Source organism: Grampus griseus (assembly GCF_964374135.1).
Source record: "Grampus griseus genome assembly, chromosome: X".
In the NCBI taxonomy this organism is placed as follows: Eukaryota; Metazoa; Chordata; class Mammalia; order Artiodactyla; family Delphinidae; genus Grampus; species Grampus griseus.
This window is the reverse complement of record NC_138999.1, coordinates 51,611,755-51,683,843: the sequence shown is the minus strand read 5'-3', so window position 1 is coordinate 51,683,843 and position 72,089 is coordinate 51,611,755.

Genomic DNA, 72,089 nt, shown 5'->3' with positions numbered 1-72,089 from the left:
CTTGGGAACGTAAACCTGTTCCTGTTATGCATTCACTTTCATCTAAACTCGTTTTTACTCCCTCAGAGTGCTGGAATTTCTCCTCTGGAAAACTGGACTTCCACAATGGCTTTCTTGTCTATGAACGTCTGCCCAATTCAGATGTTCCCAGACCACAGCCATGAGGTTATAGGGCTGAATCACAGCTCCTGCCATTTCCACAGTCTGTACTGAAGTCCATCTGCCAGTTGTCAGATCCACAGGTGAGCAAGACTCCTCCCAGTTCCCTTGGTGTATGGTGCTATATCTTACTACTCCCACAGCAGCACTGTTGTTCATGAGTGAATGTGAGATGTTATAGAATGGAGGTACAAAAACAAGGAAGATCTTATTCCATTATGATACTGATATCTTGAAAAGACAGTTCCCTCAAAATATAGGGCCAGGAAAAATGGTTGTCTACATGTGAAAAAATGAAGTTGGAGCCTTATCTAGCAAGATGTTAAAAAATTAACTCTAAATGGATCAAAGGCCTAAAATCATAAAATTCCTAGGTGAAAACATAGGGCAAATGCTTCATGACATAGAATTTGGTAAAGGTTTCTTGGATATGAAAAGAAAAACACAGGCAACAAAGAAAAAAATAGACAAATTGACTTCACAAAAATTTTAGAAATGTGTGCATTAAAATAATAACAGAGTAAAAAGGCAACTCACAGAATGGGAGGAAACACTTGAAATCATATATAACAGATTAATATCCAGAATGTATAGAAAACTAAAACTCAACAACAAAACAATGAACCTGATTCAAAACTGGAGAAAAACTTGAATAGACATTTCTCCAAAGAAGATATACAAATTGCAAAAAGCACATAAGAGATGTTCAACATCAGTAATAATTAGGCAAGTGCAAATCAAAACTACAGTGAGATACCCCCTCACACCCTTTAGGATGGCTACTATCTTAAAAACAGAAAATGACAAGTGTTGGCAATGAAGTGGAGAATTTGGAACTCTTGTACACCTTCATAAAAAAGAGTATAACCATTCCTCAAAAATTAGAAATAGAATTACACTCAACAGAATTGATAGCATTGTCTCAACGAGATATTGTACACCCATGTTCATAGCAGCATTATTCATAATAATGAAAACAGATAAGTTTTCTAAGTGTCCACTGATGGATAAACAAAATATATGTACATACAATAGAATATTTTTAGACTTATAAAAGAAGGACATTCTGACATATGGTAAAAGTATAATTCTTGAAGACAATATGCTAAGTGAAATAAGCCTGTCATATAAGACAAATATTACACAATTCCAAGTATATGAGATACTTAATCAAAATCATAAAGACAGAAAGTAAAATTGTGGTCATCAGGGGATGGGGGTAGGGATGCATGGGAAATTATTATTATTATTTTAACATCATTACTGGAGTATAATTGCTTTACAATGGTGTGTTAGTCTCTGCTTTATACCAAAGTGAATCATTTATACATATACTTATGTTTCCATATCTCTTCCCTCTTGCACCTCACTCCCTTCCACCCTACTTTTCCTACCCCTCTAGGTGGTTACAAAACACTGAGCTGATCTCCCTGTGCTATGAGGCTGTTTCCCACTATCTATCTCTTTAACGTTTGGTAGTGTATATATGTCCATGCCACTCTCTCACCTTGTCAGAGCTGACCCTTTACCTCCCAATATCCTCAACCCCATTCTCTAGTATGTCTGTATCTTTATTCTGGTCTTCCCCTAGGTTCTTCATGACCGTTTTTTTCCCCTTTTTCCTTAGATTCCATAAATATGTGTTAGCATGTAGTATTTGTTTTTCTCTTTCTGACTTACTTCACTCTGTTTGACACACTCTAGGTCCATCCACCTTACTACAAATAACTCAATTTCATTTCTTTTTATGGCTGAGTAATATTCCATTGTGTATATGGGTCACATCTTCTATATCCATTCATCCTTTGATGGACACTTAGGTTGGTTCCATGTCCTGGTTATTGTAAATAGAGCTGCACTGAACATTTTGGTACATGACTCTTTTTGAATTATGGTTTTCTCAGGGTATATGCCCAGTAGTGGGGTTGCTGAGTCATATGGTAGTCCTCTTTTAGTTTATTAAGGAACCTACATACTGTTCTCCATAGCCGCTGTATCAACTTACATTCCCACCAACAGTGCAAGAGTGTTCACTTTTCTCCACACCCTCTCCAGCATTTATTGTTTCCAGATTTTTGATGATGGCCATTCTGACTGGTGTGAGATGATATCTCATTGTAATTTTGAATTGCATTTCTCTAATGATCAATGATGTTGAGCATTCTTTCATGTGTTTATTGGCAATCTGTATCTCTACTTTGGAGAAATGTCTATTTAAGTGTTCTGCTCATTTTTTCATTGGTTTGTTTGTTTTTTGGATATGAAGCTGCATGAGCTGCTTGTAAATTTTGTAGATTAATCCTTTGTCACATGCTTCATTTGCAAATATTTTCTCCCATTCTGAGGGTTGTCTTTTGGTCTTCTTTATGGTTTCCTTTGCTGTGCAAAAGCTTTGAAGTTTCATTAGGTCCCATTTGTTTATTTTTGTTTTTATTTCCATTTCTCTAAAACGTTGGTCAAAAAGTATCTTGCCGTGATTTATGTCATAGAGTGTTCTGTCTATGTTTTCCTCTAAGAGTTTGATAGTGTCTGGCATTACATTTAGGTCTTTAATCCATTTTGAATTTATTTTTGTGTATGGTGTTAGGGAGTGTTCTGATTTCATACTTTTACACGCACCTGTCCAGGTTTCCCAGCACCACTTATTGAAGAGGTTTTCTTTTCTCCACTGTATATTCTTGCCTCCTTTATCGAAGATATGGTGACCATATGTGCAAGACTTTATCTCTGGGCTTTCTCTACTGTTCCATTGATCTATATCTCTGTTTTTGTGACAGTACCATACTGTCTTCATTACTGTAGCTTTATAGTTTAGTCTGAAGTCAGGGAGCCTGGTTCCTCCATCTCCATTTTTCATACTCAAGATTGCTTTGGCTATTCGGGGTCTTTTTTGTTTCCATACAAATTGTGAAAAGTTTGGTTCTACTTTTGTGAAAAATGCCAGTGCTAGTTTGATAGGGATTGCATTGAATTTGTAGATTGCTTTGGGTCATAGAGTGCTTTTCACAATGTTGATTCTTCCAATCCAAGAACATGGTATGTCTCTCCATCTACTTCTTTCATCTTTAACTCCTTTCATCAGTGTCTTATAATTTTTCTGCATACACGTCTTTTGTCTCCTTAGGTAAGTTTATTCCTGGATATTTTATTCTTTTGGTTGCAATGGTAAATGGCAGTGTTTTCTTCATTTCACTTTCATATTTTTCATCCTTAGTGTATAGGAATGCCAGAGATTTCTGTGCATTAATTTTGTAACCTGCTACTTTACCAAATTCATTGATTTTCTCTCGTCATTTTCTGGTAGCATCCTTAGGATTCTCTATGTATAGTATCAGGTCATCTCCCAACAGTGACAGATTTACTTCTTATTTTCTGATTTGGACTCCTTTTATTTCTTTTTATTCTCTGATTTCTGTGGCTAAGACTTCCAAACCTATGTTGAATAATAGTGGTAAGAGTAGACAACCTTGTCTTTTTCCTGATCTTAGTGGAAATGCTTTTAGTTTTTCACCACTGAGGACGATGTTGGCTGTGAGTTTGTCATATATGGCCTTTATTATGTTGAGGAAAGTTCCCTCTATGCCTACTTTCTGCAGGGTTTTTATCTAAATGAGTGTTGAATTTTGCCGAAAGCTTTCTCTGCATCTATTGAGATGATCATATTTTTTTTTCTCCTTCAATTTCTTAATATGGTGTGTCACATGGATTTATTTGCATATATTGAAGAATCCTTGCATACTGGAATAAACCCCACTTGATCATGGTGTATGATCCTTTTAATGTGCTGTTGGATTCTGTTTGCTAGCATTTTGTTGAAGAGTTTTGCATCTAGGTTCATCAGTGATATTGGCCTATAGTTTTATTTCTTTGTGACATCTTTTTCTGGTTTTGGTATCAGGGTGATTGTGGCCTCGTGGAATGAGTTTGGGAGTGTTCCTCCCTCTGCTATATTTTGGAAGAGTTTGAGAATGATAGGTGTTAGCTCTTCTCTAAATGTTTGACAGAATTAGCCTGTGATGCCATCTGGTCCTGAGCTTTTGTTTGTTGGAAGATTTTTAATCACACTTTCAATTTCAGTACTTGAGATTGGTCTGTACATATTTTCTATTTCTTCCTGATTCAGTCTTGGCAGGTTGTGCATTTCTAAGAATTTGTCCATTTCTTTCAGGTTGTCCATTTTATTGGCATAGAGTTGATTGTAGTAATCTCTAACGATCCTTTGTATTTCTGCAGTGTCATTTGTTTCTTCTCCTAGTTCATTTCTAACTCTATTTACTTGAGTCTACTCCCTTTTTTCTTTTTTTTTAAACATTGACTAATTTAATCCTCACATCCACGGTGGCATTGGTACATTTGTTTTAAATTAGTTTATTTATTTTTGATGTGTTTCACCTTCATTTCTGTGCAAGAGCTTTTTCTAGTCGTGGTAGGTGGGGGCCACTCTTCATTGTGGTGCATGGGCCTCTCACTATCGCAGCCTCTCTTGTTACGGAGCAAAAGCTCCACACGTACAGGCTCATTAGTTGTGGATCACAGGCCTAGTTGCTCTGTGGCATGTGGGATCCTCCCAGATCTGAGCTCAAACCCATGTCCCCTGCATTAGCAGAGAGATTCCAACCACTGAGCCACCAGGGAAGCCCGAGTCCTCTCCCTTTTTTTCTTGATGATTCTGGCTAATGGTTTATCAATTTTGTTAATCTTCTCAGAGAACCAGCTTTTAGTTTTACTGATCGTTGCTATCATTTCCTTCATTTCTTTTTCATTTATTTCTGATCTGATATTTATGATTTCTTTCTTACTGCAAACTTTCGGGTTTGTTTGTCCTCCTTTCTCTAATTGCTTTAGGTGCAAGGTTAAGTTGTTCATTTGAGGTGTTTCCTATTTCTTAAGGTAGGATTCTATTGCTGTAAACTTCCCTCTTAGAACTGTTTTTGCTGCATCCCATAGGTTTTGGTTAATCATGTCTCCATTGTCATTTTTTTCTAGGTATTTTTTTATTTCCTCTTTGATTTCTTCTGTGATGACTTGGTTTTTAAGTAGTGTATTGTTTAGCCTCCATGTGTTTGTATTTTTTACAGGCCTTGTCCTGTAATTGACATCTAGTCTCATAGCGTTGTGGTCGGAAAAGATACTTGATACGATTCCAAACACCACGCCACAAGGGAAGCCCTATTTTTAGTTTTTAAAGAACTTCCATACTTTTCTCCATAATGGCTGTATCAATTTACATTCCTACGAAGAGAGCAAGAGTGTTCCCTTTTCTCCACACCTTCTCCAGCATTTATTGTTTTTAGATTTTTTCATGATGGCCATTCTGACTGGTGTGAGATGATATTTCATTGTAGTTTTGATTTGCATTTCTCTAATGATTAATGATGTTGAGCATTCTTTCATGTGTTTATTGACAATCTGTATATCTTCTTTGGTGAAATGTCTATTTAGGTATTCTGCTCCTTTTTGGATTGGGTACTTTGTTTTTTGCAATGGAGCTGCATGAGCTGCTTGTAAATTTTGAAGACAAATCCTTTGTCAGTTGCTTCATGTGCAAATATTTTCTCCCATTCTGAGGGTCGTCTTTTGGTCTTGTTTATAGTTCCTTTTCTGTGCAAACGCTTTTAAGTTTCATTACGTCCCATTTGTTTTTTTTGTTTTGTTTTTATTTACATTTCTCTAGGAGGTGGGTCAAAAAGAATATTGTTGTGATTTATATCATAGTGTGTTCTGCCTATGTTTTCCTCTAAGAGTTTGATAGTGTATGGCCTTGCATGTAGGTCTTTAATCCATTTTGATTTTATTTTTGTGTATGGTGTTAGGGAGTGTTCTAATTTCATACTTTTACATGCACTTGTCCGGGATTCCCAGCACCAATTATTGAAGAGGCTGTCTTCTCTCCACTGTATACTCTTGCCTCTTTTATCGAAGATAAGATGACCATATGTGCCAGGGTTTATCCCTGGGCTTTTTATCCTGTTCCATTGATCTATATTTCTGTTTTTGTGCCAGTACCATACTGTCTTGATTACTGTAGCTTTGTAGTATAGTCTGAATTGAGGGAGCTTGATTCCTCCAGCTCCGTTTGTCCTTCTGAAGATTGCTTTGGCTATTCGGGGTCCTTTGTGTTTCCATACAAATTGCAAAATTTATTGTTCTAGTTCTGTGAAAAATGCCAGTGGTAGTTTGATAGGGATTGCATTGAATCTATTGATTGCTTTGGGTAGTAGAGTCATTTTCACAATGTTGATTCTTCCAAATCAAGAACTTGGTATATCTCTCCATCTATTTGTATCATCTTTAATTTCTTTCATCAGTGTCTTATAATTTTCTGCATACAGGTCTTTTGTCTCCTTACGTAGAGATTTTTTATTCTTTTTGTTGCAATGGTAAATGGCAGTGTTTTCTTCATTTCACTTTCAGATTTTTCATCATTAGTGTATAGGAATGCCAGAGATTTCTGTGCATTAATTTTGTATCTTGCTACTTTACCAAATTCATTGATTAGCTCTAGTAGTTTTCTGGTAGCATCTTTAGGATTCTCTTTGTATAGTATCATGTCATCTGCAAACAGCGACAGCTTTACTTCTTCTTTTCCAAAATGGATTCCTTTTATTTCCTTTTCTTCTCTGATTGCTGTGGCTAAAACTTCCAAAACTATGTTGAATAATACTGGTGAGAGTGGGCAACCTTGTCCTGTTCCTGATCTTAGTGGAAATGCTTTCAGTTTTTTACTATTGAGAATGATGTTGGCTGTGGATTTGTAATATATGACCTTTATTATGTTGAGGAAAGTTCCCTCTATGCGTACTTTCTGCAGGGTTTTTATCTAAAGTGGTGTTGAAGTTAGTCGATAGCTTCTCTACATCTATTGAGATGATCATACGGTTTTTCTCCTTCAGTTGGTTAATATGGTATATTACATTGATTGATTTGCGTATATTGAAGTATCCTTGCATTCCTGGAATAAACCCCACTTGATCATGGTGTATGATCCTTTTAATGTGCTGTTGGGTTCTGTTTGCTAGCATTTTGTTGAAGAGTTTTGCATCTAGGTTCATCAGTGATATTGGCCTTTAGTTTTATTTCTTAGTGACATCTTTGTCTGGTTTTGGTATCAGGGTGATTGTGGCCTTGTGGAATGAATTTCGGTGTCTTCTTCCCTCTGCTGTATTTTGGAAGAGTTTGAGAATGATAGGTGTTAGCTCTCTCTAAATGTTTGATAGAATTCGCCTGTGAAGCCATCTTGTCCTGGGCTTTTGTTTGTTGGAAGATTTATAATCACAGTTTCAATTTTAGTGCTTGAGATTGGTCAGTTCATATTTTCTATTTCTTCATGGTTCAGTCTCTGCAGATTGTGCATGTCTAAGAATTTGTCCATTTCTTTCAGGTTGTCCACTTTATTGGTATAGAGTTGCTTGTAGTAATCTATCATGATCCTTTGTATTTCTGCAATGTCAGCTGTTACTTCTCGTGTTTCATTTCTAATTCTATTTATTTGAGTCATCTCCCTTTTTTCTTTCTTTTTTTTTTTTTAAGCATTCACTAATTTAATCCCCACATCCACGGTGTCATTGGTACTCTTGTTTTTAATTAATTAATTTATTTTTGCTGTTTTGGTTGTTTGTTTCTCTGCGAGGGCTCTATCTAGTTGTGGCAAGTGGGGACCACTCTTCATTGTGGTGTGTGGGCCTCTCACTATAGCGGCCTCTGTTGTTGCGGAGCACAGGCTCCACATGCGTAGGCTCAGCAATTGTGTCTCACGGGCCTAATTCCTCCATGGCATGTGGGATCCTCCCGTGCCAGGGCTTGAACCCGTGTCCCCTGCATTACCAGGCAGATTCTCAGCCACTGTGCCACCAGGGCAGCCCGAGTCATATCACTTTTTTTAATTGAGGACTCTGACTAATGGTTTATCATTTCTGTTTATCTTCTCAAAGAACCAGCTTTTAGTTTTATTGACCTTTGTTAGCGTTTCCTTCATTTCTTTTTCATTTATTTCTCATCTGATCTTTATGATTTCTTTCCTTCTGCTAAATTTGGGGTTTGTGTTTTCTTCTTTCTCTAATTGCTTTAGGTGCAAGATTAGGTTGTTCATTTGATATGTTTCCTGTTTCTTAAGGTAGTATTGTATTACTCTAAACTTCCCTCTTAAAACTGCTTTTGCTGAATCACATAGGTTTTGGTTCATCGTGTCTCCATTGTCATTTGTTTCTAAGTATTTTTTTCTTTCCTCTTTAATTTCTTCAGTGATCACTTGGTTATTGAGTAGTGTATTGTTTAGCTTCCATGTATTTGAATTTTTTACAAAATTTTTCCTGTAATTGATATCTACTCTTATAGTCTTGTGGTCGGAAAAGATACTTGATATGATTTCAATATTCTTATATTTACCAAGGCTTGATTTGTGACCCAAGATATGATCTATCCTGGGGAATGTTCCATGAACACTTGAGAAAAATATGTATTCTGTTCGTTTTGGCTGGAATGTCCTATAACTATGAATTAAGTTCATCTTGATTAATGTATCATTTAAGGCTTGTGTTTCCTTATTTATTTTCATTTTGGATGATCTGTCCATTGGTGAAAGTGGGGTGCTAAAGTCCCGTACTATGGTTGTGTTACTGTTGATTTCTTCTTTTATAGCTGTTAGTATTTTCCTTACGTATTGAGGTGCTCCTATGTTGGGTACATAAATATTCACAATTGTTAGATCTTCTTCTTGGATTGATCCCTTGATCATTATGTAGTGTCCTTCTTTGTCTCCTGTAATAGTCTTTATTTTAAAGTCTATTTTTTCTGATATGAGAATTGCTACTCCAGCTTTCTTTTGATTTCCACTTGCATGGAATATCTCTTTCCATCCCCTCACTTTCAGTCTGTATGTGTCCCTAAGTCTGAAATTGGTGTCTTGTATACAACAGATATATGGTTCTTGTTTTTGTATCCATTTAGCCAGTCTGTGTCTTTTGGTGGGAGCATATAATCCAGTTACATTTAAGGTAATGATCGATATGTATGTTCCTCTTCCCATTTTCTTAATTGTTTTGGGTTTGTTATTGTAGGTCTTTTCCTTCTCTTGTGTTTCTTGCCTATAGAAGTTCCTTTAGCATTTCTTGTAGAGCTGGTTTGGTGGTGGTGAACTCTCTCAGCTTTTGCTTGTCTTTAAAGGTTTTAATTTCTCCATCAAATGTGAATGTGATCATTACTGGGTAAAGTAATCTTGGTTGTAGGTTTTTCTCCTTCATCGCTTTAAATATGCGTGGCCACTCCCTTATGTCTTGCAGATTTTCTGCTGAAAGATCAGCAGTTAGCCTTATGGGGATTTCCTTGTGTTTTATTTGTTCTTGCTCCTTTTCCCTTCTTTGTATTTAATTTTCGATTGTTTGATTAATATGTGCCTTGGCGTATTTCTCCTTGGATTTATCCTGTATGGGACTCTGTGTGCTTCCTGGACTTGATTAACTATTTCCTTTCTCTTATTAGGGAAGTTTTCAAGTATACTCTCTTCAAATATTTTCTCAGTACCTTTCTTTTTCTCTTCTTCTTCTGGGACCTCTATGATTCATATATTGGTGCTTTTAATGTTATCCCAGAGGGGTTTGAGACTGTCCTCAGTTCTTTTCATTGTTTTTTCCTTATTCTGCTCTGCAGTAGTTATTTCCACTATTTTATCTTCCAGATCACTTATCCGTTATTCTGCCTCAGTTATTCTGCTATTGATCCCTTCTAGGGTATTTTTACTTTCATTTATTGTGTTGTTCATCATTACTTGTTTCCTCTTTTGCTCTTCTAGGTCCTTGTTAAATGTTTCTTGCATTTTCTCTATTGTATTTCCAAGATTTTGGATCATCTTTACTCTCATTATTCTTAATACTTTTTCAGGTAGACTGCCTATTTCCTCTTCATTTGTTAGTTCTGGTGGGTTTTTACCTTGCTCCTTCATCTGCTGTGTGTTTTTCTGTCTTTTCATATTGTTTATCTTACTGTGTTTGGGGTCTCCTTTTCACAAGCTGCAGGTTCGTAGTTCCCACTGTGTTCGGTGTCTGTCCCCCATGGCTAAGGAGGTTCAGTGGATTGTGTACAGTTCCAGGTGGAAGGGACTAGTGCCTGTGTTCTGGTGGATGAGGCTTGAACTTGTCTTTCTGGTGGGCATGTCTACGTCTGGTGGTGTGTTTTGGGGTGTCTGTGGCCTTTTTATGATTTTAGGCAGCTCTTCTGTTAATGGATGGTGCTGTGTTCCTGTCTTGCTATTTGTTTGGCATAGGGTGTCCAGCCCTGTAGCTTGCTGGTCGTTGAGTGAAACTGGTTCTTGGTGTTGAGATGGAGATCTCTGGGAGATTTTTGCCATTTGATATTACGTGGAGCTGGGAGGTCTCTTCTGGACCACCGTCCTGAAATTGGCTCTCCCACCTCAGGGGCACAGCCCTGACGCCTGACTGGAGCACCAAGAACCTGTCCTCCACATGGCTCAGAATAAAAGGGAGAAAAAATAGAAAGAAAGAAAGAGGATAAAATAAAATAAAGTTATTAAAATAAGAAATGAAAAATAATTATTAAGGAAAATATTTTAAAAAGAAAAAAAACGGAAGGACAGAACCCTAGGACAAATGGTGAAAGCAAAGCTATACAGACAGAATCTCACACAGAAACATACACATACACACTCACAAAAAGAGGAAAAGGGGAAAAAATAATCTATCTTGCTCCCAAAGTCTACCTCCTCAATATGGGGTGATTCATTGTCTATTCAGGTATTCCACAGATGCAGGCTACACCAAGTTGAATGTGGACCTTTAGTCCACTGCTTCTGAGGCTGCTGGGAGAAATTTCCCTTTCTCTTTTTTCTTAGCACAGCTCCCGGGTTTCAGCTTTGGATTTGGCCCCGTCTCTGCATGTAGTTCGCCTGAGGACGTCTGTCCTTCGCTCAGACAGGACAAGGTTAAAGGAGCAACTGATTTGGCAGCTCTGGCTCACTCAGGCCCCGGGTGGATGGAGGGGTATGGGTGCGAGGTGAGGTTGTGGTGGCAGAGGATGGCGTGACATTGCATTAGCCTGGGGTGCACCATGTGTTCCCCCGGGGAAATTGTCCCTGGATTATGGGACCCTGGAAGTGGCGGGCTGCACAGCTCCCGGGAGCAGAGGTGTGTAGAGTGACATGTGCTTGCACACAGGCTTCTTGGTGGCTGCAGCAGCAGCCTTAGTGTCTCATGCCGGTCTCTGGGTTTTGTGCTGATAGTGGCGGCTCGCGCCCATGTCTGGAGCTCCTGTAAACAGCACTTTTAACCCCCTCTCCTCTTGCACCAAGGAGCAAAGAGGCCAGAAAATGTCTCCTGTCTCTTCGGCAGCTCCAGACTTTTCCCGGACTCCCTCCTGTCTAGCCATGGTGCAGTAACCCCTTCAGGCGGTGTTCACACAGCCAAATTCAGTCCTCTCCCTGCATCAGATCGAAGCCTGAACCTCACCTCCTAGCCCCTGCCCATCCCGGCGGGTGAACAGACAAGCCCCTTGGGCTGGTGAGTGCTGGCCGGCACCAATCCTCTGTGCGGAAATCTCTCCACTTATCCCTCCGCACCCCTGTTGCTGCGCTCTCCTCCATGGCTCTGAAGCTTCACCCACCACCCCCCGTAGTCTCTGCTCATGAAGGGGCTTCTAGTTTGTGGAAACCTTTCCTCCTTAACAGCTCCCTCCGACTGGTGCAGGTCCCATCCTTATTATTTTAACTCTGTTTTTTCTTTTTTCTTTTGCCCTACCCAGGTACGTGGAGAGTTTCTTGCCTTTTGGGAGGTCTGAGGTCTTCTGCCAGCATTCACTGGGTGTTGTATAGGAGAAGTTCTATGTGTAGATGTATATCTGATGTATCATGGGGAGGAAGGTGATCTCCCCATCTTATTGTTCCGCCATCTTCTAGGATTGCTTCTTATACTGGGTGTTTTTCTCTTTTATCTTGTGGTTCCATATAAATTTTTAGGATTGGCCTTCTCTCTTTGTCTGAAAAGTGCTGTTGGAATGCCGGTAAGGATTACAATTAATCTATAAATTACTTTGGTTTGTATGGATATTTTAATATTAATTCTTCTGATCTTTGATCACAAGATATCATTATATTTGCCTGTGTATTCTTCAGTTTCTAACATTAGAGCCTTGTATTTCAGTGTACAAATCTTTCATTTCCTTATTTTAAAATTTTAAAGTATTTTATTCTTGTTGATGCTGTAAATTGGATTGCTTTTTTTGTTTTAAGCTATATTATTCTTATAGAGAGAAATGCAAGTGATTTTTACCTGTATGTTGATTATTTTTATCCTACTTTACTGAATTTATTGATTAGTTTTAACCATTTTGTTGGGTTTTAGAATTCTCTCTATATAAAATCATTTCATATGGAAAAAAGTAACTTTACTCCATTTCCAATTTAGATGTCTTTAAAAAAATTGTATAATTGCTTCAGCCACAACTTCCAGTACTATGTTGAATAAAAAATAGTGAGAGTGAGCGCCCTTGTCTTGTTTCTGATCTTAGAGGAAATCTTTGAACAGTTCATTGTTGAATATAATGTTAGCTGTGAACTTGTCATATATGGTCTTTATTATGTTGAAGTATTTTCCTTCCTTACCCAATTTGTTGAGAGTTTCTTTTTTTATCATAAAACGGTGTTGTACTTTGTCAAATTCCTTTTCTGCATCTATTGAGATAGTTATATGATCTTAATCTTTCATTCTATTGATGTGGTGTGTCATTGACTGATTTGTTTAAGTAGAGCATCTTTTTACCATGATGTTGAATTCACTTTGCTAATATTTTCTTGAGAATTTTTTTCATCTAAACTTATTAGGGGTAGGTGTCTGTAGTTTTTTTTCTGGTAGTGTCCATATGTCTTTGGTGTCAGGGTACTGCTGGCCTCACAGAATGAGTTTGGGAATGCTCCCTTGCCTCTGATTTTTTGGGAACAGTTGAAAAAGGTCATAATGAATTCTTTATATATCTAGTATAATTTACCGGTAAATCTATATCTCTTCTTAAGCTTTTCTTAGTTGGAAAGTTTTTGACCACTGACTCAATCTCCTTATGTGTTATTGCTTCATTTATATTTCCTATTTCTTCATGAGTTAGTCTCTTTTAAAAAATATTTCTTAATGTGAACCATTTTTAAAGTCTTTATTGAATTTGTTACAATATTCCTTCTGTTGTATGTTTGGGGTTTTTTTGGCCCCAAAGCTTATGTGATCTTAGCTCTCTGACCAGGGATCAAACCTGCACCCCTGCATTGGAAGGTGAAGTCTTAACCACTGGACTGTCAGGGAAGTCCCCATGATTTAGTCTTGGTAATCATATTTCTAGAAATTTATCCATTTATTTTAGGTTTTCTGATTTGTTTGTGTATAAAGGTTCATAGAAGTCTCTTATGATTTCTTTGATATTCATTGTAATGTGCTTTTGGATTATCGGTTTAATTTATTTGAGTCTTCTCTCATTTTTCTTAGTCTCTTAAAAGTTTTTCAATTTTCAAAAGGCTTTTCAATCAAAAATCTTGCTCGCAGTTATGTTGATATTTTCTGTTAATTTTCTGGGCTATATTTTATTGTTTATACTTTGATCTTTGTCATTTCCTTTTTCAGCTAACTTTGAGCTTAGTTTGTTTTTCTTTTCTTAGTTCCTTGATATGTAATATTACTTTGATTATTTAAGATCTTACATTTTTCATAATATATGTGTTTATCACTTTAAACTTCCCTGTTAGAACTGCTTTTGAAGCATCCTATAGGTTTTGGTACACTGTGCTTCCATCTTCATTTGTTTGAGATTTTTAAACATTTAAAAGCATTTCTTCTTTGACCTATTTGTTGATCATAAATGTTTACCTTAATTTTCACACGTTTGTAAATTTTTCAGCTTTCCTCTTGTTGATTCGTGTTTTATGCCTTTATTGTCAGAAAAGGTACTTGGTATAATTTCAAATTTCTTAAATTTGCTAAGCCATGTTTTGTATTCTATCATATTATCTATCCTGGAGAATGTTCTGTGAACATTTGAGAAAAATAATATGCATTTTGCTTCTGTTAATGGAATGTTTCATACACACACACACACACATACACACACACACACACACACATATCTGTTAGGTCCATTGAGTCTAAAGTGCATTTCAAATCCTATGTTTTCTAGTTGACTTTTTTCTCTGATGAACTATCTATTGCTGAAAGTGGTGTATTGAGATCTCCTACTCTTTTTGTGTTGTCTATTTCTCCCTTCACCTGTTTTAGTGTTTGCTTACTATATTTAGGTGTTCCAATGTTGTGTGCTTATATATTTATTATTACTGTATCTTCTTGATCAATTTAAACCTTTGTAATTATATAATGACCTTCTTTGTCTCTAGTTACCATTCTTCACAGCTGGGGAAGCTGAGCACTTACTCTCACACTCCCTTTCACTTATTGGAGAGATAATCAGCTAGTTTAGTTCTAAGCTGTGCCATCTTTGGGGAAGGGTGATCCTGGCAACGTAAACCTGTTCCTCTTATGCACTCACTTTCATCTTAACTCGTTTTCACTCCCTCAGTGTGCTGGAATTTCTCCTCTGGAAAACTGGAGTTCCACAAAGGCTTTCTTGTCTCTGAACGTCTGCCCAATTCAGATGTTCCCAGACCACAGCCATGAGGTTATAGGGCTGGATCACAGGCCCTGTCATTTCTACAGTCTGTACTGAAGTCCATCTGCCTGTTGCCAGATCCACAGGTGAGCAAGACTCCTCCCAGTTCCCTTGGTGTATGGTGCTATATCTTACTACTCCCACAGGAGCACTGAGTTCATGAATGAATGTGAAATGTTATAGAATGGAGGTACAAAAACAAGGAATATCTTATTCCATTATGATATTGATATCTTGAAAAGTACAGTCCCCTGAAAATATAGTGCTAGAAAAAATGGTTATCTACATGTGAAAGAATGAATTTGGACCCTTATCTTTCAAGCTGTAAATAATATAAGCCTAAATGGATCAAAGACCTAAAATCATAAAATCCCCAGTTGAAAACATAGGGCAAATGCTTCATGACATTGAATTTGGCAGAGGTTTCTTGGATATGAAAAGAAAAACACAGGCAACAAAAAAAAATAGACAAATTGACTTCATAAAAATTTTAGAAATGTGTGCATTAAAATAATGTCAACAGTTAAAAGGCAACTCACAGAATGGGAGGAATCATTTGAAATCATATATAACAGATTAATATCCAGAATGTATAGAAAACTGAAACTCAACAATGACAAAATGAACAACCTGATTCAAAAATGGACAAAAACTTGAATAGACATTTCTCCAAAGAAGATATACAAATTACAATAAGCACATAAGAGATGCTCAGCATCAGAAATAATTAGCAAGTGAAAATAAAAACTACAGTGAGATACCACCTCACACCCTTTAGGATGGCTACTATCTTAAAAACAGAAAATAACAAGTGTTGGCAATGAGGTGGAGAATTTGGAACTCTTGTACACTCTTTGGGCAGTATGAGTTTTAGCCTCATAAAAAAGAGTATAACCATTCCTCAAAAATTAAAAATAGAATTACCATATGATCCAGCAACTCTAGCTCTCGGTTTACTCCAAAAAGAATAGATAGCATTTTCACAAAGAGATATTTTATACCCATGTTCATAGCAGCATTATTCATAATAACCAAAACATAGAAGTCATCCAAGTATCCATTGACGGATAAACAAAATATATGTACATACAATACAATATCTTTAGACTTAAAAAAGAATGAAATTCTGACATATGCTACAAGTATAAGTCTTGAAGACAATATGCTAAGTGAAATAAGTCTGTAATATAAGACAAATATTACACAATCCCATTTATATGAGATACTTAATCAAAATCATAAAGACAGAAAGTAAAAATATGGTCATCAGGGGCTGGGGGAAGGGATGCATGGGAAATTATTATTATTATTTTTAACATCTTTATTGGAGTATAATTGCTTTACAATGGTGTGTTAGTTTCTGCTTTATTTCAAAGTGAAACAGTTATACATATACTTATATTTCCATATCTCTTCCATCTTGCATCTCCGTCCCTCAAACACTACCTCTCCCACCCCTCTCGGTGGTCACAAAGCACTGAGCTGATGTCCCTGTGCTATGCAGCTTCTTCCCACTACCTATTTATTTTATGTTAGGTAGTGTATATATGTCCATGCCACTTTGTCACTTTGTCACAGCTGACCCTTCCCCCTCCCCATATCCTCAACTCTATTCTCTCGTATGTCTGTATCTTTATTTCCGTCTTGCCCCTAGACTTTTCATGACGTATTTTGTTTTCCTTTTCCTTAGATTGCATATATATGTGTTAGCATACGGTACTTGTTTTTCTCTTTCTGAATTACTTCACTCTTTATGACAGATTCTAGCTCCATCCACCTCACCACAAATAACTCAATTTCGTTTCTTTTTATGGCTTAGTAATATTCCATTGTATATATGGGCCACATCTTCTTTATCCATTCATCTGTTAATGGACACTTAGCTTGCTTCCATGTCCTGGCTATTGTAAATACAGCTGCAATGAACATTTTGGTACATGACTCTTTTTCAATTATGGTTTTCTGAGGGTATATGCCCAGTAGTGGGATTGCTGCATCCTATGGTAGTTCTTTTTTAGGTTTTTAAGGAACTTCCATACTGTTCTCCATAGCGGCTGTATCAATTTACATTCCCACCAACAGTGCAAGAGTGTTCCCTTTTCTCCACACCCTCTCCAGCATTTATTGTTTCTAGATTTTTTTGAAGATGGCCATTCTGAATGGTGTTAGATGATATCTCATTGTAGTTTTGATTTGCATTTCTCTAATGATTAATGATGTTGAGCATTCTTTCATGTGTTTCTTGGCAACCTATATATCTTCTTTGGAGAAATGTCTATTTAGGTCTTCTGCCCTTTTTTGGATTGGTTTGTTTGGTTTTCTGATATGGAGCTGCATGAGCTGCTTGTAAATTTTGTAGATTAATCCTTTGTCAGTTGCTTCATTTGCAAATATTTACTCCCATTCTGAGGGTTTTCTTTTGGTCTTGTTTATGGTTTCTTTGCTGTGCAAAAGCTTTGAAGCTTCATTAGGTCCCATTTGTTTATTTTTTTTTAATTTTCATTTCTCTAGGACGTGGGTCAAAAAGAATCTTGTGGTGATTTATGTCATAGAGTGTTCTGCCTAGGTTTTCCTCTAAGAGTTTGATAGTGTCTGGCCTTGTTTTTAGGTCTTTAATCAGTTTTGAGGTAAGTTTTGTGTATGGTGTTAGGGAGTGTTCTAATTTCATACTTTTACATGCACCTTTCCAGGTTTCCTAGAACCACATACTGAAGAGGCTGTCTTTTCTCCACTGTATATTCTTGCCTTCTTTATCGAAGTTAAGATGACCATATGTGCAAGGGTTTATCTCTGAGCTTTCCATCCTTTTCCATTGATCTACATTCCTGTTTTTGTACCAATACCATACTGTCTAGATTACTGTAGCTTTGTAGAATAATGTGAAGTCAGGGACCCTGGTTCCTCCAGCTCCATTTTTCATTTTCAAGATTTGTTTGGCTACTCAGGGTCTTTTGTATTTCCATACAAATTGTGAAAAAATTTTTTCTAGTTTTTTGAAAAATGCCAGTGGTAATTTGATAGGGATTGCATTGAATCTGTAGATTGCTTTGGGTTGTAGAGTCATTTTCACAATGTTGATTTTTCCAATCCAAGAACAAGATATGTCTCTCCATCTATTTTTATCATCTTTAATTTCTTTTTTCAGTGTCTTATAATTATCTCCATACAGGTTTTCTGTCTCCTTAAGTAGATTTCTTCCTAGATATTTTATTCTTTCTGTTGCAATGGTAAATGGGAGTGTTTTCTTGATTTCACTTTCAGATTTTTCATCTTTAATGTATAGGAATGCCAGAGATTTCTGTGCATTAATTTTGTATCCTGCTACTTTACCAAATTCATTGATTAGCTCCAGTCATTTTCTGGTAACATCCTTAGGATTCTGTATGTATAGTATCATGTCATCTGAAAACAGTGACAGATTTTCTTCTTCTTTTCAAATTTGTATTCCTTTTATTTATTTTTCTTCTCTGATTGCTATGGTTATAACTTTCAAAACTATGTTGAATAATAGTGGTAAGAGTGGGCAACCTTGTCTTTTTCCTAATCTTAGTGGAAATGCTTTCAGTTTTTCACCATTGACGACGATGTTGGCTGTGGGTTTGTCACATATGGCCTTGTTATGTTGAGGAAATTTCCCTCCATGTCTACTTTCTGCAGGGTTTTTATCTAAATGGGTGTTGAATTTTGTTGAAAGTTTTCTCTGCAACTATTGAGATGATCATATGGTTTTTCCCCTTCAATTTGTTAATATAGTGTATCACATTGATTGATTTGCATATATTGTAGAGTCCTTGCATTCCTGGAATAAAGTCCACTTGATCATTGTGTATGATCTTTTTTGTTGTTGTTGTTGTATGCAGGCCTCTCACTGTTGTGGCTTCTACCATTGCGAAGCACGGCTTCCCGATGTGCAGCTGCAGAGGCCATTGCTCATGGGGCTAACCCCTCTGCGTCATGTGGGATCTTCACGGAATGGGGCATGAACCTGTGTTCCCTATATTGAATGGTGGACTCTCTACCACTATGCCACCAGGGAAGCCATGTATGATCCTCTTAATGTGCTGTTGGATTCTTTTTGCTAGTATTTTTTGAAGAGTTTTGCAGCTATATTCATCAATTTTATTGGCTTGTATGTTTATTTCTTTGTGACATCTTTGTCTGGTTTTTGTATCAGGGTGATTTTGGCCTCGTGGAATGAGCTTGGGAGTGTTCCCTCCTCTGCAATATTTTGGAAGATTTTGAGAAGCATAGGTGTTAGCTCTTCTCTATTTGTTTGATAGAAGTTGCCGGTGATGTTATCTGGTGCTGAGCTTTTGTTTTGTGGAAGATTTTAATCACAGTTTCAATTTCAGTGCTTGTGATTGGTCTGTTCATATTTTCTATTAATTTTTTTAACATCTTTATTGGGGGATAATTGCTTTACAATGGTGTGTTAGTTTCTGCTTTATAACAAAGTGAATCAGTTATACATATACATATGTTCCCATATGTCTTCCCTCTTGCGTCTCCCTCCCTCCCACCCTCCCTATCCCACCCCTCCAGGCTGTCACAAAGCACCGAGCCAATATCCCTGTGCCATGCGACTGCTTCCCAATAGCTATCTACCTTACGTTTGTTAGTGTGTATATGTCCATGACTCTCGCCCTGTCACAGCTCACCATTCCCCCTCCCCATATCCTCAAGTCCGTTCTCCAGTAGGTCTGCGTCTTTATTCCTGTCTTACCCTTAGATTCTTCATGACACATTTTTTTTAAATTCCATATATATGTGTTAGCATACAGTATTTGTCTTTTTCTTTCTGACTTACTTCACTCTGTATGACAGACTAGAGGTCTATCCACCTCATTACAAATAGTTCAATTTTGTTTCTTTTTATGGCTGAGTAATATTCCATTGTATATATGTACCACATCTTCTTTATCCATTCATCCGATAATGGGCACTTACGTTGTTTCCATCTCCGGGCTATTGTATATAGAGCTGCAATGAACATTTTGGTACATGATTCTCTTTGAATTATGGCTTTCTCAGGGTATATGCCCAGTAGTGGGATTGCTGGGTCATATGGTCATTCTATTTGTAGTTTTTTAAGGAACCTCCATACTGTTCTCCATAGTGGCTGAACCAATTCACATTCCCACCAGCAGTGCAAGAGTGTTCCCTTTTCTCCACACCCTCTCCAGCATTTATTGTTTCTAGATTTTTTGATGATGGCCATTCTGACTGGTGTGACATGATATCTCATTGTAGTTTTGATTTGCATTTCTCTAATGATTAATGACGTTGAGCATTCTTTCATGTGTTTGTTGGCAGTCTGTATATCTTCTTTGGAGAAATGTCTATTTAGGTATTCTGCCCATTTTTGGATTGGGTTGCTTTTTTTTTTTTTGTTATTGAGCTGCATGAGCTGCTTGAAAATTTTGGAACTTAATCCTTTGTCAGTTGCTTCATCTGCAAATATTTTCTTCCATTCTGAGGGTTGTCTTTTGGTCTTGTTTATGGTTTCCTTTGCTGTGCAAAGCTTTGAAGTTTCATTAGGTCCCATTTGTTTATTTTTGTTTTTATTTCCATTAATCTAGGAGGTGGGTCACAAAGGATCTTGCTGCGATTTATGTCATAGAGTGTTCTGCCTATGTTTTACTCTAAGGGTTTGATAGTTTCTGGCCTTAAATTTAGGTCTTTAATCCATTTTGAGCTTATTTTTGTGTATGGTGTTAGGGAGTGATCTAATCTCATATATTTACATGTACCTGTCCAGTTTTCCGAGCACCACTTATTGAAGAGGCTGTCCTTTCTCCACTGTACATTCCTGCCACCTTTATCAAAGATAAGGTGTTCATATGTGCGTGGGTTTATCTCTGGGCTTTCTATCCTGTTCCATTGATCTATCTTTCTGTTTGTGTGCCAGTACCATACTGTCTTGATTACTGTAGCTTTGTAGTATAGTCTGAATTGAGGGAGCTTGATTCCTCCAGCTCCGTTTGTCCTTCTCAAGATTGCTTTGGCTATTCGGGGTCCTTTGTGTTTCCATACAAATTGCAACATTTATTGTTCTAGTTCTGTGAAAAATGCCAGTGGTAGTTTGATAGGGATTGCATTGAATCTATTGATTGCTTTGGGTAGTAGAGTCATTTTCACAATGTTGATTCTTCCAAATCAAGAACTTGGTATATCTCTCCATCTATTTGTATCATCTTTAATTTCTTTCATCAGTGTCTTATAATTTTCTGCATACAGGTCTTTTGTCTCCTTAGGTAGGTTTATTCCTAGGTATTTTATTCTTTTTGTTGCAATGGTAAATGGGAGTGCTTTCTTGATTTCACTTTCAGATTTTTCATCATTAGTATATAGCAATGCCAGAGATTTCTGTGCATTAATTTTGTATCCTGCTACTTTACCAAATTCATTGATTAGCTCCAGTAGTTTTCTGGTAGCATATTTAGGATTCTCTTTGTATAATATCATGTCATCTGCAAATAGTGACAGCTTTACTTCTTCTTTTCTGATTTGGATTCCTTTCATTTCGTTTTCTTCTCTAATTGCTGTGGCTACAACTTCCAAAACTATGTTGAATAAGAGTGGTGAGAGTGGGCAACCTTGTCTTGTTCCTGCTCTTAGTGGAAATGCTTTCAGTTTTTCACCATTGAGGATGATGTTGGCTGTGGGCTTGTCATATATGGCCTTTATTATGTTGAGGAAAGTTCCCTCTATGCCTACTTTCTGCAGAAATTTTATCATAAATGGGTGTTGAATTTTGTCAAAAGCTTTCTCTGCGTCTATTGAGATGATCATATGGTTTTTCTCCTTCAATTTGTTAATATGGTTTATCACATTGATAGATTTGCGTATATTGAAGAATCCTTGCATTCCTGGAATAAACCCCACTTGATCATGGTTTATGATCCATTTAATGTGCTATTGGATTCTGTTTGCCAGTATTTTGTTGAGGATTTTTGCATCTATGTTCATCAGTGATATTGGCCTGTAGTTTTCTTTCTTTGTGACATCCTTGTCTGGTTTTTGTATCAAGGTGATGGTGGCCTCATAGAAGGAATTTGGGAGTGTTCCTCCCTCTGCTATATTTTGGAAGATTTCGAGAATAGGTGTTAGCTCTTCCCTAAATGTTTGATAGAATTCGCCTGTGAAGCCATCTGGTCCTGGGCTTTTGTTTGTTGGAAGATTTTTAATCACACTTTCAATTTCAGTGCTTGTGATTGGTCTGCTCATATTTTCTATTTTGTCCTGATTCAGTCTTGGCAGGTTGTGCATTTCTAAGAATTTGTCCATTTCATTGGCATAGAGTTGCTTGTAGTAATCTTTCATGATCTTTTTTATTTCTGTAGTGTCAGTTGTTACTTCTCCTGTTTCATTTCTAATTCTATTGATTTGAGTCTTCTCCCTTTTTTTCTTGATGAGTCTGGCTAGTGGTTTATCTATTTTGTTTATCTTCTCAAAGAACCAACTTTTAGTTTTATTTATCTTTGCTATTGTTTCCTTCATTTCTTTTTCATTTATTTCTCATCTGATTTTTATGACTTCTTTCCTTCTGGTAGCTTTGGGGATTTTTTGTTCTTCTTTCTCTAATTGCTTGAGGTGCAAGGTTAGGTTGTTTATTCGAGATGTTTCCTGCTTTTTAAGGTGGGCTTGTATTGTTATAAACTTCCCCCTTAGAACAGCTTTTGCTGCATCCCATAGGTTTTGGGTCGTCTTGTCTCTGTTGTCATTTGTTTCTAAGTATTTTTTTATTTCCTCTTTGATTTCTTCAGTGATCACTTCATTATTAAGTAGTGTATTGTTTAGCTTCCATGTGTTTGTATTTTTTACAGATCTTTTCCTGTAACTGATATCTAGTCTCATGGCGTCGTGGTCGGAAAAGATACTTGGTACAATTTCAATTTTCTTAAATTTCCCAAGGCTTGATTTGTGACCCAAGATATGATCTATCCTGGAGAATGTTCCATGAGCACTTGAGAAAAATGTGTATTCTGTTGTTTTTGGATGGAGTGTCCTATAAATATAAATTAAGTCCATCTTGTTTAATGTATCATTTAAAGCTTGTGTTTCCTTATATATTTTCATTTTGGATGATCTGTCCATGGGTGAATGTGGGGTGTTAAAGTCCCCTAATATGAATGTGTTACTGTCGATTTCCCCTTTTATGCCTGTTAGTATTTGCCTTATGTATTGAGGTGCTCCTATGTTGGGTGCATAAATATTTACAATTGTTATATCTTCTTCTTGGAACGATCCCTTAATCATTATGTAGTGTCCTTCTTTGTCTCTTCTAATAGTCCTTATTTTAAAGTCTATTTTGTCTGATATGAGAATTGCTACGCCAGCTTTCTTTTGGTTTCCATTTGCATGGAATATCTTTTTCGATCCCCTTACTTTCAGTCTGTATGTGTCTCTAGGTCTGAAGTGGGTCTCTTGTAGACAGCATATATAAGGGTCTTGTTTTTGTATCCATTCAGCCAATCTATGTCTTTTGGTGAGAGCATTTAGTCCATTTACATTTAAGGTAATTATCAATATGTATGTTCCTATTCCCATTTTCTAAATTGTTTTGGGTTCGTTATTATAGGTCTTTTCCTTCTCTGGTGTTTCTTGTCTAGAGAAGTTCCTTTAGCATTTGTTGTAAAGCTGGTTTGGTGGTGCTGAACTCTCTCAGCTTTTGCTTGTCTGTAAAGGTTTTAATTTCTCCATCAAATCTGATGAGATCCTTGCTGGGTAGAGTAGTCTTGGTTGCAGGTTTTTCTCCTTCATCACTTTCAGTATGTCCTGCCACTCCCTTCTGGCTTGTAGGGTTTCTGCTGAGAGATCAGATGTTATACTTATGGGGATTCCCTTGTGTATAATTTCTTGTTTTTCTCTTGCTGCTTTTAATATGCTTTCTTTGTATTTAGTGTTTGACAGTTTGATTAATATGTGTCTTGGTGCATTTCTCCTTGGATTTATCCTGTATGGGACTCTCTGTGCTTCCTGGACTTGATTAACTATTTCCTTTCCCATATTAGGGAGGTTTTCAACTATAGTCTCTTCAAATATTTTCTCAGTCCCTTTCTTTTTCTCTTCTTCTTCTGGAACCCCTATAATTCGAATGTTGGTGCGTTTAATGTTGTCCCAGAGGTCTCTGAGACTGTCCTCAGTTCTTTTCATTCTTTTTTCTTTATTCTGCTCTGCAGTAGTTATTTCCACTATTTTATCTTCCAGGTCACTTATCCGTTCTTCTGACTCAGTTATTCTGCTATTGATCCCATCTAGAGTACTTTTAATTTCATTTATTGTGTTGTTCATCATTGCTTGTTTCATCTTTGTTTCTTTGAGGTCCTTGTTAAATGTTTCTTGCATTTTGTTCATTCTATTTCCAAGATTTCGGATCATCCTTACTCTCATTATTCTGAATTCTTTTTCAGGTAGACTGCCTATTTCCTCTTCATTTGTTAGGTGTGGTGCATTTTTATCCTGCTCCTTTAGCTGCTGTGTGTTTTTCTGTCTTCTCGTTTTGCTTACCTTACTGTGTTTGGGGTCTCGTTTTTGCAGGCTGCAAGTTCGTAGTTCCCGCTGTTTTTGATGTCTGTCTCCAGTGGCTAAAGTTGGTTCAGTGGATTGTGTAGGCTTCCTGGTGGAGGGGACTAGTGCCTGTGTTGTGGTGGATGAGGCTGGATATTGTCTCTCTAGTGGGGAAGTTCACGTCTGGTGGTGTGTTTTGGGGTGTCTGTGGCCTTATTATAATGTTAGGCATGTTCTCTGCTAATGGGTGGGGTTGTGTTCCTGTTTTGCTAGTTGTTTGGCATAGGTTGTCCAGCACTGTAGCTTGCTGGTCGCTGAGTGAAGCTGGGTGCTGGTGTTAAGATAGAGGTCTCTGGGAGATTTTCACCATTTGATATTATGCGTAGCTGGGAGGTCTCTTGTGGACCAGTGTCCTGAATTTGGCTCTCCTACCTCAGAGGCAGAGCCCTGTCTCCTGGCTGGAGCACCAAGAGCCTTTCATTCACACGGCTCAGAATAAAAGGGAGAAAATGTAGAGAGAATTAGTAGAAGTATGAAGAATGAAAGAAAGAAAGGAGGGAAGGAAGGAAGGTAGGAAGAAAGAAAGAAAGAAAGAAAGAGGCAAAGAAGGAAAGAAGGCAAGAAGGAAAGAAAGGAGGGAGGGAGGGAGGAAGGAAGGAAGGAGGGAAGGAAGGAAAAAGACAGAAAGAAAGACGATATGGTAAAATAATATAAAGTATAATAAAGTTATTGAATTAAAAAGTAATTATTTACCAAAAAAAAAAAAGGGATGGATAGAACATTAGGACAAATGTTGGAAGCAAAGCTATACAGACAATATCTTACACAGAAGCATACACATACACCCTCACAAAAAGAGGTAAAGGGGAAAAAATCATAAATCTTGCTCTCAGAGACCACCTCCTCAATTTGGGATGATTCGTTGTCTAAAGGAGGGAAGGAAGCAAGGAAAGAAAGAAAGATGGAAAGAAAGAAAGAAAGAAGGTAAAGTATAATAAAGTTATTAAAATTATAATTAATTATTAAGAAAAAATTTTTTTTAAAAAAACCATGGACGGATAGGACCCTAGGACAAATGGCAGAAGCAAAACTATGCAGACAAAATCTCACACAGAAGCATACACATACACATTCACAAAAATAGGAAAAGGGGAAAAAATCATAGATCTTGCCCTCGAAGCCAACCTCCTCAATTTGGGATGACTCGTTGTCTATTCATGTATTCCACAGATGCAGGGTACATCAAGTTGGTTGTGGAGCTTTAATCCACTGTTTCTGAGGCTGCTGGGAGAGATTTCCCTTCTTTGTTCTCACAGCTCACAGGGGCTCAGCTTTGATTGGGCCCTGCCTCTTCATGTAGGTCTCTGTAGGGCGTCTGTTTTTTGCTCAGACAGGACGGGGTTAAAGGAGCCGCTGATTCGGGTGCTCTGGTGCACTCAGGCCGGGGGGTACGGAGGGGCACAGTGTGCGGGGCGGGCCAGTGGCAGCAGACGCCGGTGTGACATTGCACCAGCCTGAGGCCCGCCATGCGTTCTCCTGGGGAATTTGTCCCTGGATCCCAGGAACCTGGCAGTGGCGGGCTGCACAGGCTCCACGGAAGAGGGGTGTGGATAGTGACCTGTGCTCGCACACAGGACCCTTGGTGGCGGCAGCAGCAGCCTTAGCGTCTCCCGCCCGTCCCTGGGGTCCGTGCTTTTAGCCGCGGCTCACACCTGTCTCTGGGGTCTGCGCTTTTAGCCATGGCTCGTGCCCGTCTCTGGAGTTCCTTTAAGCAGCACTCTGAAACCCCTCTCCTAGCGCACCAGGAAACAAAGAGGGAAGAAAAAGTCTCTTGCCTCTTCGGCAGGTGCAGACTTTTCCCAGGACTCCCTCCCGGCTAGCTGTGGTGCACTAACCCCTTCAGGCTATGTTCAAGCTGCCAACCCCAGTCCTCTCCCTGCGCTCCGACCGAAACCGAAACCCGAGCCTCAGCTCGCAGCCCCGCCCGCCCCGGTGGGTGAGCAGGGAAGCCTCTCGGGCTGGTGAGTGCCGGTTGGCACCGATCCTCTGTGTGGCAATCTCCCCGCTTTGCCCTCCGCACCCGTTGCTGTGCACTCCTCCGTGGCTCCGAAGCTATCCTCTCCACCTCCCGCAGTCTCCGCCCATGAAGGGGCTTCCTAGTGTGTGGAAACTTTTCCTCCTTCACAGCTCCCTCCCACTGGTGCAGGTGCCGTCCCTATTCTTTTGTCTCTGTTTTTTCTTTTTTTCTTTTGCCCTACCCAGGTATGTGTGGAGTTTCTTGCCTTTTGGTAGGTCTGAGGTCTTCTGCCAGCCTTCAGTAGGTGTTCTGTAGGAGTTGTTCCACGTGTAGATGTATTTCTGGTGTATCTGTTGCTTGTTCAAAACCTCTAGAGTTCCAGGGGTGAAATCCGAAACTGGCTCCCCTACCTCTCATTTATTTCTGATCTGATATTTATGATTTATTTCTTTCTGCTAACTTTGGGGTTTGTTCGTTCTTCTTACTCCATTGCTCTGGGTGCAAGTTTAGGTTGTTCATTTGAGATGTTTCCTGTTTCCTTTTCTTTTTTTTTACATCTTTATTGGAGTATAATTGCTTTACTATGGTGTGTTAGTTTATGCTTTATAACAAAGTGAATCAGGTATACAAACACAAATGATCCCAAATCTCTGCCCTCTTGTGTCTCCCTCCCTCCCACTCTCCTTATCCCACCCCTCCAGGCAGTCACAAAGCACCGAGCTAATCTCCTCATGCTATGTGGCTGCTTCCCACTAGCTATATACCTTATGTTTGGTAGTGTATAAATTTCGATGCCTTTCTCTCACTTTTTCACAGCTTACACTTCCCCCTCCCTGTATCCTAAAATCCATTCTTTAGTAGATCTGTGTCTTTATTCCTGTCTTACCCCTAGGTTCTTCAATACATTTTTTTATTCTTAAATTCCATATATATGTGTTAGCATACAGTATTTGTCTTTCTCTGTATGAATTACTTCACTCTGTATGACAGACTATAGGTTTACCCACCTCATTAAAAATAGCTCAGTTTCATTTCGTTTTATGGCTGAGTAATATTCCATTGTATATATGTGTCACATCTGCTTTTTCCATTCATCTGATGATGGACAGTTAGGTTGTTTCCATCTCCGGGCTATTATAAATAGAGCTGCAATTAACATTTTGGTACATGACTCTCTTTGAATTATGGCTTTCTCAGTGTATATGCCCAGTAGTGGGATTGCTGGGTCATATGGTCGTTCTATTTGTAGTTTTTTAAGGAACCTCCATACTGTTCTCCATAGTGGCTGTACCAATTCACATGCACACCTGCAGTGCAGGAGTGTTTCCTTTTCTCCACACCCCCTCCAGTATTTATTGTTCCTAGATTTTTTGAGGATGGCCATTCTGACTGGTGGTGAGATATCTCATTGTAGTTTTGATTTGCATTTCTGTAATGATTAATGATGTTGAGCATTCTTTCATGTGTTTCTTGGCAGTCTGTATATCTTCTTTGGAGAAATGTATATTTAGGTCTTCTGCCCATTTTTAGATTGGGTTTTTTTTTTTTTCTTATTGAGCTGCATGAGCTGCTTGTTAATTTTGGAAATTAATCCTTTGTCAGTTGCTTCATTTGCAAATATTTTCTCCCATTCTGAGGGTTGTCTTTTGGTCTTGTTTATGGATTCCTTTGCTGTGCAAAACGTTTGAAGTTTCATTAGGTCCCATTTGTTTATTTTTGTTTTTATTTCCATTTCTCTAGGAGGTGGGTCAAAAAGGATCTTGCTGTGATTTATGTCATAGAGTGTTCTGCCTATGTTTTCCTCTAAGAGTTTGATAGTTTCCGGCCTTACATTTAGGTCTTTAATCCATTTTGAGCTTATTTTTGTGTATGGTGTTAAGGAGTGATCTAATCTCATATTTTTACATGTACCTGTCCAGTTATCCCAGCACCACTTACTGAAGAGTCTGTCCATTCACCACTGTACTTTCCTGCCCTCTTTATCAAAGATAAGGTGACCCTATGTACGTGGGTTTATCTCTGGGTTTTCTATCCTGTTCCATTGATCTATCTTTCTGTTTCTGTGCCAGTAACATACTGTGTTGATTACTGTAGCCTTGTAGTATAGTCTGAAGTCAGGGAGCCTGATTCCTCCAGCTCCGTTTTTCATTCTCAAGATTGCTTTGACTATTCGGGGTCTTGTTTCCATACAAATTGTGAAATTTTTTGTCCTAGTTCTGTGAAAAATGCCAGTGGTAGTTTGATAGGGATTGCATTTTATCTGTAGATTGCTTTGGGTATTAGAGTCATTTTCACAATGTTGATTCTTCCAATCCAAGAACATGGTATATCTCTCCATCTATTTGTATCATCTTTAATTTATTTCATTAGTGTCTTGTAATTTTCTGCATACAGGTTTTTTGTCTCCTTAGGTAGGTTTATTCCTAGATATTTTATTCTTTTTGTTGCAATGGTAAATGGGAGTGCTTTCTTGATTTCACTCTCAGATTTTTCGTCATTAGTGTATAGGAATGCCATAGATTTCAGTGCATTAATTTTGTATCTTGCAACTTTACCATATTCATTGATTACCTCTAGTAGTTTTCTGGTCGCATCTTTAGGATTGTGTATGTATAGAATCATGTCACCTGCAAACAGTGACAGCTTTACTTTTTCTTTTCCGATTTGGATTCCTTTTATTTCCTTTTTTTCTCTGATTGCTGTGGCTAAAACATCCAAAACTATGTTGAATGAGAGTGTTGAGAGTGGGCAACCTTGTCTTGTTCCTGATCTTAGTGGAAATGCTTTCAGTTTTTCACCATTGAGGATGATGTTGGCTGTGGGTTTGTCATATATGGCCTTTATTGTGTTGAGAAAAGTTCCCTCTATGCCTACTTTCTGCAGGGTTTTTATCATAAATGGGTGTTGAATTTTGTCAAAAGCTTTCTCTGCATCTATTGAGATGATCATATGTTTTTTCTCCTTCAATTTGTTAATATGGTATATCACATTGGTTGATTTGCTTATATTGAAGAATCCTTGCATTCCTGGAATAAACCTCACTTGATCATGGTGTATGATCCTTTTAATGTGCTGTTGGCTTCTGTTTGCTAGTATTTTGTTGAGGGTATTTTCATCTATGTTCTTCAGTGATATTGGCCTGTAATTTTCTTTCTTTGTGATATCCTTGTCTGGTTTTGGTATCAAGGTGATGGTGACCTCGTAGAATGAGTTTTGAAGTGTTCCTCCCTCTGCTATATTCTGGAAGAGTTTGAGAAGGGTAGGTGTTAGCTCTTCTCTAAATTTTTGATAGAATTCCCCTGTAAAGCCATCTGGTCCTCGACTTTTGTTTGTTGGAAGATTTTAAATCACAGTTTCAATTTCAGTGCTTGTTATTAATCTGTTCATATTTTCTATTTCTTCCTGATTCAGTTTTCTCAGGTTATGCATTTCAAAAATGTGTCCATTTCTTCCAGGTTTCCATTTTATTGGCATACAGTTGCTTGCAGTAATCTCTCATTATCTTCTGTATTTCTTCCATGTCAGTTGTTACTTATCCTTTTTTATTTCTAATTCTATTGATTTGAGTCTCTTCCCTTTTTCTCTTGATGAATTTGGCTAATGGTTTATCAATTTTGTTTATCTTCTCAAAGAACCAGCTTTTAGTTTTATTGATCTTTGCTATCGTTTCCTTCAATTTTTTTTCATTTATTTCTGATCTGATATTTATGATTTCCTACCTTCTGCTAACTTTGGGGTTTGTTTGTTCTTCTTTTTCTATTGCTTTAGGTGCAAGGTTAGCTTGTTCATTTGATATGTTTCCTGTTTCTTAAGGTAGGATTATATTGCTATAAACTTCCCTCTTAGAACTGCTTTTGCTGCATCCCATAAGTTTTGGTTCATCATGTCTCCAATTGTCATGTTTCTAGGTATTTTTTGATTTCCACTTTGATTTCTGCAGTGATCACTTGGTTATTAAGTAGTGTATTGTTTACCCTCCGTGTGTGTTTTTTTTTTTTTTTTTACAGACCTTTTCCTGTAATTGATATCTAGTCTCATAGCGTTGTGGTTGGAAAAGATACTGGGTACAATTTCAATTTTCTTAAATTTACCAAGACTTGGTTTGTGACCCAAGATATGATCTACCTTGGGGAATGTTCCAACAGCAATTCGGAAAAGTGTGTATTCTGTTGTTTTCGATTGGAATGTTTTAAAACTATGAATTAAGTCCATCTTGTTTAACGTATCATTTAAAGCTTGTGTTTCCTTATTTAATTTCATTTTGGATCATCTGTCCATTGGTGAAAGTGGGGTGTTCAAGTATCCTACGCTGATTGTGTTATTGTCAATTTCCCCTTGTAAGGCTGTTAGTACTTTCCTTATGTATTGAGGTGCTCTGTGCTGGGAGCATAAATTTTTACAATTGTTATATCTTCTTCTTGAATCGGTCCATTGATCATTATGTAGTGTACTTCTTTGTCTCTTGTAATAGTCTTTATTTTAAAGTCTATTTTGTCTGATATGAGAATTGCTACTCCAGCTTTGTTTTCATTTCTGCATGCATGGAATATCTTTTTCGATCCCCTCACTTTCATTCTGTATGTGTCCCTAGGTCTGAAGTGGGTGTCTTGTAGACAGCATATATATGGGTCTTGTTCTTGTATCCATTCAGCCAGTCTGTGTCTTTTGGTGCGAGCATTTCATCCATTTACATTTAAGGTAATTATCGATATGTTTGTTCCTCTTCCCATTTTCTTAATTGTTTTGGGTTTGTTATTGTAGGTATTTTCCTTCTCTTGTGTATCTTGCCTAGAGAAGTTCCTTTAGCTTTTGTTGTAAAGCTGGTTTGGTGGTGCTGAACTCTCTCAGCTTTTGCTTGTCTGTAAAGGTTTTAATTTCCCCATCAAATCTGAATGAGATCCTTGCTGGGTAGAGTAATCTTGGTTGCAGGTTTTTCTCCTTCATCACTTTAAATATGTCCTGCCACTCCCTCCTGGCTTGTAGAATTTCTGCTGAAAGTTCAGCTGTTAGCCTTATGGGGATTCCATTGTGCTTTATTTGTTGTTTTTCCCTTGCTGTTTTTAATATGTTTTCTTTGTATTTAATTTTTGATGGTTTGATTAATATGTGTCTTGACGAGTTTGTCCTTGGATTTATCCTGTTTGGGACTCTGTGTGCTTCCTGGACTTGATTAACTATTTCCTTTTCCATATTAGGGAAATCTTCAACTATAATCTCTTCAAATATTTTCTCAGTCCCTTTCTTTTTCTCTTCTTCTTCTGGAACCCCTATATTTCGGATATTGGTGCTTTTAAAGTTGTCCCAGATGTGTCTGAGACTGTCCTCAGTTCTTTTCATTCTTTTTCCTTTATTCTGCTCTGCAATAGTTATTTCCACTCTTTTATCTTGCAGATCACTTATCCGTTCTTCTGCCTCAGTTATTCTGCTATTGATCCCTTCTAGGGTATTTTTAATTTCATTTTTTGTGTTCTTGATCATTGCTTGTTTCCTCTTTTGTTCTTCTAGGTCCTTGTTAAATGTTTCTTGCATTTTCTCTATTCTATTTCCAGGATTTTGGATCATCCTTACTATCATTATTCTGAATCCTTTTTCAGTAGACTGCCTATTTCCTCTTCATTTGTTAGGTCTGATGTGTTTTTACCTTGCTCCTTCATCTGCTGTATGTTTTTCTGTCTTTTCATTATGTTTATCTCACTGTGTTTGGGGTCTCCTTTTGCAGGCTGCAGGTTCATAGTTCCCATTGTTTGTGGTGTCTGTCTCCAGTCGCTAAGGTTGGCTCAGTGGGTTGTGTAGGTTTCCTGGTGGAAGGGACTAGTGCCTGTGTTCTGATGGATGAGGTTTGATCTTGTCTTTCTGGTAAGCAGGTCCACGTCTGGTGGTGTGTTTTGGGGTGTCTGTGGCCTTATTATGATTTTAGATGGCCCTTTTCTTAATGGATGGGGCTGTGTTCCTGTCTTGCTAGTTGTTTGGCCTAGGGTGTCCAGCACTGTAGCTTGCTGGTCCTTGAGTGAAACTGGGTGTTGTTGTTGAGATGGAGATCTCTGGGAGATTTTTGCTATTTGATATTACGTGGAGCTGGGAGTTCTCTTGTGGACCACTGTCCTGAAGTTGGCTCTCCCACCTCAGGATCACAGCCCTGATGCCTGACTGGAGTACCAAGAACCTGTCCTCCACATGGCTCAGAATAAAAGGGAGAGAAAATAGAAAGAAAGAAAGAGGATAAAATAAAATAAAGTAAGGTAAAATTAAATAAAGTTATTAAAATAAAAAAAATTATTAAGGAAAATATTTTTATAAAAATTCAGATGGACAGAACCCTAGGACAAATGTTGAAAGCAAAGCTATACAGACTCAGAAACATACACAGACACACTCACAAAAAGAGGAAAATGGGAAAAAATAATCTATCTTGCTCCCAAAGTCAACCTCCTCAATATGGATGATTCATTGTCTATTCAGGCATTCCACAGATGCAGGGTATACCAATTTGATTGTGGAGCTTTAATCTGCTGCTTCTGAAGCTCCTGGGAGAAATTTCCCTTTGTCTTCTGTGCTTGCACAGCTCCTGGGGTTCAGCTTTAGATTTGGCCCCACCTCTGCATGTAGGTCACCTGAGGGTGTCTGTCCTTCATTCAGACAGCACGGGGTTAAAGGAGCAGCTGCTTCAGGGGCTCTGGCTCACTCAAGCCGAGGAGAGGGATGTGTACGGATGTGGGGCAAGCCTGCGGTGACAGAGGCCAGCATGTCATTGCACTAGCCTGGGGCATGCCGTGTATTCACCCAAGGAATTTGTCCCTGGATTAAGGGACCCTGGCAGTGGTGGGCTGCACAGGCTCCCGGGAGGTGTGGTGTGGAGAGTAACCTGTGCTTGCACACAGGCTTCGTGGTTGCTGCAGCAGCAGCCTTAGTGTCTCATGCCCGTCTCTGGGGTCCGCACTGCTAGCCGCAGCTCGTGTCCATCTCTGGAGCTCCTTTAAACAGTGCTTTTAATCCCCTCTCCTCTCACACCAAGAAACAAAGAGGCAAGGAAAAGTCTCTTGTCTCTATGGCAGCTCCAGCCTTTTACCAGACTCCCTCCCAGCTAGCCGTGATGCAGTGACCCCTTCAGGTGGTGTTTACGCAGCCAACACCAGTCCTCTCCCTGCATCTTACCGAAGCCTGAACCTCACATCCCAGCCCCCACCTGTCCCAGCAGGTGAGCAGACAAGCTTCTCGGGCTGGTGAGTGCTGGGCGGTACCAATCCTATGTGGGGGAATCTCTCCTCTTTGCCCTCCACACACCGCTTGCTGCACTCTCCTCCATGGCTCTGAAGCTTCCCCCTCCGCCCCCCACAGTCTCCGCCTGTGAAGGGTCTTCTAGTGTGTGGAAACCTTTCCTCCTTCACAGCTCCCTCCCACTGGTGCTGGTCCCATCCTTATTCTTTTGTCTCTTTTTTTTCTTTTTTCTTTTGCCTTACACAGGTACGTGGGGAGTTTCTTGCCTTTCAGGAGGTCTGAGGTCTTTTGCCAGCGTTCATTGGGTGTTGTATAGTAGCAGTTCTACGTGTAGAGGTATTTCCGATGTATCATGGTTTAGAAGGTGATTTCCAGATCTTACTCTTCCGCCATCTTTTAGGATTGCTTTTTATACTGGGTGTTTATTTCTTTTTTCTTCTGGTTCCATATAAATTTTTAGGATTTGCCTTTCCTATTTGTCTGAAAAATGCTGTTGGAATTCTGATAAGGATTGCAATTAATCTATAAATAATTTTCGTTTGTATGGATATTTTATTATTAATTTTTCTGATCTTTGATCACAAGATATCTTTATATTTACCTGTGTCTTTTTCAGTTTCTATCATTAGGGCCTTGTATTTCAGTGTACAAATCTTTCACTTCCTGATTTAAAATTTTAAAGTATTTTATTCTTGTTGATGCTGTAAATGGGATTGTTCTCTTTATTTTAAGCTATATTATTTTTATATAGAGGGATGCAACTTATTTTTACCTGTATGTTGATTTTTTTTATCCTACTTACTGAATTAATTGTTTAGTTTTAACAATTTTGTTGGGTTTCGGAATTCTCTATATATACAATCACCTCAAATGGAAAAAGGTAACTTTACTCCATTTCCAATTTAGATGTATTTTTAAAAAATTGTCTAATTGCTTTAGCCAGAACTTCCAGTACTATGTTGAGTAAAAATGGTGAGATTGGGCGCCTTTGTCTTGTTTCTGATCTTAGAGGAAATCTTTGAACAGTTCATTGTTGAGTAAACTATTCGCTGTGAGCTTGTCATCTATGGTTTTTATTATGTTGAAGTATGTTCCTTCCTTACCCAATTTGTTAAGAGTTTCTTTTCTTATCATAAAACGGTGTTGTACTTTGTCAAATTCCTTTTCTGCATCTATTGAGATAATTATATGATTTTAATCTTTCATTCTATTGATGTGGTGTATCATTGACTGATTTGTTTAAGTAGAGCATCTTTTTACCATGATGTTGAATTCGCTTTGCTAATGTTTTCTTAACAGTTTTTGCATCTAAAATTATTGGGGGTAGTGGTCTGTAGTTTTCTTTTCTGGTAGTGTCCAAATGTCTTTGGTGTCAGGGTACTGCTGGCCTCACAGAATGAGTTTGGGAATGCTCCCTCGCCTCTGATTTTTTAGGAACAGTTGAAAAGGATCAGAGTGAATTCTTCTTTAAATATTTAGTAGAATTTACCAGGTAAATCTGTATCTGTTCTTAAACTTTTCTTAGTTGGGAAGTTTTTGATCACTGACTCAATCCCCTTATGTGTTATTGCTTCATTTATATTTCCTATTTCTTCATGAGTTAGTCTCTTTTAAGGAAATATTTCTTAATGTGAACCATTTTTAAAGTTTTTTTTTGATTTTGTAACAATATTCCTTCTGTTTTATGTTTTGGTTTTTTTGGCCCCAAAGCTTATGAGATCTTAGCTGTCTGACCAGGGATCAAACCTGCATGCTCTGCATTGGAAGGTGAAATCTTAACCACTGGACTTCCAGGGAAGTCCCCATGATTTAGTCTTGGTAATCATATTTCTAGAAATTTATCCATTTGTTTTAGGTTTTCTGATTTGTTTGCATATAAATGTTCATAGAAGTCTCATGATTTCTTTGATATTCATTTTAATGTCTCTTTTTGATTATCAATATCATTTATTTGAGTCTTCTCTCATTTTTCTTAGTCTCATAAAGTTTTTCAATTTTCAAAGAAAAATCTTGCTCTTAGTTATGTTGATCTATTCTGTTAATTTCCTGGGCTATATTTTATTGTTTATGTTTTGATCTTTGTTATTCCCTTTTTTCAACTATCTTTGAGCTTAGTTTGCTTTTCTTTTCTTATTTTCTTCACATGTAATGTTACTTTGATTATTTGAGATTTTATGTTTTTCATAATATACGTATTTATCACTGTAAATTTCCCTGTTAGAACTGCTTTTGCAGGATCCCATAGGTTTTGGTACACTGTGCTTCCATTTTCATTTGTTTTGAGATTTTGAAACATTTGAAAACATTTCTTCTTTGACCTATTTGTTGATCATAAATGTTTTGTTTAATTTTCACATATTTGTAAATTTTTCAGCTTTCCTTGTGTTGATTCTAGTTTTCTGCTTTTTTTTTAGTTTTATGCTTTTATTGTCAGAAAAGGTACTTGGTATAATTTCAAATTTGCTAAGCCATGTTTTGTGTTCTATCATATTATCTATCCTGGAGAATGTTCTGTGAACATTTGAGAAAAATAATATGTATTTTGTTTCTGTTAATGGAATATTACATACACACACACACACACACACACACACATCTGTTAGGTCCATTTAGTCTAAAGTACATTTCAAATTCTATGTTTTCTAGTTGATTTTTTTCTCTTGGTGACCTATCCATTGCTGAAAGTGGGGTATTGAAATGTCCTACTCCTCTTGTGTTGTCTACTTCTCCCTTCAGCTCTTAGTATTTGCTTACTACGTTTTGGTGTTCCAATGTTGGGTGCTTATATATTTATTGTTACTGTATCTTCTTGATCAATTTACAACTTTGTCATTGTATAATGACCCTCCTTGTCTTTAGTTACCATTCTTCACAACTGGGGAAGCTGAGCACTTACTCTCACACTCCCTTTCACTTATTGGAGAGATAATCAGCTAGTTTAGTTCTAAGCTGTGCCATCTTTGGGGAAGGGTGATCCTTTCAAAGTAAACCTGTTCCTCTTATGCACTCACTTTCATCTTAACTCGTTTTTACTACCTCAGAGTGCTGGAATTTTCCTCTGGAGAACCGGACTTCCACAAAAGCTTTCTTGTCTACGAACGTATGCCCAATTCAAATGTTTCCATACCACAGCCATGAGGTTATAGGGCTGGATCACAGGCCATGCCATTTCCACAGTCTGCACTGAAGTCCATCTGCCTGTTGCCAGAGGTGAGCAAGATTCCTCCCAGTTCCCTTGGTGTATGGTGCTATATCTTACTATTCCCACAGGAGCACTGTTGTTCATGAATGAATGTGAGATGTTATAGGATGGAGGTACAAAAACAAGGAAGGTCTTATTCCATTAAAATATTGATATATTGAAAAGGACAGTCCCCTCAAAATATAGGGCCAGGAAAAATGGTTATCTACATGTGAAAGAATGAAGTTGGAGCCTTATCTTGCAAGATATAAAAAATTAACTCTAAATGGATCAAAGACCTAAAATCATAAAATCCCTAGATGAAAGCATAGGGCAAATGCTTCATGACATTGAATTTGGCAGAGGTTTCTTGGATATGAAAACAAAATCAGAGGAAACAAAGGAAAAAATAAACTAATTGACTTCATAAAAATTTTAGAAATGTGTGCATTAAAATAATATCAACAGAGTAAAACGGCAACTCACAGAATGGGAGGAAACATTTGATATCACATATAACAGATTAATATCCAGAATATATAGAAAATGAAAACTCAACAACAAAAAAATGTACAACCTGATTCAAAAATGGAGAAAAACTTGAATAGACATTTCTCCAAAAATGATATACAAATTGCAATAAACACATAAGAGATGCACGGCATCAGAAATAATTGGCAAATGAAAAACAAAACTGCAGTGTGATACTAACTCACGCCCTTTAGGATGGCTACTATATTATAAACGGAAAATAACAAGTGTTATTTGTGGAGAGGTGGAGAATTTGGAACTCTTGTACCCTCTTGGTTTCAGTGCGTGTTTTAGCCTCATAAAAAAGAGTATAACCGTTCTTCAAAAATTAATAATAGAATTACCATACGATCAAGCAACTCTACATCTCGGTTTACTCCCAAAAGAATTGATAACGTTGTCTCAAAGAGATATTTTACACCAATGATCATAGCAGCATTATTCATAATAACCAAAACATAGAAATTTCCCAAGTGTCCATTGATGAATAAACAAAATATATGTACATAAAATAGAATATTTTTAGACTTATAAAAGAAGGAAATTCTGACATATGCTACAAGTATAAGTCTTGAAGACAATATGCTAAGTGAAATAAGCCTGTCATATAAGACAAATGCTATACAATTCCATTTATATGAGATACTTAATCAAATCATAAAGACAGAAAGTAAAATTGTGATCATCAGGGGATGGGGGAAGGGATGCATGGGAAATTATTATTATTTTTTTAACATTTTTATTGGAGTATAATTGCTTTACAATGGTCTGTTAGTTTCTGCTTTATAACAAAGTGAATCAGTTATACATATACATATGTTCCCATATCTCTTCCCTCTTGCATCTCCCTCCCTCCCACCCTCCATTTCCCACCCCTCTAGGTGGTCACAAAACACCGAGCTGATCTGCCTATGCTATGTGTCTGCTTCCCACTAGCTATCTATTTTACGTTTGGTAGTGTGTATATGTCCATACCACTCACTCACTTTGTCACAGCTTACCATTCCCACTTCCCACATCCTCAAGTCCATTCTCTAGTATGTCTGTGTCTTTATTCCCGTCTTGCCCCAAGGTTCTTCATGACCTTTTTTTTTCTTTTTACTTAGATTCCATATATATGTGTTAGCATACGGTATTTGTTTTTCTCTTTCTGACTTACTTCATTCTGCATGACAGACTCTAGGTCCATCCACCTCACTACAAATAACTCAATTTCATTTCCTTTTATGGCTGAGTAATATTCCATTGTATATATGGGCCACATCTTCTTTATCCATACATCTGTTGATGGACACTTAAGTTGCTTCCATGTTCTGGCTGTTGTAAATAGAGCTGATATGATTATTTGGTACATGACACTTTTTGAATTATGGTTTTCTCAGGGTATATGCCCAGTAGTGGGAAATGGGATTGCTGGGCCATATGGTAGTTCTATTATTTTTATTTATTTATTTATTTATTTATTTATTTATTTGTAGGACTCGGGCCTCTCACTGCTGCGGCCTCTCCTGCCACGGAGCACAGGCTCTGGTCACGCATGTCCAGCATCCACGGCCCATGGGCCCATCCGCTCCGAGACACATGGGACCCTCCAGGACCGGGCATGAACCCACACCCCAGCAGTGGCCAGCCAACTCCCAACCACCACACCACCAGGGAAGCCCTATTTTTAGTTTTTAAAGAACCTCCATACTGTTCTCCATAGTGGCTGTATCAATTTACATTCCTACCAACAGTGCTCGTGTTTTATCTTGTCTCCACACCCTCTCCAGTGTTTATTGTTTCTAGATTTTTTGATGATGGCCATTCTGACTGGTGTGTGATGATATATCATTATAGTTTTGTGGGGTTTTTTGCGGTACGCGGGCCTCTCACTGTTGTAGCCTCTCCCGTTGCGGAGCACAGGCTCCGGACGCTCAGGCTCAGCGGCCATGGCTCACGGGCCCAGCCGCTCCACGGCAAGTGGGATCCTCACAGACCAGGGCACGAACCCGGGTCCCCTGAGTCAGCAGGCGAATTCTCAACCACTGCGCCACCAGGGAAGCCCTCATTAGAGTTTTGATTTGCATTTCTGTAAGGATTAATGATGTTGAGCATTCTTTCATGTGTTTATTGACAATCTGTATATCTTCTTTGGAGAAATGTCTATTTAGGCCTTGTGACCATTTTTTGATTAGGTTTTTTTTTTTTTTATATGGAGCTGCATGAGCTGCTTGTAAATTTTGAAGACTAATTCTTTGTAAGCTGCTTCATTTGCAAATATTTTCCCCCATTATGAGGGTTATCTTTTGGTTTTGTTTATGGTTCCTTTGCTGTGCAAAAGCTTTTAAGTTTCATTAGGTCCCATTTGTTTATTTTTCTTTTTATTTCCGTTTCTCTAGGAGGTTGGTCGAAAAGGATCTTGCTGGGATTTAGGTCATAGTGTGTTCTGCCTATGTTTTCCTCTAAGAGGTTGATAGTGTCTGGCCTTGCATTTAGGTCTTTAATCCATTTTCAGTTTATTTTTGTGTATGGTGTTAGGGAGTGTACTTAGTTTTTTTTCTTTATTTTTTTCTTTCTTGCTCTCTCTTTTTATTTTTTTAATTTTTATTTATTTATTTATTTTCTTTTAACATCTTTATTGGGATATAATTACTTTACAATGGTGTGTTAGTTTCTGCTTTATAACAAAGTGAATCAGTTATACATATACATATGTTCCCATAACTCTTCCCTCTTGCATCTCCCTCCCTCCCACCCTTCCTATCCCACCCATCCAGGTGGTCACAAAGCACCAAGCTGACATCCCTGTGCTATGTGGCTGCTTCACATTAGCCATCTACCTTACGTTTGTTAGTGTATATATGTCCATGTGTCTCTCCCACTTTGTCACAGCTCACCCTTACCCTCCCCATATCCTCAAGTCCGTTCTCTAGTAGGTCTGTGTCTTTATTCCTGCCTTACCCCTAGGTTCTTCATGACATTTTTTTCTTAAATTCCATATATATGTGTTAGCATACAGTATTTGTCTTTCTCTTTCTGACTTTCTTCACTCTGTATGACAGACTCTAGGTCTATCCACCTCATTACAAATAGCTCAATTTCATTTCTTTCTATGGCTGAGTAATATTCCATTGTATATATGTGTCACATCTTCTTTATCCATTCATCCGATGGTGGGCACTTAGGTTGTTTCCATCTCTGCGCTATTGTAAATAGAGCTGCAATGAACATTTTGGTACATGACCTTTTTTGAATTATGGTTTTCTTAGGGTATATGCCCAGTAGTGGGATTGCTGGGTCATATGGTAGTTCTATTTGTAGTTTTTTAAGGAACCTACATACTGTTCTCCATAGTGGCTGTATCAATTCACATTCCCACCAGCAGTGCAAGAGTGTTCCCTTTTCTCCACACCCTCTCCAGCATTTATTGTTTCAAGATGTTTTGGATGATGGCCATTCTGACTGGTGTGAGATGATATCTCATTGTAGTTTTGATTTGCATTTCTCTAATGATTAATGATGTTGAGCATTATTTCATGTGTTTGTTGGTAGTCTGTATATCTTCTTTGGAGAAATGCCTATTTAGGTCTTCTGCCCATTTTTGGACAGGGTTGTTTGTTTTTTTTCTTACTGAGCTGCATGAGCTGCTTATAAATTTTGGAGATTAATCCTTTGTCAGTTGCTTCATTTGCAAATATTTACTCCCATTCTGAGGGTTGTCTTTTGGTCTTGTTTATGATTTCCTTTGCTGTGCAAAAGCTTTGAAGTTTCATTATGTCCCATTTGTTTATTTTTGTTTTTATTTCCTTTTCTTTAGGATGTTGGTCAGAAAGAATCTTGCGGTGATTTATGTTATAGCGTGTTCTGTCTATGCTTTTCTCTAAGAGTTTGATAGTGTCTGGCCCTGTTTTTAGGTCTTTAATCCATTATGAGTTAAGTTTTGTGTATGGTGTTAGGGAGTGTTCTAATTTCATACTTTTACATGCACCTTTCCAGGTTTTTCAGCACCACGTTTTGAAGAGGCTGTCTTTTCTCCACTTTATATTCTTCCCTATCTTTTCAAAGATAAGGTGGCCATATGTGCCAGGGTTTTTCCCTGGGCTTTCTATCCTGTTCCATTGATCTATATTTCTGTTTTTGTGCCAGTAACATACTGTCTTCATTACTGTAGCTTTGTAGTATTGTCTGAAGGCTGGGAGCCGGGTTCTTCCAGCTCCATTTTTAATTCTCAAGATTTCTTTGCCTATTAGGGGTTTTTGTGTTTCCATACAATATGTGAAAATGTTTGTTCTTGTTTTGTGAAAAATGCCAGTGCTAGATTGAAGAGTCTGTCCATTCTCCACTGAACATTCCTGCCTCCTTTATCAAAGATAAGGTGTTCATATGTGCGTGGGTTTATCTCTGGGCTTTCTATCCTGTTCCATTGATCTATCTTCTGTTTCTGTGCCAGTAACATACTGTGTTGATTACTGTAGCCTTGTAGTATAGTCTGAAGACAAGGAGCCTGATTCCTCCAGCTCCGGTTTTCATTCTCAAGATTGCTTTGACTATTCGGGGTCTTTTGTTTCCATACAAATTGTGAAATTTTTTGTCCTAGTTCTGTGAAAAATGCCAGTGGTAGTTTGATAGGGATTGCATTTTATCTGTAGATTGCTTTGGGTATTAGAGTCATTTTCACAATGTTGATTCTTCCAATCCAAGAACATGGTATATCTCTCCATCTATTTGTATCATCTTTAATTTCTTTCATCAGTGTCTTATAATTTTCTGCATACAGGTCTTTTGTCTCCTTATGTAGGTTTATTACTAGATATTTTATTGTTTTTGTTGCAATGGTAAATGGGAGCGTTTTCTTTTTTTTTTTTTTTTTTGCAGTACGCGGGCCTCTCACTATTGTGGCCTCTCCCGTTGCAGAGCACAGGCTCCGGACACGCAGGCCCAGCGGCCATGGCTCACGGGCCCAGCCGCTCCACGGCATGTGGGATTTCCCCAGACCGGGGCACGAACCCATGTCCCCTGCATCGGCAGGCGAACTCTCAACCACTGCGCCACCAGGGAAGCCTGGGAGTGTTTTCTTGATTTCAATTTCAGATTTTTCATCATTAGCGTATAGGAATGCCAGAGAATTCTGTGCATTAATTTTGTATCCTGCTACTTTACCAAATTCATTGATCAGCTCCAGTAGTTTTCTAGTAGCATCTTTAGGATTCTCTATGGATAGTATCATGTCTTCTGCAAACAGTGACAGCTTTACTTCTTTTTTTCCTATTTGGATCCCTTTTATTTGTTTTTATTCTCTGATTGCTGTGGCTAAAACTTCCAAAACGATGTTGAATAATAGTGGTGAGAGTGGGCAACCTTATCTTGTTCCTGATCTTAGTGGAAATTCTTTCAGTTTTTAACCATTGACCACAATGTTGGCTGTGGGTTTGTCATATACGGTCTTTGATATGTTGAGGAAAGTTCCCTCTCTGCCTATTTTCTGGAGGGTTTTTATCATAAATCGGTGTTGAATTTTGTGGAAAGCTTTCTCTGCATCTATTGAGATGGTCATATGGTTTTTCTCCTTCAGTTTGTTAATATGGTGTATCACATTGATTGATTTGCATATATTGAAGAATGCTTGCATTGTTGGAATAAACCCCACTTGATCACGGTGTATGATCCTTTAATGTGCTGTTGGTATCCGTTTGCTAGTATTTTGTTGAAGAGATTTGCATCTATGTTCATCAGTGATATTGGCCTATAATTTCATTTCTTTGTGTCATATTAGTCTGGTTTTCGTATCAGGGTGATTGTGGCCTTGTGGAATGAGTTTGGGAGAGGTCCTCCCTCTGCTTTAGTTTGGAAGAGTTTGACAAGGATCAGTGCTAGCTCTTTTCTATATGTATTATAGAATTTGCCTGTGAAGCCATCTGATCCTGCGCTTTGGTTTGTTGGAAGATTTTTAATCACAGTTTCAATTTCAGTACTTGAGATTTGTCTGTTCATATTTTCTATTTCATCCTTGTTCAGTGTCAGCAGGTTGTGCATTTCAAAGAATTTGTGCATTTCTTTCAGACATGCAAATGCAAACCAAAAGAAAGCTGGAGGAGCAATTCTCATATCGGACATATAGTCTCTAAAATAAAGACTATTAGAAGAGACAAATAAGGACACTGGATAATGATCAAGGGATCGATCCAAGAAGAAGATATAACAATTTTAAATATATCTGCACCCAACATAGGAGTACCTCAATACATAAGGCATCTACTAACAGCCACAAAATAGGAAATTGACAGTAACACATACATAGTATGGGAGTTTAATACCCCACATTCACCAATAGAAAGATCATGCAAAATGAAAATAAGGAAACAGAAGCTTAAAATAATACATTAAACAAGATGGACTTAATTGATATTTATAGACAAAGACAACAAAATACACATTTTTCTCAAGTGCTCCTGCAACATTCTCCTGGATAGATCATGTCTTGGGTCACAAATCAAGACTTGGTAAATTTAAGAACATCGAAATTGTATCAAGTATCTTTTCCGAAAACAATACTATGAGACTAGATAACAATTACAGGAAAAAACCTTTAGAAAATACAAACACATGGAGGCAAAACAATACACTACTTAATAACGAAGTGATCACTGAAAAAATCAAAGATGTAATCAAAAAATACCTAGAAAAAATGAGAATGGAGACACGACGAAGCAAAACCTATGGGATGCAACAAAAACAGTTCTAAGAGGGAAGTTTATAGCAATACAATTGTACCCTAATAAACAGGAAACATCTTGAATAAATAACCTAAACATGCACCTAACTCAATTAAAGAAAGAACAAAAAAAATAACACAAATTTAGCAGAAGGAAAGAAATCATAAAGATCAGATCACAAATAAATGAATCAGAAATGAAGGAAACAATAGCAAAGATCAATAATACTATAAGCTGTGTCTTTGAGAAGATAAACAAGATTGATAAACCATAGCCAGACACAAAATAAAAGGGAGAGGTCTGAAATCAATAGAATTAGAAATTAAAAAGGAGAAGTAACAACTGACATGGCAGAAATACAAAAGTTCATGAGACATAACTACAAGCAACTCTATGCCAATAAAATGGACAAATTCTAGAAAAAGCACAACCTGCTGAGACTGAATCAGGATGAAATAAAAAATATGAGCACACGAATTACAAGCACTGAAATAGAATCTGTGATTAAAAATCTTCAAACAAAGTGATATGGGATCATAGGTTTATGTATAACTGATACATTTTATTAAAAGGCAGATACTAACACACAATTGTTAAGCAATTATACTCCAATAAAGGTATTAAAAAAATCTTCCAACACACAAAAGCCCAGGACAAGATGGCTTCACAGGCAAATTCTATCAAACATTTAGAGAAGAGCTAACACGTATCCTTCTCAAATTCTTCCAAAATATACCAGAGGGAGGAACACGCCCAAACTCGTTCTACAAGGCTACCATCTCCCTGATACCAAAACCAGACAAAGATGTCATTAAAAAAACAAAAACTGCAGGCCAATAACACTGATGAACATAGATGCAAAAATCCTCAACAAAATACTAGCAAACAGAAAGCAACTGCGCATTAACGGGATAATACACCATGATCAAGTGGGGTTTATTCCAGGAATGCAAGAATTCTTCAATATACACAAATCAATCAATGTGAAACGTCATATTAACAACTTGAAAGAGAAAAACCATATGATCATCTCAATTGATGCAGAGAAAGCTTTTGACAAAATTCAACACCCATTAATGATAAAAACTCTGCAAAAGTAGGCATAGGGGAACTTTCCTCAACATAATAAAGGCCATATATAACAAACACACAGCCAACATCATCCTCAATGGTGAGAAACTTAAACCGTTTCCAATTAGACCAGGAACAATACAAGGTTGCCCACTCTCACCAGTCTTATTCAACATAGTTTTGGAAGTTGTAGCCACAGTAATCAGAGAGAAAAATGAAGTAAAAGGAATCCAAATCAGAAAAGAAGAAATAAAGCTGTCACTCTTTGAAGATGATATGATACTATATATAGAGAATCCTAAAGATGCAACCAGGAAACTATTAGAGCTAATCAATGAATTTTGTAAAGTAGCAGGATACAAAATTAATACACAGAAATCTGTGGCATTCCTATACACTAATTATGGAAAAGCTGAAAGTGAAATTAAGAAAATGCTCCCAGGGACGATGGTGGAAGAGTAAGACGTGGAAATCATCTTCCTCCATACAGATACATCAGAAATACATCAAAACGTGGAGAAACTCCTACAGAACATCTACTGAACACTGGCAGAAGAACTCAGACCTCCCAAAAGGCAAGAAAATCCCCACATACCTGAGTAGGGCAAAAGAAAAAGAATAAACAGAACCAAAAGAAGAGGAATGGGACCTGCCCAATGGGTGGGAGCTGTGAAGGAGGAAAAGTTTCCACACACTAGGAAGACCCTTTGTGGGTGGAGACTGCGGGTCTCGGAGGGCGGAAGCTTTGGAGCAGCGGAGGACAGCACAGCAAAAGTGGTGCAGAGGGCAAAGAGGAGAGATTCCCGCACAGAGGATTGGTGCTGACTGGCATTCACTAGCCCGAGAGGATTGTGTGCTCACGTGCTGGGGTGGGCGTGCCTGAGAGCTGAGGCTCAGGCTTCGTTCGGAGTGCAGGGTGAGTACTGCTGTTGTCAGCGTGAACACAGCCTGCAGGGGGTTAGTGCACCACGGCTAGCCATGAGGGAGTCCGGGGTAAAGCCTGGACCTGCCAAAGGGGCAAAGACTTTTTCTTCCCACTTTGTTTCCTGGTGTGACAGGAGAGGGGATTAAGAATGCTGCTTAAACGAGTTCCAAGATAGGCACAAGCCGCGGTTAACAGCCCGAACACCAGAGACCGGATTGAGACAGTAAGCCTGCTGCTGTGCCACAGAGAAGCCTGTGTGTGAGCACAGGTCACTATACACACCTCCCTTCTGGGAAGCCTGTGCAGCCCGCCACTACCAGGGTCCCAGGATCCAGGGACAACTTCCCCGAGAGAGCACACGGCACGCATCAGGCTGGCGCAAAGTCACGCCAGCCTCTGTCACTGCAGGCTCACCCCGCACTACATACCCCTCCTTCCCCCCAGCCTTAGTGAGCCAGAGCCCCCAATCAGTGGCTCCTTTAACCCCCTCTTGTCTGAGCGAAGAAGAGATGCCCGCCAGTGACCTACATGCAGAGGCAGGGCCAAATCCAAAGCTGAGCCCAGGGAGCTGTGCAAAAAATGAAAAGAAAGGGAAATCTCTCCTGGCAGCCTCAGGAGTAGTTGATTATATTTCCACAATCAACTTGATGTACCCTGCATCTGTGGAATACCTTAATAGACAATTAATCATCTCAAATTGAGGAGGTGGACTTTGAGAGCAAGATTTATTATGTTTTCACATTTTCTCTTTTTGTGAGGGTGTATGTGTTTGCTTTTGTGTGAGATTTTGTCTGTATAGCTTTGTTTTCACTATTTGTCCTAGGGTTCTATCCATCCAGTTTTTTTGTTTGTTTGTTTTTTACTTTAAAAAAATTTCTTAATAATTACTTTTTATTTTAATAAATGTTTTATTATATCTTACTTTATTTGCTTTCCTTTTATCCTCTTTCCTTCCTTCTTTCTACTTTTTCTCCCTTTTATTCTGAGGAGTGTGGATGAAAGGCTCTTGGTGATGCAGCCAAGTGTCAGTGCTGTGCCTCTGAGGTGGGAGAGACAACTTCAGGACACTGGTCCACAAGAGAACTCCCAGCACCAAGTAATATCAAATGGTGAAAATGTCCCAGAGATCTCCATCTCAGCAACAACACCCAGCTTCACTCAACGACCAGCAAGCTACAGTGCTGGACACCCTATGCCAAACAACTAGCAAGAGAAGAACACAAACACACCCATTAGCAGAGAGGCTGCCTAAAGTCATAATAAGTCCACAGACATCTCAAAACTCATCACCAGACGTGGAATTGACCACCAGATAGACAAGATCCAGCCTCATCCAGCAGAACACAGGCACTAGTCCCCTCTACTGGGAAGCCTACAAAAGCCACTGAACAAACTTTTGCCACTGGGAACAGACACCAAAAACAACGGGAACTACAAACCTGCAGCCTGCAAAAAGGAGACCCCAAACACAGTAGGATAAGCGAAATGAGAAGACAGAAAAACACACAGCAGATGTAGCAGCAAGATAAAAACCCACTGGACCTAACAAATGAAGAGGAAGTAGGCAGTCTACCTGAAAAAGAATTCAGAATAATGATAGTGAACATGATCCGAAATCTTGGAAGCAGAATAGAGAAAATGCAAGAAACATTTAACAAGGACTTAGAAGAACAAAAGATGAAACCAGCAATGATGAACAGCACAATGAATGAAATTCAAAATACTCTAGAAGGGATCAATAGCAGAATAACTGAGGCAGAAAAACGAATAAGTGACCTGGAAGATAAAATAGTGGAACTAACTACTGTAGAGCAGAATAAAGAAAAAAGAATGAAAAGAAATGAGGACTGTCCCAGAGACCTCTGGGACAACATTAAACTCACCAACATTCGAATTATAGGGGTTCCAGAAGAAGAAGAGAAAATGAAATGGGCTGAGAAAATATTTGAAGAGAGTATAGTTGAAAACTTCTCTAATATGGGTAAGGAAATATTTAATCAAGTCCACGAAGCACAGAGAGTCCCATACAGGATAAATCCAAGGAGAAACATTCCAAGACATATATTAATCAAATTGTCAAAATTTAAATACAAAGAAAACACATTAAAAGCAGCAAGGGAAAAACAACAAATAATACACAAGGGAATTCACATAAGGTTAAGAGCTGATCTTTCAGCAGAAACTCTGAAAGACAGAAAGGAGTGGCAGAACATATTTAAAGTGATGAAGGAGAGAAACCTGCAACCAAGATTACACTACCCAGTAAGGATCTCATTCAGATTTGATGGGGAAATTAAATCCTTTCCATACAAGCAAAAGTTGAGAGTTCAGCACCACCAAACCAGTTTTACAACAAATGCTAAAGGATCTTCTCTAGGCAAGAAACAAAAGAGAAGGAAAACACCTACAATAACAAACTCAAAACAATTAAGAAAATGGGAATAGGAACAAACATATGGCTAATTACCTTAAATGTAAATGGATTAAATGCTCCCACCAAAAGACACAGACTGGTTGAATGGATATAAAAACAAGATCCACATATATGCTCTCTACAAGTGACCCATTTCAGACCTAGAGATGCATACAGACTGAAAGTGAGGGGATGGAAAAGATACTCTATGCAAATGGAAACCAAAAGAAAGCTAAAGTAACAATTCTCATATAAGAAAATATAGCCTTTAAAATAAAGATTATTAGAAGAGACAAAGAAGGACACTAGATAATGATCAAGGGATGGATCCAAGAAGAAGATGTAACAACTGTAAATATTTCTGCACACAACATAGGAGCACCTCAATACGTAAGGCAAATACTAACAGCCGTAAGAGGTGAAATCAACAGTAACACATTCATAGTATGGAACTTTAACACCCCACCTTCACCAATGGACAGATCATCCAAAATGAAAATAAATAAGGAAACACAAGCTTTAAATGATACATTAAACAAGATGGACTTAATTGATAGTTATAGGACACTCCATCCAAAAACAACAGAATACACATTTTTCTCAAGTTCTCATGGAACATTCTCCAGGATAGATCATATCTTGGGTCAAAAATGAACCCTTGGTAAATATAAGAAAATTGAAATTGTATCAGGTATCTTTTCTGGCCACAATGCTATGAGACTAGATATCAATTACAGGAAAAGACCTGTAAAAAATTCAAACACATGGAGGCAAAACAATGCACTACTTAATAACGAAGTGATCACTGAAGAAATCAAAGAGAAAATCAAAAAATACCTAGAAACAAATGACAATGGAGACACGATGAATCAAAACCTATGCAATGCAAAAAATAGAGTTGTAAGAGGGAAGATGAGAGCAATACAATCCTTACTTAAGAAACAGGAAATATCTCGAATAAACAACCTAACCGTGCACCTGAAGCAATTAGAGAAGGAACAAAACAAACCCAAAGTTAGGAGACGGAAAGAAAACAAAGATCAGATCAGAAATAAATGAAAAATAAATGAAGGAAATGATAGCAAAGATCAATAAAACTAAAAGCTGTGTCTTTGAGAAGATAAACAAGATTGACAAATCATTAGCCAGACACATGAAAAAAAAGTCTCAAATCAATAGGAGGAAAGGAGAAGTAACTGACACGGCAGAAATACAAAAGATCATGAGAGATAACTAAAAGCAACTCTATGCCAATAAAATGGACAACCTGGAAGAAATAGACAAATTCTTAGCAATGCACAACCTGCTGAGACTGAATCAGGATAAAATAAAAATATGAACAGACCAATCACAAGCAGTGAAATTGAATCTGTGATTTAAAATCTTCCAACAAAGAGATATGAGAACATATGTATATGTATAACTGATACACTTTATTAAAAGGCAGAAACTAACAGAGAATTGTAAAGCAATTATCCTCCAATAGAGATATTAAAAAAAATCTTCCAACACACAAAAGCCCAGGACAAGATTGCTTCTCAGGCGAATTCTATCAAACATTTAGAGAAGAGCAAACACATATCCTTCTCAAACTCTTCCAAAATATAGCAAAGGGGGGAACACGCCCAAACTCATTCTACGAGACCACAATCACCCTGATACCAAAATGAGACAAAGAGTTCACACACACACACACAAACAAAACCTGCAAGACAATATCACTGATGAATATAGATGCAAAAATCCTCAGCAAAATACTAGCAAACAGAATGCAACAGCACATTAAAATGATAATACACCATGATCAAGTGGGGTTTTTTCCAGGAATGCACGGATTTTTCTATATACGCAAATCAATGTGATGAACCATATTAACAAATTGAAGGAGAAAAATCATATGATTATCTCAATAGATGCAGAGAAAGCTTTCAACAAAATTCAACACCGATTTATGATAAAAACCCTGCAAAAAGTAGGTGTAGAGGGAACTTTCCTCAACATAATAAAGGCCATATATGACAAACCCACAGCCAACAGCATCCTCAATGGTGAGAAACTGTAACTATTTCCAATAAGAAAAGGAACAATACAAGGTTGTCCACTCTCACCACTCTTATTCAACATGGTTTTGGAAGTTCTAACCAGAGTAATCAGAGAAGAAAAGGAAGGAACATGAATCCAAATCGGAAAAGAAGATCTAAAGCTGTCACTGTTTGCAAATGATATGATACTATATATAGAGAATCCTAAAGATGCTACCAGAAAACTACTAGAACTAATCAATGAATTTTTTAAAGTAGCAGGATACAAAATTAATGCACAGAAATCAATGGCATTCCTATGCACTAATGATGAAAAATCTGAATGTGAAATTAAGAAAACGCTCCCAGGGAAGATGGCAGAAGATTAACATGCGGAGATCACCTTCCTCCCCACAGATCCATCAGAAATACATCAACACGTGGAACAAGTCCAACAGAGCACCTGCTAAACACTGGCAGAAGACCTCAGACCTCCCAAAAGGCAAGAAAATACCCACGTACCTGAGTAAGGCAAAAGAACAAAGAATAAAGAGAGACAAAAATATAGGAATGTGACTTGCACCAGTGGGAGGGAGCTGTGAAGGAGGAAACGTTTCCACACACTAGGAGGCCCCTTCACAGGCAGAGACTAAGGGTCTCGGAGGTCAGAATCTTCAGAGCAGCGGAGGAGAGCACAGCAACAGGGGTTCAGAGGGCAAAGCAGAGAGATTCCTGCACAGAGGATCGCTGCCGACTGGCATTCACCAGTCCAAGGGGCTTGTCTGCTCACCTGCTGTGGTGGGCGGGCCTGAGAGCTGAGCCTCAAGCTTCGGTCGGAGTGCAGGGAGAGGACTGGTGGTGTGGGTGTGAACACAGCCTGCAGGCGGTTAGTGCACCATGGCTAGCCGGGAGGGAGTCCGGGGCAAGACTGGACCTGCTGAAGAGGCAAGAGACTTTTTCTTCCCTCTTTGTTTACTGGTGCACAAGGAGAGGGGATTAAGAGTGCTGGTTAAAGGAGCTCCAGAGACGGGTGTGAGCCGTGTCTTACAGCGTAGACCCCAGAGATGGGCATGAGACTCTAAGGCTGCTGCTGCCACCACAAAGAAGCCTGTGTGTGAGCACAGGTCACTATCTACACCTCCCTTCTGGGGAGCCTGTGCAGCCCACCACTGCCAGGGTACCGAGATTGAGGGACAACTTCCCCAGGAGAACGCATGTCACGCATCAGTCTGGTGAAAGGAAATGCTGACTTCTTCCGCCGCAGGCTCGACTGCCCTATGTACCCCTCCTGTCCCCTGGCGTGAGTGAGCCAGAGCCCCCGAAGCAGCAGCTCCTTTAATCCCATGCTGTCTGCACAAAGAATAGATGCCCTCTGGTGACCTACATGCAGAGGCACGGCCAAATCTAACGCTGAGCCCCGGGAGCTGTGCAAACAAAGAAAAGAAAGGGAAATCTCTCCCAGCAGCCTCAGGAGCAGCGGATTAAATCTCCACAATCAACTTGATGTACCCCGTGTCTGTGGAATACCTGAAGAGGCAACAAATCATCCCAAATTGAGGAGGTGGACTTTGAGAGCAAGATTTATTATGTTTTCACATTTTCTCTTTTTGTGAGTGTGTATGTGTATGCTTCTGTGTGAGATTTTGTCTGTATAAATTTGCTTTCACTATTTGTCCTAGGGTTCTATTCGTCCATTATTTTAATTAAAAAATGTTTTTTCTTGATAAATATTTTTTATTTTAATAACTTTATTTTATTTTGTTTTTATGTTCTTTTCGTTTATCCTCTTTCTTTCCTTCTTTGTACTTTTTCTCCCTTTTATTCTGATCCGTGTGGATGACAGTCTCTTGGTGCTGCACCTAAGCATCAGTGCTGTGCCTCTGAGATGGGAGAGCCAACATCAGGACACTGGTCCACAAGAGACCTCCCAGCTCCACGTATTATCAAATGCTGAATATTTCCAAGAGATCTCCATCTCAAAATCAACACCCAGCTGCACTCAATGACCAGCAAGCTACAGTGCTGGACACCCTAAGCCAAACAACTAGCAAGAGAGGAACACAAACCCACCCATTAGCAGAAAGGCTGCCTAAAATTATAATAAGTCCACAGACACCCCAGACCCACACCAACAGACGTGGAATTCCTCACCAGAAAGACAAGATCCAGCCTTATCCACCAGAACACAGGCACTAGTCCCCTCCACCAGGAAGCCTACACAACCCACTGAACAAACTTTAGCCACTGGGGACAGACACCAAAAACAACGGGAAATACAAACCTGCAGCCTGCAAAAAGGAGACCCTAAACACAGTAAGATAAGCAAAATGAGAAGACAGAAAAACACACAGAAGATGAAGGAACAAGATAAAAACCCACCAGACCTAAACAATGAAGAGGAACTAGGCAGTCTACCTGAAAAAGAATTCAGAATAATGATAGTAGAGATGATCCAAAATCTTGGAAATAGAATAGAGAAAATGCAAGAAACATTTAAGAAGAACCTAGAAGAACAAAAGATGAAACAAGCGGGCGAGGGGAGATTGGCAGAAGAGTAAGATGCAGAGATCACCTTCCTCCCCACAGGTACACCAGAAATACATCTACACGTGGAACAACTCCTACAGAACACCAACTGAAAGCTGGCAGAAGACCTCAGACCTCGCAAAAGGCAAGAAACTCCCCACGTACCTGGGTAGGGCAAAAGATAAAAAGAAAAAACAGAGACAAAAGAATAGGGATGGGACATATATCTGTGGGAGGGAACTGTGAAAGACGAACGGTTTCCACACACTAGGAAGCCCCTTCGCAGGTGGAGACAGTGGGTGGCAGAGGGGGGGAGCTTTGGAGTCATGGAGGAGAGCACAGCAACAGGGGTGCAGAGGACAAAGTGGGGAGATTCCCGCACAGAGGATCGGTGCTGACCAGCACTCACCAGCCCGAGAGGCTTGTGTGCTCACCCGCCGGGGTGGGCGGGGCTGCGAGCTGAGGCTTGGGCTTTAGTCGGAGCACAGGGAGAGGACTGGGGTTGGCGGTGTGAACACAGCCTGAAGGGGTTAGTGCACCACGGCTAGACAGTAGGGAGGCCAGAAAAAGGTCTGGACCTGCTGAAGGGCAAGAGACTTTTTCTTCCCTCTTTGTTTCCTGGAGCGCCAGGAGACGGGATTAAGAGTGCTGCTTTAAGGATCTCCAGAGACGGGCATGAGCTGTGGCTAAAACCGTGGACCCCAGAGTTGGGCAGGAGATGCTATGGCTGCTGCTGCCACCACCAAGAAGCCTGTGTGTGAGCACAGGTCACTATCGACACAGCCCCCCACGGGAGCATGTGCAGCACGCCACTGCCAGGATCCCGGGATCCAGGGACAAATTCCCCAGGAGAAAGCATGACTAACCTTAGGCTGGTGCAACATCATGCTGGCCTCTGCCGCCACAGGCTCACCCCACACAGAGTGCCCCTCCATCTACCGGGCCTGAGTGAGCCAGAGCCCCGAATCAGCGGCTCCTTTAACCCCGTCCTGTCTGAGCAGAAAAACAGACGCCCTCCGGGGACCTACAACCAGAGGCGGGGCCAAATCCAAAGTTGAGCCCCTGTGAGCTGTGAGAACAAAGAAGAGAAAGGGAAATCTCTCCCAGAAGCCTCAGAAGCAATGGATTCAATCTCCACAATCAACTTGATGTGTCCTGCATCTGTGGAATACATGAATAGACAATGAATCATCCCAAATTGAGGAGGGGAACATTGAGAGCAAGATTTATGATTTTGTCCCCTTTTCCTCTTTTTGTGAATGTGTATGTTTATGCTTCTGTGTGAGATTTTGTCTGTATACCTTTGCTTCCACCATTTGTCGTAGGGTTCTATTTGCCCGTTTTTTTAAAAAATTTTTTTCTTAATAATTTTTATTTTATTTTACTTTATTTTATTTTACTTTATCTTCTTTCTTTCTTTCCTTCCTTCCCTCCTTTAGAGAACGAATCATCCCAAATTGAGGAGGTGGACTTTGAGAGCAAGATTATAATCTTTTCCCCTTTTCCTCTTTTTCTGAATGTGTATGTGTATGCTTCTGTATGAGATTTTATCCGTATAGCTTTGCTTCCACCATTTGTCCTAAGTTTCTATCTGTCCATTTTGTTTTTTTAAATTTTTTTCTTAATAATTATTTTTTAATTTAATAACTTTATTATATTTTACTTTATTTTGTTTTACTTTTTCTTTCTTTTTTTCTTCCTTCCCTCCTTCCTTCCTTCTTTTCTCCCACCATCCTTACCTCCCACCCTCCCTCCCTCCTTTCTTTCTTTCTCCCTTCTTTCCTTCCTGCCTTTCTTTCTTCCCTCCTAATTCTACTAATTCTGTCTCTCTACTTTTTCTCCCTTTTATTCTGAGCCATGTTGATGAAGCGTTCTTGGTGTGGCAGCCAGGAGTCAGTGCTGTACCTCTGAGGTGGGAGAGCCAACATGAGGACACTGGTCCATAAGAGATCTCCCAGCTCCAAATAATATCAAATGGCGAAAATCTCCCAGAGATCTCCATCTCAACACCAGCACCCAGCTTAACTCAACGACCAGCAAGCTACAGTGCTGGACACCCTATGCCAAACAACTAGCAAAACTGGAACACAACCCCACCCATTAGCAGAGAGGCTGCCTAAAATCATAAGTCCACAGACACCCCAAAACACACCACCAGACGTGGACCTCCCCACCAGAGAGACAAGGTCCAGCCTCATCCACTACAGCACAGGCACTAGTCCCCTCCACCAGGAAGCATACACAACCAACTGAAGCAACCTTATCCACTGGGGAGGGACACCAAAAACAACGGGAACTACGAACCTGCAGCCTGCAAAAAGGAGACCCCAAACACAGTAAGATAAGCAAAATGAGAAGACAGGAAAACACACCACAGATGAAGGAGAAAGATAAATACCCAACAGACCTAACAAATGAAGAGGACATAGGCAGTCTACCTGAAAAAAATTCAGAATAATGATAGTAAAGATGATCCACAAAGCACCGAGCTGACATCCCTGTGCTATGTGGCTGCTTCACATTAGCCATCTACCTTACGTTTGTTAGTGTATATATGTCCATGTGTCTCTCCCACTTTGTCACAGCTCACCCTTCCCCTCCCCATATCCTCAAGTCCGTTCTCCAGTAGGTCTGTGTCTTTATTCCTGTCTTACCCCTAGGTTCTTCATGATATTTTTTTTCTTAAATTCCATATATATATGTGTTAGCATATGGTATTTGTCTTTCTCTTTCTGACTTACTTCACTCTGTATGACAGATTCTAGGTCTATCCACCTCATTACAAACAGCTCAATTTCGTTTCTTTTTATGGCTGAGTAATATTCCATTGTATATATGTGCCACATCTTCTTTATCCATTCATCTGATGGTGGGCACTTAGGTTGTTTCCATCTCTGTGCTATTGTAAATAGAGCTGCAATGAACATTTTGGTACATGACTCTTTTTGAATTTTGGTTTTCTCAGGGTATATGCCCAGTAGTGGGATTGCTGGGTCATATGGTAGTTCTATTTGTAGTTTTTTAAGGAACCTGCATACTGTTCTCTATAGTGGCTGTACCAATTCACATTCCCACCAGCAGTGCAAGAATGTTCTCTTTTCTCCACACCCTCTCCAGCACTGATTGTTTCCAGATTTTTTGATGATGGCCATTCTGACTGTTGTGAGATGATACCTCATTGTAGTTTTAATAATTTTTTTAATTTAATAACTTTATTGTATTTTACCTTACTTTATTTTATTTTACCTTACTTTATTTTATTTTACCTTACTTTATTTTCTTTCCTTTTATACTCTCTCTTTCTTTCTTTCTACTTTTTCTCCCTTTTATTCTGAACCATGTGGATGAAACTCTCTTGATGCTGCAGCCAAGCATCAGAGCTGTGCCTCTGAGGTGGGAGAGCCAATTTCAGGACACTGGTCCAAAAGAGACTTCCAAGCTCCACGTAATATCTAATGATGAAAATCTCCCTGAGATCTGCATCTCAATGCCAACACCCAGCTATACTCAACGACCAGCAAGCTACAGTGCTCTATGCCCTATGACAAACAACAAGCAAGTGAAGAACAAAACACCACCCATTATCAGAGAGTCTGCCTAAAATAATAAGTCCACAGACACCCTAAAACATGCCACAAGACGTGGACTTGCTCACCAGAAAGCCAGGATCCAGCCTCATCCACCAGAACACAGGCACTAGTCTCCTTCACCAGGAAGCCTACAAAACCCACTGACAAACTTTAGCCACTGGAGAGAGACACCAAAAACAACAGGAAGTATGAAACTGCATCCTGCAAAAAGGAGACCCCAAACACAGTCGGATAAGCAAAATGAGAAGACAGAAAACACACAGCAGATAAAGGAGCAAGTTAAAAACCCACCATACCTAACAAATGAAGAGGAAATAGGCAGTCTACCTGAAAAAGAATTCAGAATAATGATAGTAGAGATGATCCAAAATCTTGGAAATAGAATAGAGAAAATGCAAGAAACATTTAACAAGGACCTAGAAGAACAAAAGATGAAACAAGCAATGATGAACAACACAATAAATGAAATTAAAAATACTCTAGATGGGATCAATAGCAGAATAACTGAGGAAGATGAAAGAATAAGTGACCTGGAAGATAAAATAGTGGAAATAACTGCTGCAGAGCAGAAAAAAGAAAAAGAATGAAAAGAAATGAGGACAGTCTCAGAGACCTCTGGGACAACATTAAACTCACCAACATTCGAATTATTGGGATTCCTGAAGAAGAAGAGAAAAAGAAAGGGACTGAGAAAATATTTGAAGGGGTTATGGTTGAAAAATTCCCTAATACAGGAAAGGAAATAGTTAATGAAGTCCAGGAAACACAGAGAGTCCCATACAGGATAAATCCAAGGAGAAACACGACAAGACACATATTAATTAAACTTTCAAAATTTAAATGCAAAGAAAACATATTAAAAGCAGAAAGGGAAAAAGAACAAATAACACACAGAGGAATCCCTGTTAAGTTAACAGATGAACTTTCAGAAGAAACTGCAAGCCAGAAGGGAGTGGCAGGACATATTTAAAGTGATGAAGGAGAAAAACCTGCAACCAAAATTACTCTACCCAGCAAGGATCTCATTCACATTTGATGGAGAAATTAAAACCTTTACAGACAAGCAAAAGCTGAGAGAGTTCAGCACCACCAAACCAGTTTTACAACAAATGCTAAAGGATCTTTTCTATGCAAGAAACACAAGAGAAGGGAAAGACCTACAATAACAAACCCAAAACAATTCAGAAAATGGGAATAGGAACATACATATTGATAATTACCTTAAATGTAAATGGATTAAATGCCCCCACCAAAAGACATAGATTGACTGAATAGATATAAAAACAAGACACATATATATACTGTCTACAGGAGACCCATTTCAGACCTAGAGATGCATACAGACTGTAAGTGAGGGGATGGAAAAGATACTCCATGCAAATGGAAACCAAAAGTAAGCTGGAATAGCAATTCTCATATCAGACAAAATGGACTTTAAAATAAAGACTGTTAGAAGAGACAAAGAAGGACACTAGATAATGATCAAGGGATGAATCCAAGGAGAAGATATAAATATTGTAAATAATTATGCACCCAACTTAGGAGCACCACAATACGTATGGAAAATGATAACAGTAATAAAAGGGGAAATCGACAGTAACACATACATAGTATGGGACTTTAACACCCCACATTCACCAATGGACAGATCATCCAAAATGAAAATAAATTAGGAAACACAAGCTTTAAATGATACATTAAACAAGAAGGACTTAATTGATATTTATAAGACATCCTATCCAAAAACAACAGAATACACATTTTTTTAAAGTGCTCACGGAACATTCTCCCAGATAGATCTTATCATGAATCACAAATCAAGCCTCTGTAAATTTAAGAAAATTGAAATTGTATCAAGTATCTTTTCCGACCACAATGCTATGAGACTACATATCAGTTACAGGAAAAGACCTGTAAAAAATACAAACAGATCGAGGCAAAACAATACACTATTTAACACCGAAGTGAACACTGAAGATATCAAAGGGGAAATCAAAAAAATCTAGAAACAAATAACAATGGAGACAAGATGAACTAAAACCTGTGGGATGCAATAAAAACAGTTCTAAGAGGGAAGTTTATAGCAATACAATCCTACCTTAAGAAACAGAAAACATCTCAAATAAACAACCTAACCTTGCACCTAAAGCAATTAGAGAAAGAACAAAAAAAACCCCAAAGTTAGCAGAAGGAAAGAAATCATAAAGACAGATCGAAATATATGAAAAAGAAATGATGGAAACGATAGCAAAGATCAATAAAACTAAAAGCTGTGCCTTTGAGAAGATAAACAGGATTGATAAATCATTAGCCAGACACATCAAAAAAAAAGGGAGAAGTCTCAAATCAATAGAATTAGAAATGAAAAAGGAGGAGTAACAACTGACAGTGCAGAAATACAAAAGTTCATGAGAGATTACTAAAAGCAACTCTACGCCAATAAAATGGACAACCTGGAAGAAATGCACAAATTCGTAGAAATGCACAACCTGCCAAGACTGAACTAGGATGAAATAAAAAAATATGAACAGACCAATCACAAGCACTGAAATTGAAAATGTTATTAAACTTCCTCCAACAAAGAGATATGGGAACATATGTGTATATATATATATATATATATGATTCACATTGTTAAAAGGCAGAAACTAACACACAATTGTAAAGCAATTATACTCCAATAAAGATATTTTTAAAAAATCTTCCAACACACAAAACCCAGGACAAGATGGCTTCACAGGTGAATTCTATCAAACATTTAGAGAAGAGCTTACACGTATCCTTCTCAAACTCTTCCAAAATATAGTAGAGGGAGGATCAGGCCCAAAATCATTCTACAAGGCCACAAACACCCTGATACCAAAACCAGACAAAGATGTCCCAAAAAATAAAAACTACAGGTCAATATCACTGAGGAGCATAGATGCAAAAATCCTCAACAAAATACTAGCAAACAGAATGCAGCAGCCCATTGAAAGGATAATACACCATGATCAAGTGGAGTTTATTCCAGGAATACAAGGGTTCTGCAATATATGCAAATCAGTCAATGTGATACACCATATTAACAAATTGAAGGAGAAAAAGCATATGATCATCTCAATAGATGGAGCGAAAACTTTCTTCAAAATTCAACACCCATTTATGATAAAAACCCTGCAGAAAGTAGGCATAGAGGATACTTTCCTCAACATAATAAAGGCCATATATGACAAACGCACAGCCGACACCATCCTCAATGGTGAGAAACTGAAAACATTTCCATTAAGACCAGGAACAATACAAGGTTTCCCACTCTCACCACTCTTATTCAACATAGTTTTGGAAGTTCTAGCCACAGTAATCAGAGAAGAAAAGGAAGTAAAAGGAATCCAAATCAGAAAAGAAGAAGTAAAGCTGTCAGTGTTTGCAAATGATGTGATACTATATATAGAGAATCCTAAAGATGCTACCAGAAAGCTACTAGAACTAATCAATGAATTTTGTAAAGTAGCAGGATACAAAATTGATGCACAGAAATCAATGGCATTCTTATAAACTAATGATGAAATATCTGAAAGTGAAATTAAGAAAACACTCCCAGGGAAGTTGGCCGAAAAGTAAGATGTGGAGATCAGCTTCCTCCCCACAGATACATGAGAAATACATCAACACGTGGAACAAGTCCTACATAACAGCTACTGAATGCTGTCAGCAGACCTCAGACCTCCCAAAAGGGAAGAAAATCCCCAAGAACCTGAGTAGGGCAAAAGAAAAAAGAATAAACAGAGACAAAAGAATAGGAATGGGACCTGCATGAGTGGGAGGGAGCTGTGAAGGAAGATAGGTTTCCACACACTAGGAAGCCCCTTCGTGGGCGGAGACTGCATGTGGTGGACGGCGGAAGCTTCGGAGCTGCGGAGGAGAGCACAGCAACAGGGGTGTGGAGGGCAAAGCTGAGAGAGTCCCACACAGAAGATCAGTGCCGACTGGCATTCACCAGCCCGAGAGCCTTGTCTGCTCACCCGCTCGGGTGTGCAGGCCTGAGAGCTGAGGCTAAGCCTTCAGTCAGAGCACAGGGAGAGAACTGGTGTTGTTGGCATGAACACAGCCTGCAGGGGTTAAGGGCACCACGGTCAGCTGGGAGGGATTCCGGGGAAAAGTCTGGACCTGCCCAATAGGCAAGAGACTTTTTCTTCCCTCTTTGTTTCCTAGTGCACAAGCAGAGGGGATTAAGAGTACCACTTAAAGGAGCTCCAGAGATGGGCGCAAGCCGCGGCTAACAGAATGGACACCAGAGTCAGGCATGAGACACTAAGGCTGCTGCTGCCGCCACCAAAAGCCTGTGTGTGAGCACAGGTCACTATCCACACCTCCCTTCTGGAGAGCCTGTGAAGCCCGCCACTGCCAGGGTCCCGGGATTCAAGGACAACTTCTCTGGGAGAATGCTTGGTGTGCATGAGGCCTGTGCAATGTCATGCTGGCCTATGCCGCCGCAGGCTCGCCCCGCACTATGTACCACTCCTTCCCCCAGGCCTGAGTCAGTGAGAGCCCTCGAATCAGCAGCTCATTTAACCCCATCCTGTTTGAGCGAAAAAGAGTTCCCCTCTGGTGACCTATATGCAGAGGCGGGGCCAAATCCAAAGCTGAGACATGCGAGCTGTGCAAACAAAGAAAAGAAAGGGAAATCTCTCCTAACAGCCTCAGGAGTAGTGGATTACATCTCCACAATCAACTTGCTGTACCCTGCATCTGTGGAATACCTGAATAGACAATGAATCATCCCAAACTGAGGAGGTGGACTTTGAGAGCAAGATTTATTATGTTTTTCCATTTTCTTCTTTTTGTGAGTGTGTATGTGTATGCTTCTGTGTGAGATTTTGTCTGTATAGCGTTGCTTTCACTATTTGTCCTAGGGTTCTATTCATCAACTTTTTATATTTACTTAAAAAACTTTTTTTTCTTAATAATTATTTTTTATTTTAATAACTTTATTTTATTTTATCTTAGTTTATTTTTTCTTTTATCATCTTGCTTTCCTACTTTTTAATTTTTCTCCCTTTTATTCTGAGCCATGTTGATGAAAGGCTCTTGGTGTTGCAGCCAAGCATCAGTGCAGTGCCTCTGAGGTGGGAGAGCAAACTTCAGGACACTGGTCCACGACAGACCTCCCAGCTCCAAGTAATATCAAATGGCGAAAATCTCCCAGAGATCTCCATCTCAACACCAACACCCAGCTTCACTCAACGACCAGAAAGCTACAGTGCTGGACACCCTATGCCAAACAAATAGCAAGAAAGGAACACAAACCCACCCATTAGCAGAGAGGCTGCCTAAAGTCATAATAAGTCCACAGACACCTCAAAGCACACCACAAGATGTGGACTTGGCCACCGGATAGACAAGATCCAGCCTTATTCAGGAGAACAATGGCACTAGTCCCCTCGACCAGGAAGCCTACAAAACCGACTGAGCAAACTTTTGCCACTAGGAATAGACACTAGAAACAACAGGAACTACGAATCTGCAGCCTGCAAAAAGAGACCCCAAACACAGTAGGATAAGCAAAATGAGAGACAGAAAAACACACAGATGAAGGAGCAAGATAAAAACCCACCAGACCTAACAAATGACGAGGAAATAGGCAGTCTACCTGAAAAAGAATTCAGAATAATGATAGTGAACATGATCCGAAATCTTAGAAATAGAATAGAGAAAATGCAAGAAACATTTAACAAGGACCTAGAAGAACAAATGATAAAACAAGCAATGATGTACAACACAATAAATGAAATTAAAAATACTCTAGAAGAAATCAGTAGGAGAATAACTGAGACAGAAGAAAGAATAAGTGACCTGGAAGATAAAATAGTGCAAATAACTACTGCAGAGAAGAAGAAAGAAAAAAGAATGAAAAGAAATTAGGATAGTCTCAGAGACCTCTGGGACAGCATTAAACTCATGAACATTCGAATTATAGGGTTTCCAGAAGAAGAAGAGAGAAAAAAGAGACTGAGAAAATATTTGAGGAGATTATATTTCAAAACTTCCCTAATATGGGAAAGGAAATAGTTAATCAAGTCCAGGAAGCACAGAGAGTCCCATACAGGATAAATCCAAGGAGAAATATGCCAAGACACATATTAATCAAACTGTCAACATTTAAATACAAAGAAAACATATTAAAAGCAGCAAGGGAAAAATAACAAATAACACACAAGGGAATCCCAATAAGGTTAACAGCTGAACTTTCAGCAGAAACTCTGCAAGCCAGAAGGGAGTGGCAGGACATATTTAAAGTGATGAAGGAGAAAAACCTGCAACCAAAATTACTCTACCCAGCAAGGATCTCATTCAGATTTGATAGAGAAATTAAATCCTTTACAGATAAGCAAAAGCTGAGAGAGTTCAGCACCACCAAACCAGCTTTACAACAAATGCTAAAGGAACTTCTCTAGGCAAGACACACAAGAGAGGGAAAATACCTACAATAACAAACCCAAAACAATTCAGAAAATGGGAATAGGAACATACATATCGATAATTACCTTAAATGTAAATGGATTAAAGGCTCCCACCAAAAGACACAGACTGGTCGAATGAATATAAAAAAAAGACCCATATATATTATGTCTCCAAGAGACCCACTTCAGACCTAGAGACATATACAGACAGAAAGTAAGGGGATGGAAAAAGATATTCCATGCAAATGGAAACCAAAAGAAAGTTGGAGTAGCAATTCTCATATCAGACAAAATAGACTTTAAAATAAAGACTATTAGAAGAGACAAAGAAGGACACTAGATAATGATCAAGGGATCGACGCAAGAGAAAGATACAACAATTGTAAAAATTTATGCACCCAACTGAGGAGCACCTCAATACATAAGGCAAGTACTAACACCCATAAATGGAGAAATTGACAGTAACTCATACATAGTATGGGAATTTAACACCCCACATTCACCAATGGACAGATCATCCAAAATGAAAATAAATAAGGAAACAGAAGCTTTAAATGATACATTAAACAAGATGGACTTAATTGATATTTATACACAAAGACAAAAGAATACACATTTTTCTCAAGTGTTCATGGAACATTCTCCAGGATAGATCATATCTTGGGTCACAAATCAAGCCTTGGTATATTTAAGAAAATTGAAATTGTTAAACTATCTTTTCTGACCACAAAGCTATGAGACTAGATATCAAATACAGGAAAAGATCTGTAAAAAATACAAACACGTGGAGACAAAACAATACACTACTTAATAACGAAGTGATCACTGAAGAAATAAAAGAGTAAATCAAAAAGCACCTAGAAACGAATGACAATGGAGATACGACGAACCAAAACCTATGGGGTGCAACAAAACCAGTTCTAAGAGGGAAGTTTATAGCAATACAATCCTACCTTAAGAAACATCTCTAATAAACAACCTAAATTTGTACCTAAAGCAATTAGAGAAAGAACAACAAGAAAAAAACCCAACTTGGTGTGAATGTAAATTGATAGAGCCATTGTGGAGGACAGCATGGAGGTTCCTTAAAAAACTACAAATAGAACTACCATATGACACAGCAGTCCCACAACTGGGCATATACCCTGAGAAGACCATATTTCAAAAACAGTCATATACCAAAATGTTCATTGCAGCTCTATTTACAATAGCCCGGAGATGGAAACAACCTAAGTTTCCATCATCAGATGAATGGATAAAGAGGATATGGCACATATATACAATGGAATATTACTCAGCCATAAAAAGAAACGAAACTGAGCTATTTGTAATGAGGTGTATAGACCTAGAGTCTCTCATATAGCGTGAAGTAAGTGAGAAAGAGAGAGACAAATACCTTATGCTAGCATATATATATGGAATTTAAGAAAAAATGTCATGAAGAACCTAAGGGTAACACAGGAATAAAGACACAGACCTACTAGAGTATAGACTTCAGGAAATGGGGAGGGGGAAGTGTAAGCTGTGGCAAAGTGAGAGAGAGGCATGGACATATATACATTACCAAGCGTAAGTTAGATAGCTAGTGGGAAGCAGCCACATAGCACAGGGAGATCAGCTCAGTGCTTTGTGACTGCCTGAAGGGGTGGGATACAGAAGGTGGGAGGAAGGGAGATGCAAGAAGGAAGAGATATGGGAACATATGTATATATATAACTGATTCATTTTGTTGTAAAGCAGAAACTAACACACATTATAAAGCAATAATACTCCAATAAAGATGCTAAAATAAATAAACCAAAGTTAGCAGAGGGGAATAAATCATAAAGATCAGATCAGAAATAAATGAAAAAGAAATGAAGTAAACGATAGCAAAGATCAATAAAACTAAAAGCTGTGTCTTTGAGAAGATAAAGAAGATTGATAAAACATTAGCCAGACACATCAAAAAAAGGGAGAAGTCCCAAATCAAGAGAATTAGAAATGAAAAAAGAGAAGTAAAAACTGACACTGCAGAAATACAAAAGATCATGAGAGATTACTACAAGCAACACTATGCCAATAAAATGGACAACCTGGAAGAAATGGACAAATTCTTAGAAATGCACAACGTGCTGAGACTGAATCAGGATGAAATAAAAAATATGAACAGACCAATCACAAGCACTGAAATTGAAACTGTGATTAAAAATAATCCAACAAAGAGATATGGGATCATACGTAAATGTATAATTGATTCACTTTATTAAAAGGCAGAAACTAACACACAATTGTAAAGCAATTATACTCCAATAAAGATATTTAAAAAAATCTTCCAACACACAAAAGCCCAGGACAAAATGGCTTCACAGGCGAATTCTATCAAACACTTAGAGAGGAGCTAACACGTATCCTTCTCAAACTCTTCCAAAATATAGCAGAGGGAGGAACATGCCCAAACTCATTCTACAAGTTCACCATCACCCTGATACCAAAACCAGACAAAGATGTCACACACACACACACACACACACACACACACACACACACAAAATGCAGGCCAGTATCACTGATGTGCATAGATGCAAAAATCCTCAACAGCTGTTCCCTCATGGTACAGTGGTTGGGGGTCCGCCTGCTGATGCAGTGGACATGGGTTCGTGCCCAGGGCCGGGAGAATCCCACATGCCGTGAAGCAGCTGTGCCCGTGAGCCATGGGTGCTGAGCCTGCGCGTCCGGAGCCTGTCCTCTGCAATGGGAGACGCCACAACAATTATAGGCCTGAGAACCCAAAAAAAGAAAAAAAATCCTCAACAAAATACTACCAAACAGAATGCAAGAGCACATTAAAAGGATAATACATCGTGATCAAATGCGGTTTATTCCAGGAATGCAAGGATTCTTCAATATATGCAAATCAGTCAATGTTATACACCATATTAACAAATTGAAGGAGAAAAACCATATGATCATCTCAATAGATGCAGAGAAAGCTTTCGACAAAATTCAACACCCACTTATGATAAAAACCCTGCAGAAAGTAGGCGTAGGGGGAACTTTCCTCAACATAATAAAGGCCATATATGACAACCTCACGGCCAACATCGTCCTCAACGGCGAGAAATTGAAACCATTTCCAATAAGACCAGGAAAATACAAGGTTGCCCACTCTCAGCCCTATTATTCAACATAATTTTTAAAGTTCTAGCCACAGTAATCAGAGAAGAAAAATAATTAAAAGGAATCCAAATCGGAAAATAATAAATAAAGCTGTCATTGTTTGCAGATGATATGATACTATATAGAGAGAATCCTAAATATGCTGCCAGGAAACTATTAGAGTTAATCAATGAATTTTGTGAAGTATCAGGATACAAAATTAATGCACAGAAATCTCTGGCATTCCTATACACTAATGAAGAAAAATCTGAAAGTGAAATTAAGAAAACGCTCCCGGGTAAGATGGCAGAAGAGTAAGGTGTGGAGATCACCTTCCTCCCCACAGATACATCAGAAATTCATCAACACGTGGAACAAACCCTACAGAGCACCTACTGATCGCTGGCAAAAGACCTCAGACCGCACAAAAGGCAAGAAAATCCCCATGTACCTGAGTAGGGAAAAAGAATAAAGAATAAACAGAGACAAAAGAATAGGAATGGGACCTGCACCAGTGGGAGGGAGCTGTGAAGGAGGAAAAGTTTCCACACTCTAGGAAGCCCTTTTGTGTGTGGAGACTGCGGGTCTCGGAGTGCGGAAGCTTTGGAACAGCAGAGGAGATCACAGCAACAGTTGTGCAGAGGGCAAAACGGAGAGAGATTCCTGCACAGAAGATCGGTGCCAACTGTCATTCAACAGCCCGAGAGGTTTGTCTGCTCACCCGCTGGGGTGGGCGTGCCTGAGCACTGAGGCTCTGGCTTCGGTTGGAGTGCAGGGAGAGGACTGGTATTGTCGGCATGAACAAAGCCTGCAGGGGATTAGTGCACCACGGCTAACCAGTCGGGAGGCCGGGGCAATGTCTGGACCTGCCGAAGAGGCAAGAGACTTTTTCTTTCCTCTTTGTTTCCTGGTGCGGAGAAGAGGGGATGAAGAGCGCTGCTTAAAGGAGCTCCTGAGATGGGCGCGAGCTGCAGCTAACATCACAGAGGCCAGAGACGGGCATGAGACGCTAAGGCTGCTGCTGCCACCACAAAGAAGCATGTGTGTGACCACAGGTCACTATCCACACCTCCCTTCTGGGGAGCCTGTGCAGCCCACGACTGCCAGGGTCCCGGGATCCAGGGACAACTTCCCCGGGAAAATGCACGGCACACATCAGGCTGATGCAAGGTCACACCGGCCTTGGCCACAGCAGGCTCACCCCGCATTATGTACCCCTCCTTCCCACTAGCCTGAGTAAGCCAGAGCCCATGAATCAGCGGCTCCTTTAACCCCATCCTGTCTGAGCGAAGAAGAGATGCACTCCGGCGACCTACATGCAGAGGCATGGCCAAATCTAACGCTGAGCCCCGGGAGCTGTGCAAACAAAGGAAAGAAAGGGAAATCTCTCCCAGCAGCCAGAAGATCAGCAGATTAAATCTCCACAATCAACTTGATGTACCCTGCATCTGTGGAATACCTGAACAGACAATGAATCATCCCAAATTGAGGAGGTGGACTTTGAGAGCAAGATTTATTATGTTTTCACCTTTTCCTATTTTTGTGAGAGTGTATGTGTATGCTTCTATGTGAGATTTTGTCTGTATAGCTTTGCTTTCACTATTTGTCCTGGGTTCTATCCATCCTTTTTTTTTTACTTAAAAAAACTTTTTTCTTAATAATTATTTTTTATTTTAATAACTTTATTTTATTTTATCTTAATTTACCTCCTTTTCTTCTATCCTATTTCTTTTTTTCCTTCTACATTTTCTCCCTTTTATTCTGAGCCATGTGGCTGAAAGACTCTTGGTACTGCAGCCAAGCATCAGTGCTGTGCCTCTGAGGTGGGAGAGCCAACTTAAGGACACTGGTCCACAAGAGACGCCCCAGCTACAAGTAATATCAAATGGTGAAAATCTCCCAGAGATCTCCATCTCAACACCAACACCCAGGTTCACTGAAATACCAGAAAGCTACAGTGCTGGACACCATATGCCAAACAACTTTCAAGAGAGGAACACAAGCCCCCCATTAGAAGAGAGGCTGCCTAAAATCATTATAAGTTCACAGACACCCCAAAACACACCACCAGACGTTTAATTGCCCACCTGAAATACAAGATCCATCCTCATCCAGCAGAACACAGGCACTAGTACCCTCCACCAGGAAGCCTACAAAACCCACTGAACGACCTTTAGCCACAGGGGAGAAACACCAAAAACAATGGGAACTACGAACCTGCAGCCTGCAAAAAGGAGACCCCAAACACAATAGGATAAGCAAAATAAGAAGACAGAAAAACACACAGCAGATAAAGGAGCAAGATAAAGATGCACCAGACCTAACAAATGAAGAGGAATTAGGCAGTCTACCTGAAAAAGTATTCATCATAATGATAGTAAACATGATCCAAAATCCTGGAAATGGGATAGAGAAATTCCCAGAAACAATTAACAAGGACCTAGAAGAACAAAAGATGAAACAAGCAACAATGAACAACACAATAAATGAAATTAAAAATACTCTAGAAGGGAAGAAGAGCAGAATAACTGAGGCAGAAGAAAGAATAAGTGACCTGGATGTTAAAATAGTGGAAATAACCACTGCAGAGAAGAAGAAAGAAAAAAGAATGAAAAGAAATGAGGACAGTCTCAGAGACCTCTGGGACAACATTAAACTCACCAACATTCGAATTATAGGGGTTCCAGAATAAGAAGAGAAAAAGAAAGGGACTAAGAAAATATTTGAGGAGATTATATTTGAAAACTTCCCTAATATGGGAAAGGAAATAGTTAATCAAGTCCAGGAAGCACAGAGAGTCCCATACAGGATAAATCCAAGGAAAAACACACCAAAACACATATTAACCAAACTGTCAACAGTTAAATACAAAGAAAATATATTAAAAGCAGCAAGGGAAAAACAACAAATAACACACAAGGGAATCCCCATAAGGTTAACAGCTGATCTTTCAGCAGGAAATCTGCATGCCAGAAGGGAGTGGCAGGACATATTGAAAGTGATGAAGGAGAGAAACCTGCAACCTAGATTACTCTACCCAGTAAGGATCTCATTCATATTTGATAGAGAAATTAAAACCTTTACAGACAAGCAAGAGCTGAGAGAGTTCAGCACCAACAAACGAGTTTTACAACAAATGCCAAAGGATCTTCTCTAGGCAAGAAACACAAGAGAAGGAAAAACCTACTATAACAAACCCAAAACAATTAGGAAAATTGGAATAGGAATATACATTTGGATAATTACCTTAAATGTAAATGGATTAAATGCTCCCACCAAAGGACACAGACTGGCTGAATGGATATAAAAACAAGACCCATGTATATGCTGTCTACAAGAGACCCATTTCAGACCAAGAGACACATACAGACGGAAAATGAGGGGATGGAAAAAGATATTCCATGCAAATAGAAAGCAAAAGAAAGCTGGAGTAACAATTCTCATATCAGAAAAAAATAGACGTGAAAATAAAGACTATTGGAAGAGACAAAGAAGGACACTAGATAATGATCAAGGGATCGAACTAAGAAAAATATATATTAATTGTAAATATTTATTCACTCAACGTAGGAACACCTCAATACATAAGGCAAATACTAGCAGCCATAAAAGTTGAAATCAACAGTAATACATTCATAGTAGGGGACCTTAGCACCCCACATTCACCATTGGACAGATCATCCAAAATGAAAATAAATATGGAAACACAAGCTTTAAATGATACATTAAACAAGATGGACTTAATTGATATTTGTAGGACATTCCATCCAAAAACAACAGAACACACATTTTTCTCAAGTGATCATGGAATATTCTCCAGTATACATCATATCTTGGGTCACAAATCAAGCCTTGATAAATTTAAGAAAATTGAAACTGTATCAAGCATCTTTTCTGACAACAATGCTTTTGAGACAAGATATCAATTACAGGAAAAAATCTGTAAAAAATAGAAACAGGTGAAAGCTAAACAATACACTACTTAATAGCGAGGTGATCACTGAAGAAATGAAAGCAGAAATTAAAAAATACCTAGAAACAAATGACAATGGAGACATGATGACCCAAAACCTATGGGATGCAGCAAAAGCAGTTCTAAGAGGGTTTTCTAAGAGGATTTTCTAAAAAATCCTACTTTAAGAAACAGGAAACATCTCGAATAAACAATCAACCTTGCAACTAAAGCAATTAGAGAAAGAAGAACAAAAAAAACCCAAAGTTGGCAGCATGAAAGAAATCATAAAAATCATATCAGAAATAAATGATAAAGCAAACAAGGAAACGATAGCAAAGATCAATAAAACTAAAAGCTTGTTCTTTGAGAAGATAAACAAAACTGATAAAATCTTTGCCAGACACATCAAAAAAATATAAAAGAGGAAGACTCAAATCAATGGAATTAGAAATGAAAAAGGAGAAGTAACAATTGACAGTGCAGAAATACAAAAGATCATGAGAAACTACTGCAAGCAACACTATGCCAATGAAATGCACAACCTGGAAGAAATGGACAAATTCTTAGAAATGCACAACCTGCCAAGACTGAACCATGAAGAAATAGAAAATATGAACAGACCAATCACAAGCACTGAAATTGAAACTGTGGCTAAAATCTTCCAACAAGGAGATATGGGAGCATATGTATATGTATAACTGATTCACTTTGTTAAAAGGCAGAAAGTAATATACCATTGTAAAGCAATTACACTCCAATAGAGATATTAAAAAATAATCTTCCACACAGAAAAGCCCAGGACCAGATGGTTGCACAGGCAAATTCTATCAAACATTTAGAGAAGCATTAACATGTATACTTGTCAAATTCTTCCAAAATATAGCCAAGGGAGGAACAATCCCAAATACATTCTAGAAGTCCACATCACCCTGACACCACAACCAGACATAGATGTCACAAAGAAAAAAGCTACAGGCCAATATCACTGATGAACATAGATGCAAAAATCTTCAATAAAATACTAGCAAGCACAATCCAACAACACACTGAAAGGACAATACACCATGATCAAGTGGGGTTTATTCCAGGAATGCAAGGATTCTTCAATATACGAAAATCAATCGACGTGATACACCATATTAACAAATTGAAGGAGAAAAACCATATGACTATCTCAATAGATGCAGACAAAGATTTCGACAAAATTAAACACCCATTTGTGATACAAACCGAGAAGAAAGTAGTCTTAGAGGAAAATTTCCTCAACATAATAAAGGCCATATATGACAAACCCACAGCCAACATCATCCTCAATGGTGAAAAACTGAAACCATTTTCACTAAGATCAGGAAGAAGACAAGATTGCCCACTCTCAGCACTCTTATTCCACAGAGCTTTGGAATTTCTAGCCATAGAAAACAGAGGAGAGAAAGAAGTAAAGTGTATCCAAATTGGAACAGAAGAAGTAAAGCTGTCATTTTTTGCAGATTATATGATAATATATATAGAGAATCCTAAAGATGCTACCAGAAAACTACTAGAGCTATCAATGAATTTGGTAAAGTAGAATGGTACAAAATTAATGCATAGTAATCTCTGGCAATCCTATACACTAATGATGAAAAATCTGAAAGTGAAATTAGGAAAACACTGACATTTACCATTACAAGAAAAAGAATAAAATATTAAGGAATACACCTACCTAAGGAGTAAGAGACCTGTATGCAGAAAATTAAAAGACACTGATGAAAGAAATTAAAGATGATACAAACAGCTGGAGAGATACAACATGTTCTGGGATGGGGAGACTCAACATTCTGAAAATGAATCTACTCCCCAAAGCAATCTACAGATTCAATGCAAACCCTATCAAACTAACACTGGCATTTTTTCACAGAACTAGAGCAAAAAATTTCACAATTTGTATGGAAAGACAAATGACTCCAAACACCCAAAGCAATCTTGAGAACGAAGAACATAGCTGGTGGAATCAGGCTCCCTGACTTCACACTATACTACAAAGCTACAGTAATCAAGACACTATGGTACTGGC